The sequence below is a fragment of the Oncorhynchus gorbuscha genome, unplaced genomic scaffold (genome assembly GCF_021184085.1).
Source record: "Oncorhynchus gorbuscha isolate QuinsamMale2020 ecotype Even-year unplaced genomic scaffold, OgorEven_v1.0 Un_scaffold_2615, whole genome shotgun sequence".
Taxonomy (NCBI): Eukaryota; Metazoa; Chordata; class Actinopteri; order Salmoniformes; family Salmonidae; genus Oncorhynchus; species Oncorhynchus gorbuscha.
This window is the reverse complement of record NW_025747077.1, coordinates 10,314-71,563: the sequence shown is the minus strand read 5'-3', so window position 1 is coordinate 71,563 and position 61,250 is coordinate 10,314. Positions and strand designations below refer to the sequence as shown.

The following is a 61,250-nucleotide window of genomic DNA, read 5'->3' as shown; positions in this document are numbered from 1 at the left end:
ACACGCACACATTTCACATCGGTTACACCAGCCTAATCCCGGGAGTTGATCGGCTTGAAGTCATAAACAGCTGCTGGCAAACGCACAAAAGTGCTGTTTGAATGAATGCTTACGAGCCTGCTGCTGCCTACCACCGCTCAGTCTGACTGCTCTATCACATCATAGACTTAGTTATAAAATGATAACACACAGAAATACGAGCCTTAGGTCATTAATATGGTCGAATCCGGAAACTATCATCTCGAAAAGAAGACGTTTATTCTTTCAGTGAAGTACGGAACCGTTCCGCATTTTATCTAACGGATGGCATCCCTAAGTCTAAATATTGCTGTTACATTGCACAACCTTCAATGTTATGTCATAATTACATAAAATTCTGGCAAATTAGGGAGCCCAAACTGTTGCATATACACTGACTCTGCGCGCAATGAATGCAAGAGAAGTGACACAATTTCACCTGGTTAATATTGCCTGCTGACCTGGATTTCTTTTAGCTAAATATGCAGGTTTAAAAATATATACTTTGTGTATTGATTTTAAGAAAGTCAATGATGTTTATGGTTAGGTAGACATTGGAGCAACGATACGCACTACATCGATTATATGCAGCGCAGGACACGCTAGATAAACTAGTATTATCATCAACCATGTGTAGTTAACTAGTGGTTATGATTGATTGATTGATTGTTTTTTATAAGATAAGTTTAATGCTAGCTAATAACTTACCTTGGCTTACTGCATTCGCGGTGCAGGCAGTCTCCTCGTGGAGTGCAATCAAATCAAATCAAATGTATTTATATAGCCCTTCGTACATCAGCTGATATCTCAAAGTGCTGTACAGAAACCCAGCCTAAAACCCCAAACAGCAAACAATGCAGGTGTAAAAGCACGGTGGCTAGGAAAAACTCCCTAGAAAGGCCAAACCCTAGGAAGAAACCTAGAGAGGAACCGGGCTATGTGGGGTGGCCAGTCCTCTTCTGGCTGTGCCGGGTAGAGATTATAACAGAACATGACCAAGATGTTCAAATGTTCATAAATGACCAGCATGGTCAAATAATAATAAGGCAGAACAGTTGAAACTGGAGCAGCAGCACAGTCAGGTGGACTGGGGACAGCAAGGAGCCATCATGTCAGGTAGTCCTGGGGCACGGTCCCAGGGCTCAGGTCCTCCGAGAGAGAGAAAGAAAGAGAGAATTAGAGAGAGCATATGTGGGGTGGCCAGTCCTCTTCTGGCTGTGCCGGGTGGAGATTATAACAGAACGTGGCCAAGATGTTCAAATGTTCATAAATGACCAGCATGGTTGAATAATAGTAAGGCAGAACAGTTGAAACTGGAGCAGGAGCATGGCCAGGTGGACTGGGGACAGCAAGGAGTCCTCATGTCAGGTAGTCCTGGGACATGGTCCTAGGGCCCAGGCCAGTTGAAACTGGAGCAGCAGCATGGCCAGGTGGACTGGGGACAGCAAGGAGTCATCATGTCAGGTAGTCCTGGGGCATGGTCCTAGGGCTCAGGTCCTCCGAGAGAGAGAAAGAAAGAGAGAAGGAGAGAATTAGAGAACGCACACTTAGATTCACACAGGACACCTGAATAGGACAGGAGAAGTACTCCAGATAAACAAACTGACCCCAGCCCCCCGACACAAACTACTGCAGCATAAATACTGGAGGCTGAGACAGGAGGGGTCAGGAGACACTGTGGCCCCATCCGAGGACACCCCCGGACAGGGCCAAACAGGAAGGATATAACCCCACCCAACCCCACCAATGAGAGGCAGGTGGTTAGAGCGTTGAACTAGTTAACTGTAAGGTTGCAAGATGGAATCCCCGAGCTGACAAGGTAAAAATCTGTCGTTCTGCCCCTGAATGAGGCAGTTAACCTACCGTTCCTAGGCCGTCATTGAGAATAAGAATGTGTTCTTAACTGACTTGCCTAGTTAAATAAAGATTAAATAAAGCTGTAAAAAAATAATATTAAAAAACGGCCAAATCGGTGTCCAAAAATACCGATTTCCGATTGTTATGAAAACTTGAAATCGGCCATTCCGATTAATCGGTCGACCTCTAGTCTGAACCCCCCCTCTTCCTCACAGACTGCTGTTTATATTAGTGTCTGAACCCTCCCCTTCCCTCTTCCTGCAGACGGTCATGGTGTCTCTCGAGGGCCTGACCAAGGTGGTGGACCCCTCCCAGCTGACGTCAGACTTCGAGGGCAGCCTGGAGTACGACCACGACGAGTGGATCGATGTGCGCGTGGCCTTCGAGGACTTTGCCGGCGATGCCGCCCGGGCTTTGGCGCGGCTGGAGGAGCTGCAGGAGACCCTGGCGCAGCGTGACCTTCCGCGCGACCTGGAGTGTGCACGGCGCCTCATGGAGGAACATGCCTCCGCTCAAGAAGAGGGCCACCAAGGCCTCGGTGGAGGAGTTGGACACACAGGGACGCAGGCTGCTCCAGAGGCTTCAGCAGGGTAGTGTCACCCCTGGAGGCTACACTAACCACGGCGGCGGGGGAACGGATGCTAACGATGGGCTCACAGGCCACCCAGATGCCCACAACCTGGTGCCAAAAGTGAGTGCCCTGCTGGACAAGTTGCATGGCACACGCCAGCACCTGCAGCAGCTGTGGCACATGCGCAAGCTGAAACTGGACCAGTGCTTCCAGCTGCGGCTGTTTGAGCAGGATGCAGAGAAGGTATGTTATGAACTAATAACAATCTACTTTCACTTTTGTGTTAATAGGACAAGGCTTGTTTCTATTCAAAGGACTCACATTTTGGTCCATATCTCTCATCCTAGCATAACTAGAGAGCCGCATCCCAAGCTCACCAGTGAAGTCTGGATTTTCACTGAGAATATTACTTCATAGCAAACAGAATGGGATAAGTATCTGCAGGAGTAATGATGCTTGTTTGCAGTATACTGTAATGGCCCATAGCCTGTCAGTGTGTCATAGATCCAGCTACAGTTATATGGATGTCATGCAGCTATCAGCCAGATGGTGATGTGATGCTTCCCTGCTGTGGAAACAAACATGTTTGTCAGTTAGTCAGAGGAAAGCTTGAATTACCTCTCTCCACCACCACCTCCTCTTCCTACACCACCACCTCATCCTCTTCCTCTTCCTCCCCAGGCATGTTATTATTGTCCCCGGTTATTAAAGCATATCCCAGAGGTCAAGTTGAAATGGTAGCTGTCACCATGAGGTTTCTTGTCATGCTAGCTGTCTGGCGTTCCCAGTGGCAACATCACGAGTCTAGGCAGTATGACAACATGACACTAGGGTCAGGCTGATGCACAGTTCAATACAGTGGAGTGGAGTCATTCCATCTGCCTTCCTGAGAGTCCAAACATCCATGTCATCAGCCTTTAGCCCCCCTCCCTCTCTCTCTGTCTCTCTCTCACCCCTCCAGGGCTGTAAGATACAGTACCTGCTAATAGAGACCTTCTTCTGTGTGCTTGTGCCTGCCTGTGTGCGCGTTTGTGTGCCCATGGCTGTGTGTGTGTCGCGCCGCCCACAGATGTTTGACTGGATCATGCACAACAAGGGCCTGTTCCTGACCAGCTATACAGAGATAGGAGGGAACCACCAGCATGCCGGGGAGCTGCAGACTCAGCACAACCACTTTGCCATGAACTGTATGGTATGAATGTACTCTTCTACTTTACTGATGACCATAAACATTTACAATGACCATAAACTACTGTACCCCTCAGCTTTGTGTTAAAATACATTGAAGCGTATTGATAGTCGTCTATACCTTATTTATAGTAATCTATAGCTTATTTATAGTCACCCCCCTTTAAAAGGGCCACATAATGATGGGTTAAACTAAACAGTCCTCCCAGTAGCTACCACATGCAGTGTGAGGTTGAGACAAGCCATCCATCTCCTGCATGTGTGTGTTTGTGTGTGTCTGTCTGTATGTGTGCGTGTATGTGTGTGCTGCCCGCCCTGAACCTCCCTGGCTGCCTGCAGGGTTAAACAGCCCTAGCTGTGTTCTGTAGGGGAAGATGATGAATCACTTGGTCTCCCTGCCCTCTCTCCCTCCACTCGTCCTTGCCCTCTCCTGTTCCTTGCCCTGGCTGTCAGTAGTCAGTACAGGGCCCTAGCTCTGGCCCCCATCTACTCTCTGCTGCTCATGGGACCTAAAGGGGAAAATGAGGACATGAATGGAAGCCCTAGCTTTTTGTTGTACTGTATTTTTGGATCAGGATCATCAACTAGATTCAGCTGCCGGCAGATTTTTCTCTTGAGCTGGTGGTCATGGGGCTGGAACATGCAGTAATTACAAATAATTTCTACAAATTGACCACAAGAAGCCCAAACAGATATAATTTTTGACTAAAACATAATCATTTCAAATCTTACTTACATTTGTATATGATCACATCTCTCTATTATGCATGGAAATACTTGGGAACAGATTTCCTAAATTAAAATCCTTTGGAACTGTTTTTGCATTTTTTTATGTCTAACAATGAATTGAGCCTGTCCAGTTGGGGAACCTAGCTCTGGATTGTATGGTGGTATAATACTGTAAAGTACATTTACACTAAGTTGCAGTGCTCTTTCTGTATGACATTGTTTCCTTGGACGTATTAATCTATACCAGGGGTTCCCAAACCCCCCCCCCGTCCTGCATTGGGGAACATCCCGCGCCTACCACCTATGGTGGAGTGAACTTTTTAGGTTTAAAGCTTATTTCCTGCAATTCTACTTGCAGTTTTTGTAACGACATGTACTGAGAGTTGGGAAGCAAGTTCAGGGAGTGAGTGTTGTAATAAATAAATGGAACATAATACAAAGAAGAAACTCGAACAGCACACATCCAGCCGCAGGACGCCAACTGATCCCCGGGATCATCCCTGTGGCCTCCACGAACCGGATGAGGCAAGAGAGCCTAATGAGCCGGCTGAGACCTCCCCGGTTGCCTCCGTCGGGCCAGCGGGAACCTGTTCACCCAGCTGAGGCATGGGAGCCTATCGAGCCAGCTGATGCATGGGAGCCTATCGAACCAGAGGAGGCATGGCAACCTTTCGAACCAGCTGAGGCATGGGAGCCTATCGAACCAGCTGAGGCATGGCAGCCTGTCAAACCCGCTGAGGCATGGCAGCCTGTCGAACCAGCTGAGGCATGGAAGCCTGTCGAACCAGTTGAGGCATGGGAGCCTAACAAACCAGCTGAGGTATGGTAGCCTGTCGATCCGCCTGAGGCATGGAAGCCTGTCGAACCAGTTGAGGCATGGGAGCCTAACAAACCAGCTGAGGTATGGCAGCCTGTCGATCCCCCTGAGGCATGGCAGCCTATCAATCCCGCTGAGGCATGGCAGCCTATCAATCCCGCTGAGGCATGGGAACCTATCGATCTCGCTGAGGCATGGGAACCTATTGATCTCGCTGAGGCATGGGAACCTATCGATCTCGCTGAGGCATGGGAACCTATCTAGCCAGCTGAGGGATGGGAACCTATTTAGCCAGCTGAGGCATGGCAGCTTTTCGAACCAGCTGAGGCATGGGAGCCTATCGAGCCAGCCGAGGCGTTGCAGCCTATCGATCCCGCCGAGGCATGGCAGCCTATCGATCCCGCCGAGGCATGGCAGCCTATCGATCCCGCCGAGGCATGGCAGCCTATCGATCCCGCCGAGGCATGGGAGCCTATCAAGCCCGCTGAGGCATGGGAGCCTATCGAGCCCGCTGAGGCATGGCAGCCTATCGATCCCGCTGAGGCATGGCAGCCTATCGATCCCACTGAGGCATGGCAGCCTATCGATCCCGCTGAGGCATGGCAGCCTATCGATCTCGCTGAGGCATGGGAACCCATCTAGCCAGCTGAGGCATGGGAACCTATCTTGCCAGCTGAGGCATGGCAGCCTATCGAACCAGCTGAGGCATGGGAGCATGTCAAGCCAGCAGAGGTATGTAAGCCTATCGAGCCAACAGAGGCATAGCAGCCTATCGTACCCGCCGAGGCATGGCAGCCTATCGAACCAACCGAGGCATGGCAGCCTGTCGATCCCGCTGAGGCATGGCAGCCTGTCGATCCCGCTGAGGCATGGCAGCCTATCTATCCCGCTGAGGCATGGGAACCTATCGATCCCGCTGAGGCATGGGAACCTATCGATCCCGCTGAGGCATGGGAACCTATCGAGCCAGCTAATGTATGGGAACCTATCAAGCCAACTCAGGCATGGCATCTTGTCGAACCAGCTGAGGCATGGGAGCCTATCTAGCCAGCTGAGGGATGGGAACCTATTTAGCCAGCTGAGGCATGGCAGCTTGTCGAACCAGCTGAGGCATGGGAGCCTATCGAGCCAGCTGAGGCATGGGAGCCTATCGGGCCAGCTGAGACATGGGAGCCTATCGGGCCAGCTGAGACATGGGAGCCTGTCGAGCCAGCTGAGGCATGGCAGCCTGTCGAACCAGCTGATGCATGGGAGCATGTCAAGCCAGCTGAGGCATGGAGTCTATCGAACCTGTTGAGGCATGGCAGCCTATCGAACCAGCTGAGGCATGGCAGCCTGTCGAACCAGCTGAGGGATGGGAGCCTATCGAATCAAGGAGGTGATGGAGTCCAGGTGAGTGTCATAATGCGCGTAACGATGGTGACAGATGTGCGCCATAACGAGCAGCCTGGTGACCTAGAGGCCGGAGAGGGAGCACATTTTATAGCAATTCTATACATTTTGCCATGTCTAATGTGTATTCATGTGATATTTGAGTGACAAAAAATTACAACAATATAAAGGGCAACAACAACCTTGATAAGCTGACTGGTGTATTTGTGCAGGTTTGGATCCAAAGTCTGCACACCAGGTAGCTCTCCAGATGGAGGGTTGACGGACCACATGCGTTTTAAACAGTAGTCTTTTAAGTGTCGTGCTCAAGGCCACAATGGCAGAAGATAATTTGTATGTTTTATTTACTTTACCTTTATTTAACTAGGCAAGTCAGTTAAGAACAAATTCTTATTTTCAATGACGGCTTAGGAACAGTGGGTTTACTGCCTGTTCAGGGGCAGAACGACAGATTTGTACCTTGTCAGCTCGGGGGTTTGAACTTGAACAACCTTCCAGTTACTAGTCCAACACCCCCCCGCAAAAATAACATTTTCGCACAAGTTAAACATTTTAATAAATAACCCTGTCCTACTTGTCCAAAGAACAAGTGGCTAAAAATTGTATTGTCGAGCCTTGGTAGAGTACAGTGTATTTTGGATATTGTAGTCGGTCTATACCTGACGATGTGGCATGGTAGAGTGCGTAAAGAGTTGAGCACGCTGTCTGCTGCCCCTCTCAGTTTGGGCTCTGGCTTCAGTAGAGACACTCCTGCCTTGGACAGCAGCTTCCTGTCACACAGGATGTTAGAAGGGAGTTATATAGTGAAAATAGAGCCTTATTCTCAAATCATAACCCAGACATCCTGTTTACATTTTACTGTATCACCTGGTGTATTTCATACCAAAAAAACTACAATCACAGTGTAAAAATGAACACGTGTAAAAGGCTCACAATCAGTACGCAAATTACACACACAACTCACGGATTGCTAACTTCTTCCCAGCTGAAGTCTGCCGGCCAGTGAGAAAAGTCAAAATCATAGCAGGCCAGCTTTTTCTACAGACAGTACATTCAAAATTAGTGATCAGAAAGAATAGCTGTGGCTTGTTTCTTGAATTCAAGATTGACAACCACTAGCAAAACAGGCCTGAAATTAATATCAAATGACATATAGGGTACTGGTTAGACATAACACACCATATGGGGAGTAAGGTGTCATTTGAGAAGCAGCCCAACTGTTGACAAGCTGTTGCCATAGCAGTGTTACCTTGTTGCTAGGCGTGTGGTTCTTCCTGGTTTCCTCCAGAATGGAGATGAACTGTTGATACTCAGAGTTCCTCCACCGTCCCCAACCTGAGAGGGAGGGAAAGGGTGAGAGAAGCAGCAAGTGCCAGAGAGGGTCTCAGTGGTGTACTTAGTGTACCTGACACACACACCTTGTGAGGGAGTCAGTGTGTGAAATCGTAACCCCCACAGGAATGCAATCGTAGTTACCTGTAGCCTAGTCACACACAATCCAATATCTGTTTAGTAGATGAAGAACACCAGACACTACATTCTCTAGAATTAGGTTTGAGATGCTATAATATTTTATTGGGGTGGGTGGAGGAGCATTGAACACAGAGGATTTCTCAAACCAGACCAATCCAGGAAGAGCAATACAAGTTCAGTAAAAAGAGTGGTAAAGTTCTCACCTCTCAGAAAGGCGACTCCCAGCAGACAAACCATTACAGTTCCCACATACTGACTGACTGGTACCAGCTTACTGCTGCAGATGTACCCTGAAACACACAGCAAGTTAGGGCTACGAACACTACACAAACAATTAGGCTAGTAATAGCCATTTGCTTCCTCTTTCTTGCACTAAAGCATGCACACATGTCCTACGTCAAACTATAACACCACTAGCCAGTACCAATACTTACCTACTACATTACAGCTGGGAGGTATTAATAGTTAAACCCAATAAGAGCATTACTGCATGAGTCATTTTTTATTACCTTTCATATCGCATGAGCGAACACACACACACACACACACACACACACACACACACACACACACACACACACACACACACACACACACACACACACACACACACACACACACACACACACACACACACACACACACACACACACACACTTTTCTGTAAAGGTAGCAGAGGAGGAGAGGGGAGCTGTAGTATGACAGAGACCACAAAGCTGACGCCTGGAGGGAGAACACACAAGAGAACAGTTACATCTCAACACAAAGTATGAGAATGTATATACTACCTTTATAGCTATGTGAGTGTGCTACTTGTCTTTACCTGTGGCTTCAATTTATGCAAAAACAATAGTGTAATAGTAAAATAAAGTTTGTTCTCTAGCTAATCAAAACAGATTAATGATCAACAATTTAATACAACTTGTGGTAACTTGCTAGTTATATACTGACCCATCCGAGGATGCTGTCAGTGTGTTTCTCCAGGCTCTTGGGTTGATAAGTCCATCCCTGGGGTTGTAAGAGAAGGGGAAGTAGTTAGCTGCTAAATGAGTGGTGACTAGCCAAGCCAGCTAACTGGATAACTGCAATGATTTCCCTGCCTAGCTAGTACAGTTAACGTTAGCTACCTAGCATAGCTAAAAGCGGCTTAGGTTACGTGCTTGCTAGCATGCTCACCTGCAACAACACAAAGATAGCCATTATACTTGTTTCTCCTTGGAATCTAGCTGAACATCCCCAAATGTGTTAACTATGCATAATTTTTCACATTGTCACCGGTCAGTGATTGACAGCAGTTTCAATAACACGTACTGACACATCCTGGCCGGAGCGAGAGCTAGTGCTAGCGTCGACCAAAGTTACATTCCTAGCTCTTCCTGGTCGGTCACAAACACAAGCACGGTATCTGCCGTGAGCCTACCCTCCTGCCTGCTCTTCCTTCGGGTCGGGACTCCTCCTGTGAACGGTGCACTCTCTGGAGATGAGGCCCCAAAAAGCAACGAAACCACATCCAGCCGGCCATTCTTCCTCCGGTAGCCGACACAGGACATAAATTCCAAACATACAATGTTCAAGCGTTTTCTTCTTTGGTATAATAGCTTCGTTTTCTTCTTTGGTATAATACCATTATACATTTACATTTACATTTAAGTCATTTAGCAGACGCTCTTATCCAGAGCGACTTACAAATTGGTGCATTCACCTTATGACATCCAGTGGGACAGTCACTTAACAATAGTGCATCTAAAACTTAGGGGGGGTGGGGTGAGAGGGATTACTTATCCTATCCTAGGTATTCCTTAAAGAGGTGGGGTTTCAGGTGTCTCCGGAAGGTGGTGATTGACTCCGCTGTCCTGGCGTCGTGAGGGAGTTTGTTCCACCATTGGGGGGCCAGGGCAGCGAACAGTTTTGACTGGGCTGAGCGGGAGCTGTACTTCCTCAGTGGTAGGGAGGCGAGCAGGCCAGAGGTGGATGAACGCAGTGCCCTTGTTTGGGTGTAGGGCCTGATCAGAGCCTGGAGGTACTGAGGTGCCGTTCCCCTCACAGCTCCGTAGGCAAGCACCATGGTCTTGTAGCGGATGCGAGCTTCAACTGGAAGCCAGTGGAGAGAACGGAGGAGCGGGGTGACGTGAGAGAACTTGGGAAGGTTGAACACCAGACGGGCTGCGGCGTTCTGGATGAGTTGAAGGGGTTTAATGGCACAGGCAGGGAGCCCAGCCAACAGCGAGTTGCAGTAATCCAGACGGGAGATGACAAGTGCCTGGATTAGGACCTGCGCCGCTTCCTGTGTGAGGCAGGGTCGTACTCTGCGGATGTTGTAGAGCATGAACCTACAGGAACGGGCCACCGCCTTGATGTTGGTTGAGAACGACAGGGTGTTGTCCAGGATCACGCCAAGGTTCTTGGCGCTCTGGGAGAAGGACACAATGGAGTTGTCAACCGTGATGGCGAGATCATGGAACGGGCAGTCCTTCCCCGGGAGGAAGAGCAGCTCCGTCTTGCCGAGGTTCAGCTTGAGGTGGTGATCCGTCATCCACACTGATATGTCTGCCAGACATGCAGAGATGCGATTCGCCACCTGGTCATCAGAAGGGGGAAAGGAGAAGATGAATTGTGTGTCGTCTGCATAGCAATGATAAGAGAGACCATGTGAGGTTATGACAGAGCCAAGTGACTTGGTGTATAGCGAGAATAGGAGAGGGCCAAGAACAGAGCCCTGGGGGACACCAGTGGTGAGAGCGCGTGGTGAGGAGACAGATTCTCGCCACGCCACCTGGTAGGAGCGACCTGTCAGGTAGGACGCAATCCAAGCGTGGGCCGCGCCGGAGATGCCCAACTCGGAGAGGGTGGAGAGGAGGATCTGATGGTTCACAGTATCGAAGGCAGCCGATAGATCTAGAAGGATGAGAGCAGAGGAGAGAGAGTTAGCTTTAGCAGTGCGGAGCGCCTCCGTGATACAGAGGAGAGCAGTCTCAGTTGAATGACTAGTCTTGAAACCTGACTGATTTGGATCAAGAAGGTCATTCAGAGAGAGATAGCGGGAGAGCTGGCCAAGGACGGCACGTTCAAGAGTTTTGGAGAGAAAAGAAAGAAGGGATACTGGTCTGTAATTGTTGACATCGGAGGGATCGAGTGTAGGTTTTTTCAGAAGGGGTGCAACTCTCGCTCTCTTGAAGACGGAAGGGACGTAGCCAGCGGTCAGGGATGAGTTGATGAGCGAGGTGAGGTAAGGGAGAGGTAAGGGAGAAGGTCTCCGGAAATGGTCTGGAGAAGAGAGGAGGGGATAGGGTCAAGCGGGCAGGTTGTTGGGCGGCCGCCACCTACTGTACAGGTGGATAATAAAAATATCCTAAAAATGAAATAAAAAGGAAATAATGCTGGGTACAAATAAATCCATACAAACTTTCAATAACACATTTTTAATTAAACTAAATCAGCCTGCTTTTCTGTTCTAATCAGTTACGTACACAGGCTCAGAAAGATCCTGTGAGGGTGGCATATTTTCTGGCCAAAGTAGTCCTTGCAGTGCGTCTGCCATGAAGTCTTCTCTGCTTCTTGGACACTTGTGCAGTACAATTAATAATGTGGTCCTTCTGTAGCTCAGTTGGTAGAGCATGGCGCTTGTAACGCCAGGGTAGTGGGTTCGATCCCTGGGACCACCCATACGTAGAATGTATGCACACATGACTGTAAGTCGCTTTGGATAAAAGCGTCTGCTAAATGGCATATATTATTATTATTATTATATATTGTATATAAATGCTACACAATCCACCTTCTTCACAGTAAGTGTATCCAGATCACTTTGATGTTTAACATTTGCGGTGCATCCACCACCATATCTTCTTCAGAACTGTGGGCTGTTGCCCCTTCAACTCTCTTCACCGCCTCCATATAAGATATTTGCTGTACAGCCCTGATCCTTGACACATCAACATTTTTCACAGGGCACTTTGGGAATTCGTAAATATGATCTCCACCACAGTTGCAACATTTTACATTCAATAGCATATTCCTTCCGTCTGCAAACACTTCAAACGTGGCAAAACTAAGGCAACAGTGTAGCACTGCTGAATGCAGAAACAGTCTGTCACTCAGCCAGGCACGCACACCGGCCAGCAGGCAGGCAGGCAGGCGGGGCTACAAGGTAAGTGCTCTGTGAAGCGTTTTATAGTGGTTGTAGAGCAACTTCAGGTCAACCTGTCTGGCTGTGATAAGCAACAGACCAATGGGTTAAGGATGTAGAATAGGATAGAATGGAGTAGAATAGAATAGGTGAAGCAGACAATTAGACTCCCATTCAAAGCAATGCTCTGTGGTGTGTGGCTGGATCCGACATGGGACCATATTGGCTGTCATGTGGAAGTTTTCTTCAGTCAATACTTGGCACATCCTCACCCAGAATTCAGTGTCTTTCTCTGTCTTCTATATGTGTACAATTCTTGATATTCTCACGACCATATCGTGGAACATTTCAAGTTTATGTGGAATTTAGAATTGGAATTTCGAATTCATCCTACCTATTCCATTTCTGGGCTGATTGGTTAGCTCACAACAGGGCCCTGGAGATAACGAGATGAGAATGGAGTGGGCACACATCCAGCACTGAAGGACTGGAGCGACGGGGGAGAGGGATAAACACAGGCATGTGTGTTTACATAGCTAACGGATTAGCAGCTGAGCTAGCCTGCTGTTCACTTCTCTCTGTTGGGAAGGGATGTCTGGTGTGCTTAGGATTTAGAGCAGTGGTTCCCAACCAGGGGTACTAGGACCCCTGGGGGTACTTGGTCTATCAACAGGGGGTACTTGAGAAGACTTTTAAGAACATAGGCTTTCTGGTAAAATGCACATGAGGGGGTACTTCAGGGGTACTCCGGGTAGAGCAGAATTCAGTTGGTGGTACAGTAACTGAAAAAGGTTGGGAACCACTGATCTAGAGCAGTGTTTCCCACCTCCGGTCCTCTACTACCCCCAACAGTACAAATGTTTATTTGTAGCCACTGACAAGCACACCTGATTCAACCTGGCAACTAATAAGGCCCTCAAAGAGTTGAATCAGGTGTGTTTGTCCGTGTGTGCTGTTGGGGACCACTGATAGAGGAGGTTCATGTTCAGTAAACATGGACTTGGATGAGAGCCTATATGGTCATAATGATTATAATGGTGTTGGCTATAGTAGTGTTAAAGAGCAAAGTATATTTGAAGCTCTCAAATGGCAACACACAAACAGATGAGTTACATAACTTCCTGGTTTTACAACTTCTCTGTTTGTATGATTCCATCTGAGTGGTTTAAATATACTTTCCCCTTCTGTTAATCACTGATGAGAATCACTGATGGGAACTGACCAGGGGCGGACTGGGACCAGACATCGGCCCAGACCGCCCCTGGAACTGACTGTGTAGGTGCGAGGAAGAAAGAATAAGATGATAGCAGGAAGGAAAGGAAGCATTGTAAAGGGACCTATTTGGACAAACATGTAGGCCTATATATCTACTGTTGGTTCTGATAGGTACAATTAGTTGACACTGACCTGAGGCAAGTTTAGCATTTTTAGCATTACTGATTATGGTTAGCATTAGGAGAGGGTAAGCTGATCTTAGATCTATATCTAAAGACCCAAGTTGGACCGTTTGGTTCTCTCCACCTTTCGGGGGCAGTTTGACGGTGTAAACAGCCTTGACCGCCTGTCCGTTCCGCAGTAGCATGGTGCAGGTGTAGTTCCCAGCCGTGTCCTGGGTGGGGGACAGGGGGACCTGGGTGCTGAGGTGACCCGGGCCAGAGGAGCTCCACTTCAGCGTGTGACTCTGGTTCTGGTGGCTCCACACCACACGCTTCACCTAGTGGATGAAGGAGATGGATTGGGTTTATACAGTGTGTTCTTTATCCACCAGGGCCGTGTTCATTAGAGGACTACGCAATAGAAAACTTACAACAGAAAAAAAAGTGTTTCTAATTGGAAAAGTCCAGGTTGTCCTTCCCTGTTTCAGTCAGTGTTCCATTTTGTGCCTAATGAACTCAGCCCAGGTGCTTAAGGAGCCATTTTGTGCCTGAAAGCTCACCACACATCAGCTAACTATGACAGTGAAGAGATGAGGGAAGAATGTTGCCAGTCACGGGATGGTTACCTACCTGGGAGCGCTCTGTATACTGACACGTCAGGACCAGGGCTGATGGAGAATGTCTGGCTTTCACTGGGATGGAGGGAGGGAGGAGAGAGTGGAAGGCAAGGGAGTAGGAAAGAGAAAGACAATGTGAGGTAGGGATAAGGAGAGAGTGAAGGAAGTACCAATAAGGGGCAGTCAGGGGACAAAAAGAGAAGGGGGGCAAGGAGAAATAGAAGGTGTTGGGGGGGGGGGGGGGACAATGAGCGAATCAGAGATGGTCCAAAATAATATACATTCATTACACAGAATTGCTTCTAAAGTGTCGCATGATGGTGACTGATGCCCCATGTCTCATCGAACCCCAATGAGGATCAATCTGGGTGTAATCAAGCCCTACAGACACACACGTCTCTGTCAGTGATTACAGTGCTTAATGTGTGCCTCCCACAGCCCTGGTGGGAGAGCGGCTGGTATAATCATACATAATTACACCCATAATGAGGCAGGTTAAAAATATGTGGGTCTGTAGGGCTGTATGTGTGTGTGTGTATGTGTATTTTTTATTTTATTTTTATTTTACCTTTATTTAACTAGGCAAGTCAGTTAAGAACAAATTCTTACTTTCAATGACAGCCTAGGAACAGTGGGTTAACTGCCTGTTCAGGGGCAGAACGACAGATTTGTACCATGTCAGCTCGCGGGTTTGAACTTGCAACCTTCCGGTTACTAGTCCAACACTCTAACCACTAGGCTACCCTGTGACAGATGTGTGGAGCAGGGTGACAGTGACAGATCGCTTGGTCATGTCTGGGCAGCTGTAATGGCTGCCAGAGGGACAGTGATTATTAAAGCCTTCCAAGACCACAAAAATGGACAGACGGGTTTGTGAGTATGTGTGTGTGTTTCTGCATGTGTGGGAGTTGGACAGTATTTTTAGTCTTTGTTTTTATTCATACCAATATCTCTATATCAGACATAAATACATAACCCTTCTCTCTTCACTCCTCCCTCTTCCCCTCTGTACCTTGGAGGATGCTAAGCAGGGTCCTCTGGCTGAACACGTTGTCATTGAGGAAGACCTCACACATGTAGAGGCCTCCGTCATTCAGCCCCGGGCTCAGCAGGAAGGAGAAGAAACCCTCTTTTGGGGTAGACAATGGCCCGTCCAGGCTCAGCTGGGCATGAGTCTAGATCAATCAAATTAATTCAATCACATTCATTTATAAAGGCTCTTTTTACGTCGGCAGTGGTCATAAAGTGCTTTTACAGTAACCCGGCCTGGACCCTGTGGAGCAGGCAGAAACAGAAGCACTGTAGCTAGGAAAACCCCCTTGAAGGAAGAAACCTGTAGAGGAACTCAGTTGAAACGCACGTAAGCATGAACATATACACACACATCCTCTTCTGGGTGTACCTTGCTCTGCTCTGTGCGGTCCCTCCAGCGGTCGTACCCGTAGACCAGGGTTGTGGTGTTGATGTTTCTGCTGTCTGGAGGCTTCCAATAGAGCAGGACATAGTCGCCCCGCATCGGAGGGCAGGCGAGGGTGAGAGGGGTCTGGGTGAGACTGGCCATAGAGCACCCCTTGGGTACACCTGGCAGATGTATACCCCCTGGTCAGTGAGGCGTATCTGGGGCAGCTTGGCAACAACCCCCCCAGACCTCCTTGCCAATCGTAGGGGCGTCCCACCAGGGGACAGCCAGGTTACCTCGGAAACGGAGGAGGCGGGGGATACTTCTGCCATCAGACGCAGTGTGCTGTGCTGAGGGAGAGTGGCTGAAGGAAAGATAGAGACTGGGACCGATGTAGGAGGTAGGAAATAGGAGAAACGATAGAAGAGATAAAAAACATGTGGGATATTGCTACTACTGTCTGACCTGATTGTGTCAAATAAGGTGGGCATGGGGAATTATTTACACATAATATTTGTATCAATACCATCACAACTGTATATTACATGTATATGGACATACTGTAACGGTAGTTTTGTGTGCAGGACCACAGTTCTATACCTGTGAGGACGGCTAATAGTATGATCTTCTCTCTCAGTTTCTTCTGTTGCTGTATAATCAGACAGGAGTAGCGACCCTTGTCCTCCATTTTGGGGACGAACAGCAGAGAGAAGTCCCCAGTTTCCTTAAAGTTTGAGTCAACCAATCGCATGGAAGCCTTTGAGGCTTGCCCCCGAGAACTGCTGCCTCTCATTGGCCGAGAGGACCAGTTTCCAGTGGTCCACGCTAGGAGACTTCATCTTCCAATTAATGCTCACAGAACCGGTGAGAGGCCAATCAACACAGGGTAAGGTAACTTCCCTGCCAACCATTGTCACAATGATATCACTCCAGTCAGGGTCTGATGATGACAAAAAACACACAAAAAAACAAGTGAGTGAAATAGTGATAGGTCTAACCTTCCAGTGGGCTTACAGGGGAACTCCTGCCATGGCTGCTCACACCTATCCTGCTCTATGTGCTCTGTAAAAATGTAAGGTGCTCGTAGAATGGGGATGCAGTTGGATCAGGCTCTGGCCTCACTACTGATAGATGAGACCCGAGGAGATAAGAGGTGACTAGTTCTGGAGCCACAATCAACACTCAGACTTAACCCAGAAGTTCTCAGCTCTGCTTCTAGAGGACTCTCAAATGGCACCCTATTTCTTAGAGACCTGGTACAAAGTAGTGCACTATATAGGTAATAGAGTGCCAGTTGGAACGTGTCCCCAGGTTTTTATCCTTCCTTTCTAATCAGTAACTGATTTAGATCAGGAAGAGCCAGTGTGTTGTGTACTCTTTAAGCCCAATCAATGGCATTAATGGACCAATTAAACGCCAAGGAGAGTTGAGAGCCAGCCAGACTGGACAGATTAGAGATGTGTATCCCTGGTTTGACTTTCAAACGACAGGAATATTTGTAAACCTCTACTGAAATACTACCTTATTCATAAAATATCAAATGTATTTATAAAGCCCTTCTTACATCGGCTGATATCTCAAAGTGCTGTACAGAAACCCAGCCTAAAACCCCAAACAGCAAGCAATGCAGGTGTAGAAGCACTGTGGCTAGGAAAAACTCCCTAGAATGGCCAGAACTTAGGAAGAAACCTAGAAAGGAAACAGGCTATGAGGCTATAAAAAAGGCTATAAAATACTACCTTGATTATTTTGAATGTTATATTTTCCACATACTTTCTGATAAAAAATCCACTGAACACCGACAGAAGAATCTCACATTCGTTTTCAGCTTCAAAAAGAGTAAGTAACCCAGTCATAACAGAGAATACTTGCAAGTGAAGGAAATTTGTGCGATGTCATCTATCAATGGTTCAAATTTCACCATACCTTTAGTGGTCGTGTCAGATTGAGTGATGAGCACCACTGAAGAAGAAATAAGAACAAAGAGGAGCCATCTAAACTCCATGGTCCAAGCGGAGGCAGTCAAGCAGGTGTAAAGTCAACTCACACACTCTCCACTAGCACCCACCACCACCACAAACAACAACACTCTTCTCATCTCCAGTTTACTAGTAACATTTCTGTATTCTATAATTGTCATTAACAGGGAATGTGGGTGCGTTCCAAATGGCATCCTATACCCTATTTAATGCACTACTTTTGACCAGGGCCAATATGACTGGTCAAAAGTAGTGCACTATATAGGAGATATGGTGCAATTTGGGAACAAACTTGTGCCTTTGCTTTGAACAGGATACGACCCATCCAAAACCCTGATAGTGTTCATGAAGAGAGTGTCACTGTGTCCACTGACTGGTAGTCTGTTGGTGACTGATAAACACTTATAGGACTGGCACAGGGGAAAAAGGCTAGCACAGAAACACAAACACGCACACAGGCAACACACACACACACACACAGTATAACACACCAGGCTACGTGATGATGTAAACTCATGCTGCAGCTCAGTCACTGTACTGTTTATGTTCTTGAACAGAGAGGGAAGAACTTGAATTGGGATAAAATCCATATGATGACCTCAAACCTGGGGCTGGAGAATGACAAAAGGAACAAACACGTACAGTATATGTGACAGGGAGAAAGGGAAAAGGAACAAACACGTACAGTATATGTGACAGGGAGAATGACAAAAGGAACAAACACGTACAGTATATGTGACAGTGAGAAAGGGAAAAGGACCAAACACGTACAGTATATGTGACAGGGAGAATGACAAAAGGAACAAACACGTACAGTATATGTGACAGTGAGAAAGGGAAAAGGAACAAACACGTACAGTATATGTGACAGGGAGAAAGGGAAAAGGAACAAACACGTACAGTATATGTGACAGGGAGAAAGGGAAAAGGAACAAACACGTACAGTATATGTGACAGGGAGAAAGGGAAAAGGAACAAACACGTACAGTATATGTGACAGGGAGAAAGGGAAAAGGAACAAACACGTACAGTATATGTGACAGGGAGAAAGGGAAATGGAACAAACACGTACAGTATATGTGACAGGGAGAAAGGGAAAAGGAACAAACACGTACAGTATATGTGACAGGGAGAAAGGGAAAAGGAACAAACACGTACAGTATATGTGACAGGGAGAAAGGGAAAAGGAACAAACACGTACAGTATATGTGACAGTGAGAAAGGGAAATGGAACAAACACGTACAGTATATGTGACAGGGAGAAAGGGAAAAGGAACAAACACGTACAGTATATGTGACAGTGAGAAAGGGAAATGGAACAAACACGTACAGTATATGTGACAGTGAGAAAGGGAAAAGGAACAAACACGTACAGTATATGTGACAGTGAGAAAGGTAAATAGAACAAACACGTACAGTATATGTGACAGGGAGAAAGGGAAAAGGAACAAACACGTACAGTATATGTGACAGGGAGAAAGGGAAAAGGAACAAACACGTACAGTATATGTGACAGTGAGAAAGGGAAAAGGAACAAACACGTACAGTATATGTGACAGGGAGAAAGGGAAAAACACGTACAGTATATGTGACAGGGAGAAAGGGAAAAGGAACAAACACGTACAGTATATGTGACAGTGAGAAAGGGAAAAGGAACAAACACGTACAGTATATGTGACAGGGAGAAAGGGAAAAGGAACAAACACGTACAGTATATGTGACAGGGAGAAAGGGAAAAGGAACAAACACGTACAGTATATGTGACAGTGAGAAAGGGAAAAGGAACAAACACGTACAATATATGTGACAGTGAGAAAGGGAAAAGGAACAAACATGTACAGTATATGTGACAGGGAGAAAGGGAAAAGGAACAAACACGTACAGTATATGTGACAAGGAGAAAGGGAAAAGGAACAAACACGTACAGTATATGTGACAGGGAGAAAGGGAAAAGGAACAAACACGTACAGTATATGTGACAGGGAGAAAGGGAAAAGGAACAAACACGTGGTATATGTGACAGGGAGAAAGGGAAAAGGAACAAACACGTACAGTATATGTGACAGGGAGAAAGGGAAAAGGAACAAACACGTACAGTATATGTGACAGTGAGAAAGGGAAAAGGAACAAACACGTACAATATATGTGACAGTGAGAAAGGGAAAAGGAACAAACACGTACAGTATATGTGACAGGGAGAAAGGGAAAAGGAACAAACGCGTACAACAGTATATGTGACAGGGAGAAAGGGAAAAGGAACAAACACATACAGTATATGTGACAGGGAGAAAGGGAAAGGAACAAACACGTAGAGAGAAAGATGTGACAGGGAGAAAGGGAAAAGGAACAAACACGTACAGTATATGTGACAGGGAGAAAGGGAAAAGGAACAAACACGTACAGTATATGTGACAGGGAGAAAGGGAAAAGGAACAAACACGTGTATATGTGACAGGGAGAAAGGAAAAGGAACAAACACCAATATATGTGACAGTGAGAAAGGGAAAAGGAACAAACATGTACAGTATATGTGACAGGGAGAAAGGGAAAAGGAACAAACACGTACAGTATATGTGACAGGGAGAAAGGGAAAAGGAACAAACACGTACAGTATATGTGACAGGGAGAAAGGGAAAAGGAACAAACACGTACAGTATATGTGATAGGGAGAAAGGGAAAAGGAACAAACACGTACAATATATGTGACAGTGAGAAAGGGAAAAGGAACAAACACGTACAGTATATGTGACAGGGAGAAAGGGAAAAGGAACAAACGCGTACAACAGTATATGTGACAGGGAGAAAGGGAAAAGGAACAAACACATACAGTATATGTGACAGGGAGAAAGGGAAAAGGAACAAACACGTACAGTATATGTGAGAGGGAGAAAGGGAAAAGGAACAAACACGTACAGTATATGTGACAGGGAGAAAGGGAAAAGGAACAAACACGTACAGTATATGTGACAGGGAGAAAGGGAAAAGGAACAAACACGTACAGTATATGTGACAGGGAGAAAGGGAAAAGGAACAAACACGTACAGTATATGTGACAGGGAGAAAGGGAAAAGGAACAAACACGTACAGTATATGTGACAGGGAGAAAGGGAAATGGAACAAACACGTACAGTAGATGTGACAGTGAGAAAGGGAAAAGGATCAGTAAAGGGGGAGAGACAGAGAGGAAGAGATGGACAGAATGAAAGTGAGGGAGAAAGACAGAGAGAGGTAACGAGGAAGTTAGAGAGATAAAGAATTTGGCTTATAGTGGGAGCAGTGGAACCCTGGGCTAAATGTCTTTACATCCCAAAATGTGTTTAATTAAGCTAACGGTGCTATCAGCTCCTCTGAGCTCCATTACAAGGTGACAGGAGTAATTACCACTGAGCTGAAGGGGAGAGACAAGGCCGGGATAAAGAAAGTGAGGGACAATACAGAGGTTAGAGGAAGGGTGTCCAGAGATAACTCTTAGGGATTGGACCTAAGATTGAGGAAAAGAGATTGTAAGAGACTGAGCTGAAGGGGAGAGAGGGGATAGAAGGAAAGAGAGAGTGGCATGTGAGAGAGGGAAGAGGGGAAGGGTGTGGGAGAAAGAGAAAGGCTGGACAATGGAGAGAAAGAGGGGGAGATAAATGAGGAAAAGAGAAAGATGTATGACAGTATGAGAAATGGGAAAATACAGGAAAAAATAGAAAGTAGCAACAGAAAGAGAAGTAGTGACAGGGTGAGTGATAGAAACCACAGATACTGTGAGAGAGAGAGAGAGAGAAAGATAGCGAGAGAGAAAGAGAGAGAGAGAAAGATAGCGAGAGAGAGAGAAAGAGAGAGAGAGAAAGAAAGAGAGAGAGAAAGATAGCGAGAGAGAAAGAGAGAGAGAGAAAGAAAGAAAAACTCCCATATCTTTTGGGTGAAATTCCAGTGTGCCATCACAGCAGCAAGATTTGTGACCTGTTGCCACGAGAAAAGGGCAACCAGTGAAGAACAAACACCATTGTAAATACAACCCATATTTATGCTTATTCATTTTATCTTGTGTCCTTTAACTATTTGTACATTGTATATATATATATATAATATGACATTTGTAATGTCTTTACTGTTTTTAAACTTCTTTATGTGTAATGTTTACTGTTAATTTTTGTTGTTTTTCACTTTATATATTCACTTTGTATGTTGTCTACCTCACTTGCTTTGGCAATGTTAACACATGTTTCCAATGCCAATAAAGCCCTTGAATTGAATTGAAAGATACATTGAGAAATGCCGAGAAAGATTTTGAAAATACAGAGCAAGACAGAAAGCTAGCAAGAGGAAAATGAGAAAGAAAACCGGGTTGTCCAGTCAGTGCTGAAAGAACAAGGTTTCCGAGGATAACACAATCTTTTAAAAGTATAATTCCTAAAGATTGTCATACTTTAGGGAGTTTCCAAACTTACAGCCACATATCGTTTGATTTCATTGAGAGAGAGAAAGATAGCTATGACAGAAACCAGTCACCCAGTAGAGATCTCTCCGCAGTGAGGAAATAGTTGGTAGAGAACACGAATCCAAGCCATCTTTTAGCTACCAGAGCAATATACATTTGTGAGTTTCTTGTCCGCATCGCTTGGACCAATTGGATAGAGAGAAAGATATTAATTTTAACGAGAGAAAGAGAAAGCGCAGTCAGTGAAGGACGTTTGAAAACGAACGGTCTGAATGATTGACTTCTGATTAATTCAGGAAGAGAGAAAGATCAAACCGGGAAAAGACACGGATAGAGAAAGACGACATAAGATTAATTTGGATCAGCAAGACAGATGGCGAGAGAGAGAAAGCATGACTTCACAAAATCATCGGACTGTTCAGCGTGGTCACGTTGCTGACTTTTCAGAGAGAAGAACATATTTCAAAAACCATAGAGACCAGAGAAGCGAGATGGAGAATTTGGTTGCGTTACCTGCCGGAGGAGGTTTCAGTTACGATCCAATCAACGTTCAGGTGTACACTAGGTCTTGAGATCTACTTGTCCCTAACTAATTTGACTAGACTATTTTCTGACCGTGACACTCCCTCGGTAACTTGAGTTTCGGATAGAGGTGCATCGTCACTTGTTCTTTTCCAAATACAACCCTAGCGCTGTTGCGTAGAAGGACCACGCTTCTCCTTCAATTCCTTACGATCTGACACATCATCCTCGATTAGTGCCAGTTAGATAGAAATAGATAGATAGAGAAAGGTGATAGCAGTGCAGCAACCAGAGAAACGTAATAAAGTGATTGAGGCTGAGAGTCGCATTTGATAGAGTCCTTGTGGCCTGTGTATTTTAAATAAACACCTGTGCCCAGATCCATATAAAATACCGAGGGATGTGGTATATGAGGGCTGTTTTCACACGACGCAACGCGGAGTGCCTGAGCCCTTATAAACAACTAGACCGCCATCGCACGCAGATACATGATTGTCATACCCTTGGTATACAGCCACGGATTTCAGACAATCAGCATTCAGGGCTCAAACCACCCAGTTTATGATTAGTTGGAGATAATATTGAATATTGTTCTAATTCAAGACATTCAGTTACATAGTATTGTTTAAATATTCACCATATCATGTTAAAGGGAAATATTCACCTATCTTTTGGTAAATTTTAGATCAGGTTTAAGGATATAGGACATAGTAGATGAGATGATGTATTTTGCATCTGCATGATATGTACACTGTGCTTCTTGAAAGATTTTGGGACTGCATCAACAATGGACTAATGGAAGAAAAACACATCTAAATTAGAGTTTGAGATAGATAGCTGCCATAGAATGTTGTTGTGATAAATGCATCATAATACTCATTCTAGACATTCAGTTTAATAGTCTTAAAAATATTCCCCCTTAATGTCAGTGGGAGCGAACATGGCTAATAAAAGGAAAACAGCACACTGCTGTTCATGTTCCCAGGTGATAAAAAATAGATAGATAGATATTTTAGATAGATAGATAGATAGTTTTTGGAACTTCTGTCAGTATAATGTTACTGTTCATTTTTATTTTTTGTTTTCTACTTCACTTGCTTTGGTGATGTTAACATATGTTTCCCATGCCAATAAAGACCTTGAAATGAATTGAGAGAGAGCATGGTAGTACTGATCTCCTCCCTCATGGATAAATAATCACTCTAAGCTCTGGCTCAGTTTAATGAGTGCTGCCAATGAGCTAATACCAGACAACTATGAAAACCACTATCCTAGTCACAGACCCACAAGCAACCCCAGGACAAGGTGACAGGAGTTTAGAAGAAAACAGAAGAGAGAGGAGTGAAAGACAAGGCCGGGATAAAGAAAGTGAGGGACAATAAGGAGAGGTTAGAGTGATCAAATTCAGACATAACATCGGCCAGAGGGATGAGGGAAAATGAGTTATTTCCCTACATGGCTCGGAGAAGGGCTCAGAGTATTGAAAGTGAAAAGAGATTGTAAGAATTCAGAGGTGACAATTGTGGACTGACAGAGGAGTGGAGAGTAGAAGAGGAAATGAGAGGTTAAGGGCAAAGAGTGAAATATAGGATGAGAAGGAGGTAATAACAATGAATAAGTGTCCTCTGCCTGTCAAACACATGGACGTACAGATTAGCCTTAAAGCTGCAGGATAATATGGCTTTCCTATGTTGCTTTGGCAGACAATAAGAAAATGTTGTTTTTTGATTAGTGGGTGCAGGGGTGACTAACCCAGAATCTGATCTGGGTCTGAAGCTTTAGTTCCAGCCCTGTTTTAACACACCTGATTCAGCTAATCAAGGTCTTTAGAATCACACCTGATTGTCATCTCTGGTCTTCTCAGTGGTTATTTGACTGTGACATATGCGTCAAAGATGTTGATTGCGACACTAATGTTAGTGGTTGTGGCCTGTGTATTTTAAATAAACACCTGTGCCCAGATCCATATATAATACCCTAGGGATGTTATTTAATATACCACGGCTAAGGGCTGTTTTCACACGAAACAGTGCCTGGATACAGCCCTTATAAGACAACTAGACCGCCATCGCACGCAGCCTAACCACAAACCCCTAAGGTGGTTTATTGCTATTATAAACTGGTTACCAACTTAATTAGAGAAGTAAAAATACATGTTTGTCATACCCTTGGTATACAGCCACGGATTTCAGACAATCAGCATTCAGGGCTCAAACCACCCAGTTTATGATTAGTTGGACCAACTGATAATATTGAATATTGTTCTAATTCAAGACATTCAGTTACATAGTATTGTTTAAATATTCACCATATCATGTTAAAGGGAAAATCCACTCAGACTATCTTTTGGTATTTTTTTCCTAGGTGTTTTTCATGTCAGCAGTCAGGTTTAAGGATATAGGACATAGTGTCACCAGCCACAAAACCATGATGATGCATTTTGCATCATATGATGTATTTTGCATCTGCATGATATGTCCGGTGACACTGTGCTTCTTGAAAGTCCAATATTTTCACTACTTTACCCCTGACATGCAAAACATTTTGGGACTGCATCAACAATGGACTAATGGAAGAAAAACACATCTAAATTAGAGTTTGAGTGGGTTTTGGGCTGACATGGCTGCCATAGAATGTTGTTGTGTCATGTAAATGCATCATAATACTCATTCTAGACATTCAGTTTAATAGTCTTAAAAATATTCCCCCCTTAATGTCAGTGGGGTGCGAACATGGCTAATAAAATTTTTACACCGAACACTGCTGTTCATGTTCCCAGGTGATAAAAAATAGGCTATATTAGGCTATATTTAACTTTTCAACCTCTCCACTCCTTCAACTTTTGGCGTCACACTTGCATATAAAGATCACAAGATGTTGGTAATGTATTTGCTGTATTCAGAAGGTTAATTTATTCAGGTGTGGTAGGCTTAGCTCAGGTGTGTAGATTCTCTCCCTATACTTGCAGAGTGATCAGGCAAGTTAGCCCAAACAAATGTACATCTCTATATTCATTTATTTGTAGTGGCAATTTAATCCAGACCTCTAATTTTTCTTTTTGGACAAAAAGTCAACACTGTCTAAGGAAACTTTAGTGCCATGGTGTGGAGGCCTACTGTACTGCCTGCTGTAGTTGGTTTAATTAAAAAAATCATCATAATTCAACCTTTATTTAACTATGCAAGTCACTTAAGAACAAATTTTATTTTACAATGGTGGCCTGGAAACCCTAACCCGTTTCCATTTGTGTGCCCTGGTCCATTTGTTACTCTAGTTGTATGAAAAACTCATGTGACGCTTTCCATTGGTATGCCGCACTGTGAGACTCCCAATCACAGCCGAACATCTAGTGATTTATTTATGGTGTGGACCTTTTTCAGCCCGGGAAACCCATTTTTACAGAACATCTAGCCTTTTTCAGACCGCTTTTTTACAGGGAGCATTGTTGTTCATAACACAAACATAATAATAATAATAATATCATCTGGCCCAGAAATGTATTTTATTTTCTGATTTATTTATGGTGTGGACCTTTTTCAGCCCAAATCCAGAACATCTAGTGATTTATTTATGGTGTGGACCTTTTTCAGCCCAAATCCATTTTTACAGAACATCTAGTGATTTATTTATGGTGTGGACCTTTTTCAGCCCAAATCCATTTTTACAGAACATCTAGTGATTTATTTATGGTGTGGACCTTTTTCAGCCCAAATCCATTTTTACAGAACATCTAGTGATTTATTTATGGTGTGGACCTTTTTCAGTCCAAATCCATTTTTACAGAACATCTAGTGATTTATTTATGGTGTGGACCTTTTTCAGCCCAAATCCATTTTTACAGAACATCTAGTGATTTATTTATGGTGTGGACCTTTTTCAGTCCAAATCCATTTTTACAGAACATCTAGTGATTTATTTATGGTGTGGACCTTTATCAGCCCAAATCCATTTTTACAGAACATCTAGTGATTTATTTATGGTGTGGACCTTTTTCAGCCCAAATCCATTTTTACAGAACATCTAGTGATTTATTTATGGTGTGGACCTTTTTCAGCCCAAATCTATTTTTACAGAACATCTAGTGATTTATTTATGGTGTGGACCTTTTTCAGCCCAAATCCATTTTTACAGAACATCTAGTGATTTATTTATGGTGTGGACCTTTTTCAGTCCAAATCCATTTTTACAGAACATCTAGTGATTTATTTATGGTGTGGACCTTTTTCAGCCCAAATCCATTTTTACAGAACATCTAGTGATTTATTTATGGTGTGGACCTTTTTCAGTCCAAATCCATTTTTACAGAACATCTAGTGATTTATTTATGGTGTGGACCTTTTTCAGCCCAAATCCATTTTTACAGAACATCTAGTGATTTATTTATGGTGTGGACCTTTATCAGCCCAAATCCATTTTTACAGAACATCTAGTGATTTATTTATGGTGTGGACCTTTTTCAGCCCAAATCCATTTTTACAGAACATCTAGTGATTTATTTATGGTGTGGACCTTTTTCAGCCCAAATCCATTTTTACAGAACATCTAGTGATTTATTTATGGTGTGGACCTTTTTCAGCCCAAATCCATTTTTACAGAACATCTAGTGATTTATTTATGGTGTGGACCTTTTTCAGCCCAAATCCATTTTTACAGAACATCTAGTGCAATTAAGGGGAATGAAAACAGTGGCAAACAAAACAAAAGGTTCATATTTACCAGGGAAAATGCTGGTTTAACCAGTTCAAGTGTACACAGCTCCCTCTTCACTTTATTGGTTTTACAGAAAGAGCCTCTTACACGACAATGTTCGGGCCATGTTTGTGTGGGTTTTTTTTTGCGGGAGAATGGTTGTTGGAAAATGTTTTTTGTTCTCTGCTAAGCCAAGAAAATCTTGTTTTTAAGGATATGACCATACATAGTTTCAATAGCTTAGTAGAGGAAGGTAGGCTTAGTTCAGTTGTCATCCATTTCAATTTAATATAGTCTCATAACCCAGCTTACAGTGTAATAACAGGGAGTTAAATTTGTTTTTAATTAAGGTAGGCTTCTATAGTATGAAATCAATCAATAAAAGACATGTAGTAGAGAATGGAGGGGATTCCACTTTGAGCCCAAAAACGACACTGTAATACCCCCTAACGAGGTGCAGGTCCTATGTGGGTCAGGAGGGCTTGAACCCCGTTGCCATGGTGTTTTATATTGAAATAGGGCTATGGGGTCAGCTGTGACTGGTTATGTTGTCTTTACGGCTGAGTAAACGGCGTGTGAGAGTGACTGGTGGGCTGGCAGGGTCTGGAGAGAGAGCAGGCTACAGTCGCACGCTTTTGGAAGAAGAGAGAAATGTGACATTAGGCCAAATTGACTTTGTGCAGTGACCAGCAGTGAAGACACTTGAGATCCTCCTGATGGGTCTCTTCAGCCATTTGGGAACAGGTGGCTTCTTTAGAATGATGCAGAGACAGTGCAGGCTGAGGATTGTGTTTCAGAGTCAGTCCATTGGTTGGTAGGTCAGTTGGTTTATAGGACTGAATGAACAACTGATTGTTCCACCATCACTTGAGCTCCCTCCCTCCCTCCCTCCCTCCCCCTCCCTCCCGCCTGCCAGACCCAGTACATACAGGGGCCCTTGTTCTCTTGTCGTTCATGTTCCTGTGTGAGTGATGTTAGTTATTGGTTTATTCAAACACACTCCCTCCTCTCCCCTCGCTCTGTCCTCAAGGCCACGCTGTTTATGGGTGTCTGAGAGGGGAGGAGGAGAGAAAGAGAGAAAGATGTGTCCTCAAGGAGTTTATGGGTGTCCTAACGGATAAAATAATGTGAAATGTTATTTTTAGAGGAATGGGAGAATATAATTGAAACATTCTTATCTAAATCAATGTTTCTTCCCAGACAAACACAGCAAAAACAACGCTGCAGAAATAGACTAGTCTTATTTCAAATTGGAAAAGCAACCTTTTTTTGAATGTGTGAACTTTTCAATGAATGTCTGTATGCTCCAGGTGTTATGTTAATGAGGTGTCCTTGCCCCTCCGCTATAGAGCTGCAAATGCCATGGGGATTGGGAGAAGGTCAGGTGTGTGTTCATTAGTCTTGCTTTGACTGCTTTTAGTATGGATTCATCACTGGCCCTGTCTCTCACTCTCACTCACTCTCTCTCTCACTCTCACTCTCTCTTACTCTCTCACTCTCACTCACTCACTCACTGCAGGGCCTGTTTAGCGTAGATCAATAGTTGCCCTCATCACCAGTAAACCTCAGTTGATTCAGACATAAATGTGTGTTTTTAGTTTACAGCCCAATGGAGTCGTGAATGTAATACTAAGTGTGTGTGTGTAGACGGTGCCCAACACCTGTGGCCCTGACTCTGCTGCCTCCATGGAATTCTAATTCTATCCTCATTTTATGGCAGTTTATAACAGTTCATCAATGAACCACATTCCACATAGAATGAAAAGACCTACTACAGTAAGTCAAGCCATAGAGCTTATTGATGCATGTGTGCGTCTATAATCAATGCATGTGGAGAGACAGTTATTTTCTCTGTGGACATATTTTCTTTAAATCAAAGGCCAGACGAGGTTGTTGTTGATTTAACAAACATCATTAGACAATATGGATAGTTCTAGAGAGTGAGAGAGAGAGAGATCAGCAACCGTACTTGTCACTGAATTGTACGTTTTGCTGTTGGATTGGGATGCAGGAGGAATAATTGTCAACACACCGCTAGCTAGTGATAAATGAGGGCGTGTAACCTGAGGCTATGCTGTGTAGGGCCAGTGTACCCCATTTAGTCGACTGGACGATGGTTTGATTGTTCAGACAAGCAGTGGCAAATATGTTAAATGTACCTGTCTGATTCACGGCTGTCTCAGTGGACTAATCTATTGCGGAGGCTGCGGTGTGACACTGGTGTGCCATCCAGTAGTACATTTACTGTTAATTCCCATTTCTAATCTACAATGTTTGGTAATTACTGTTAATGTATTATCATTACTACTACAGTCTTGTCATTGGAGGAATGGACACATTGTAGAGTGTACATCCTAGGCTACACTTGAGAGTTTTGGTTTATTTCATTCCATTTACGAGTTATCCATTTATTCAGTGTCTTTTGTGTGGAGCACCTTGTCAATCTTGAGTAAGGACACCCACCTGATTGTACATAGAAGTAGGCCTATGCTCCCTGGCCTACATGCAAATGTAGTCTTATAGATGTCACCATTTTGGGATCTGATAGCCTACTATTTCTGTTTGTCTTAACTCACCATCACTGTGTAGCTTCTCAAAGTAATTTAAGGTATTAGTTCTTTTCTTCCTGACATTGATTTTGAGATGTATACTTTATTCTAAATGATTTGAAACTGTTCCATGAAACTGTTTATATGGAAATCATAATTGGCACGCAGATCAGTAGAAATGGTACGATAAGTTGACATTACAAATGGAAAAGGATGCCGACCACTGGTGTCGCCTATTACCGGAAACTTTAGGAGCCTAATGGCAGAATCTGCAAAGAGCAGTAGGCAGTCATTTGTCTTAATTTTTAATTGTAGTGCTTAAAGCATCAGCTCAGTAGCCTACATATACAGTGCCTTCAGAAAGTATTCAGACCCATTGACCTTTTCCACATTTTGTTACGTTACAGCCTTATTCTAAAATGGATTAGATCGTTTACACACAATACCCCATAATGACAAAGCAAAAGCAGGTTTTATACATTTTTGCAAATGTATAAAATAAACTGAAATATCACATTTACATAAGTATTCAGACTCTTTACTCAGTACTTTGTTGAAGCACCTTTGACAGCGATTACAGCCTCGAGTCTTCTTGGGTACGATGCTACAAGCTTGGCACACCTGTATTTGGAGAGTTTCTCCCATTATTCTCTGCAGATCCTCTCAAACTATATCAGGTTGGATGGGGAGAGTAGCTGCATAGCTATTTTTGGGTCTCTCCAGAGATGTTAGATCAGGTTCAAGTCCAGGCTCTGGCCGGGCCATTCAAGGACATTCAGAGACTTGTCCTGAAGCCACACCTGCACACCTGGCTGTGTGCTTAGGGTTGTTGTCCTGTTGAAGATTAACCTTTGCCCCAGTCTGAGGTCCTGATCGTTCTGGAGCAGGTTTTCATCAAGGATCTCAGTACTTTGCTCCGTTCATCTTTCCCTCGATCCTGACTCGTCTCCCAGTCCCTGTCCACGATGAGGTCTTACAGAGATCCCCACTGGGAGTGTTTGTGTTTGCCTGGCAGTGTTGCCAGATTGGAGGCCTTCCATCCAATCAAAGGGAGAAGAATTAGAACCCCCCCCCCCCTTTAAGGAATGCCAAATGCCACTAAGATGAATGGGAGTGGAAGGGTTTACAAAAACATAGCTCTGCTGAGGTCATTGGGGGTCATATTTGAGTAAAAGTAAAGATACCTTTTAACAGAAAATGACAAAAGTGAAAGTCACCCAGTAAAATCCTACATGAGTAAGTCTAAAAGTATTTGGTTTTAACTATCTAAAGTAAAAAATCATTTCAAATTCCTTATTTATGCCAGATCAGAGACTGACGGGATCACCAGGGATGTTGTCTTGATAAATGTGTGATTCAACCATTTTCCTGCTCTGCTAAGCATTCAAAATGGGTGTCAGGGAAAATGTATGGAGTTAAAAGAACAATATTTTCTTAAGGAATGTAGGGAAGTAAAAGTAGACAAAAATCTAAAGTACAGAAACCCCAAAAAACCACTTCAGTACTTTACACCACTGGGCCCCATCCACCAACCAAAGCACTAGGACTATGCTGCTGGTTAAGGGGGCTGAGAGGGGGTGGGGGGTAGTAGGGCCTAGAGGGGTGGGTACAGTTAGAATGCAGGGGGCAGCGTTAGTGGGGGATGACATCATACTTTTAAATTCCTCACAGTGGCTACTTGGCACAGGGATAAGGGGATTTGGAGGAGAGGGATAGGGGGGCAGGATCTGCTCATTTTGTAATTTAGCATCATCCCTCTGACACAGTGACACCCAGCTATCATTGATGGAGTTGGGCCAATTATCTCTAACCTTTCTCTCTTCTTAACATCTTTCTCCTCACACACTTCTCGTCTTTCCCTCTCTCACCTTCCTCCTTCTCCATCTGTAAAATCCTCTGTCTTGACACTCAGCAGATGTGTATGGCATTTGATGTCTTGACATTGTCCAAGCTATACACATGGACAGACACGCGTTTCCGTTGTCATTAGCAGTCACCTTAATGTGTCCAGAGCGTGGTCTGTGTTATTGATCCTGTATCGATCAGGTTCCATATGTTTTATTGAACAGATGTAGGTCTCGCGCTGACGGCTCTCGGTCTGTGTGTCCAAGTCAGTTTGACAGTTACCACCACTCTCTCCTGTTATCTCTCCCTTTTTTTCATAGTGTGTTGTATGTTATGTGTGATGTCACAACCTCTCACTTGTTTTTCTCTGCATCTCTGTACAGCTCACTTTGAGAAGGTCATGTCAAAATCACACTTACCAGCCTGTCTGGACAGACAGAGGCGGGGCTGGGGGAGGATATTTACTTAGTTGTGACAGGACCTTGTTTACGGTGACACTCCCAAGACCCAACCACGTCATCACATTCTACTCTGGGCTGTTGATGGTGAAGAATTTAATGTCCCAGTTATCACTCCTTCTTCCCAAAGTGTGCACTTGTTCCCTTCCCTGATTGGAAATGACTGGTATAAGAAATGTGGTGTAAACTCCCATTACCCCATGCCTCCACCATTACCCCATGCCTCCACCATTACCCCATGCCTCCACCATTACCCCATGCCTCCACCATTACCCCATGCCTCCACCATTACCCCATGCCTCCACCATTACCCCATGCCTCCACCATTACCCCATGCCTCCACCAATCCAATGCTTTTAGTTTGCTGGGAAGTAGTTATTTAAAGCAGGAGAGAGGACACACCGTGTTACTGGGCTACAGGCAGGGAAGTGGGACTTTATTTAGTGTGGGACATTTTATCAGAGATAAGAGTGGAGCAGGAACAGACCATTCAGTTATGTTTAAATGGTTCAAGACAAAACAGATATTACACAGTGTGTTGTCTTCTATTTCCTCATGTTCTTCTGAATCTCTGAAACATCAAAGTGAAGATGGCCGTCGGCAGACTGCATTTCTGATTAGTCACAACACACTGACGCCCACAGCTATTAACCTTACCAGCTCGGTTTGGCTTGTTCTGTGTGTATCCCAAATGGCTCCATATATAGTGTACTCATTTTAACCAGAGCCCTTTGGGTCCTAGTCAAGTGTGCACGATATCGGGAATAAGGTGCCATTTGAGATGTCACCTCTGTCAATTATAGTGTAGTTATGCAACTGCCAAAGACCAGCCTATCTGAATGATCACCATTGAGATTCATTGCAGCCACCAGGACTGGTAGAAAGCAGAATAGGAGGAGACTGGAGTGACAGGTTGGCCTTTTCCTCTCACTGGGTTTTGTCAACAGGGTGTACCAAAGTGTTTGTTTACTACAGAGAGTCTTGGCACTTCATCTAAATAGAATTATGTGTTGAATCAGCCCCCCCCACACACACACACACACTATAGCTGATCCCATCCTTCTTACACTGCCACAGTGGGGTCTCTGACTCCTATTCCTCTATCCTTCTGCCCTCTGTCAGCCCTCTAACTAATTAATCCAATCTACCTCCTGTAGCTCTATCCCACCCTCTCTCTCTTTCTGCTCTTCTTTCTCCATCTCTCTCCCTCCATGCCTCCTACTTATCTTCTGTCCTCCTCCTCCGTCTCACTCTCCCTCCATGCCTCCTACTTATCTTCTGTCCTCCTCCTCCGTCTCACTCTCCCTCCATGCCTCCTACTTATCTTCTGTCCTCCTCCTCCGTCTCACTCTCCCTCCATGCCTCCTACTTATCTTCTGTCCTCCTCCTCTGTCTCACTCTCCCTCCATGCCTCCTACTTATCTTCTGTCCTCCTCCTCCGTCTCACTCTCCCTCCATGCCTCCTACTTATCTTCTGTCCTCCTCCTCCTTCTCACTTTCCCTCCATGCCTCCTATTTATCTTCTATCCTCCTCCGTCTCACTCTCCCTCCATGCCTTCTACTTATCTTCTGTCCTCCTCCGTCTCACTCTCCCTCCATGCCTCCTACTTATCTTCTGTCCTCCTCCTCAGTCTCACTCTCCCTCCATGCCTCCTATTTATCTTCTGTCCTCCTCCTCCATCTCACTCTCCCTCCATGCCTCCTATTTATCTTCTGTCCTCCTCCTCCGTCTCACTCTCCCTCCATGCCTCCTACTTATCTTCTGTCCTCCTCCTCCGTCTCACTCTCCCTCCATGCCTCCTACTTATCTTCTGTCCTCCTCCGTCTCACTCTCCCTCCATGCCTCCTACTTATCTTCTGTCCTCCTCCTCCATCTCACTCTCCCTCCATGCCTCCTATTTATCTTCTGTCCTCCTCCTCCGTCTCACTCTCCCTCCATGCCTCCTACTTATCTTCTGTCCTCCTCCTCCGTCTCACTCTCCCTCCATGCCTCCTATTTATCTTCTGTCCTCCTCCGTCTCACTCTCCCTCCATGCCTCCTATTTATCTTCTGTCCTCCTCCGTCTCACTCTCCCTCCATGCCTCCTACTTATCTTCTGTCCTCCTCCTCCGTCTCACTCTCCCTCCATGCCTCCTACTTATCTTCTGTCCTCCTCCTCCGTCTCACTCTCCCTCCATGCCTCCTACTTATCTTCTGTCCTCCTCCTCCGTCTCACTCTCCCTCCATGCCTCTTACTTATCTTCTGTCCTTCTCCGTCTCACTCTCCCTCCATGCCTCCTATTTATCTTCTGTCCTCCTCCGTCTCACTCTCCCTCCATGCCTCCTATTTATCTTCTGTCCTCCTCCTCCGTCTCACTCTCCCTCCATGCCTCCTATTTATCTTCTGTCCTCCTCCTCCGTCTCACTCTCCCTCCATGCCTCCTACTTATCTTCTGTCCTCCTCAGTCTCACTCTCCCTCCATGCCTCCTACTTATCTTCTGTCCTCCTCCTCCGTCTCACTCTCCCTCCATGCCTCCTACTTATCTTCCGTCCTCCTCCTCCGTCTCACTCTCCCTCCATGCCTCCTATTTATCTTCTGTCCTCCTCCTCCGTCTCACTCTCCCTCCATGCCTCCTACTTATCTTCTGTCCTCCTCCGTCTCACTCTCCCTCCATGCCTTCTACTTATCTTCTGTCCTCCTCCGTCTCACTCTCCCTCCATGCCTCTTACTTATCTTCTGTCCTCCTCCTCCGTCCCACTCTCCCTCCATGCCTCCTACTTATCTTCTGTCCTCCTCCCCCGTCTCACTCTCCCTCCATGCCTTCTACTTATCTTCTGTCCTCCTCCTCAGTCTCACTCTCCCTCCATGCCTCCTACTTATCTTCTGTCCTCCTCCTCCGTCTCACTCTCCCTCCATGCCTCCTACTTATCTTCTGTCCTCCTCCTCCGTCTCTCTCTCTCCCCCTCCCTCCCTCTCTCTCTCCGTCTATGTTGATTTCCTCTGAGTACCTTCTTAACTTCCTCCTCTCTGTAATTTGGTCCTTGTAATTGATCCATCTGTTCAGTAAGCTCCTGTCTTAGTCTGTGCCCCTCTCTCCTTCCGTCCCTCCTTCCCATCATCCCTCTTTCTTTTTTCTCTTTCTCTTTCTCTTTCTCCCTTCCTCTTCCTCTCCTTCCTCTTCCTCATCCTTCTCTTTCTCTTTCTCTTTCTCTTTCTCTTTCTCTTTCTCTTTCTCTTTCTCTCTTTCTCTTTCTCTTTCTTTCTTTTCTCTTCTTTCTCCTTTCTCTCCTTCTCTTCTCCTTCTCCTTCTCCTTCTCCTTCTCCTTCTCTTCTCTTTCTCCTTCTTTCTCCTTCTCTTTCTCCTTCTCTTTCTCCTTCTCTTTCTTTCTCCTTCTCTTTCTCCTTTCTTTCTCCTTCTCTTTCCTGAGTCACCACTGCCTCATTTCTCCTGCTGTAATTTTAATATCTTTGGTTCCCTTCTTTCTCTGCTCTCTCTTCTCTCTCCCCTCTGTTCTATTCCCTCTCTTTCACCTACATCAAGCTTGAAGTTTCTCTTTAAGCCTGTCAGTACAAACTACTCTCTTTGTTGCTTCTTTTCCCTCACTGTTTTGTAATGGTGCCTTTCCTATCAACATGGTGTATTGCTGCCTCTATATTGCAGTCTCTCTCTGCCTCCTAACAATGTTCATTTTTCTCCCTCCCCTCCCTCCCTCCCTCCCTCCCTCCCTCCCTCCCTCCCTCCCTCCCTCCCTCCCTCCCTCCCTCCCTCCCTCCCTCCCTCCCTCCCTCCCTCCCTCCCTCCCCGGCTCCTGTCCCAGAAGGCAGTTTTTGAAGGTTAAGTTGCTGCGACATTGCAACAACGTTTCCCAACAATCTTCCCAAGCCCTCTCCCTCCTCCTCCCTCCCTCACCATGGCCTCCCTCCCTCCTCCTCCCTCCCTCACCCTGGCTGCAGAATGGCACTCGGCTGTCCCTCCAACACACACACACACAAAATGTATTCACAGAACCTCAGGCTCAATGGTGGGCTGAATCACAGATTGCCTAGAGAAGGAGGGAGGTTGTGTGAGGGGAAAGCGAGTGAGAGGAAAGGGAAACAGATGTATGGTTTTATCAGGACTAGCATGTCCCACAGTGATGCTGTGGCCACACTCAATCCTCTGAGAACTCCTATTACACTCTCAGGACACTGCTGTGCTGTTACAAGGACTATAGAGCACAATACACAGATGTGAAGTCTAGCCAGGTCATTTCCCCTAAATGTACCAGCTTGGGTTCTACAGCAGGTTGGATTTGGGGAATTGAAGAACAGCATCATGTCTTTCCTTGATGTGAGATACTTCCATTCATATCAAGTTACTATTGTACTGTGGGCAAGCCAGCCATTGGTGGGTAAATTATACACTGTTGTTATTGAAACAGGCCTGCCATTGTGTTCCTAGTGAAGTCCCCAGTTCCTCCTTAACTTCCCTGGTTTCCCCTTCCTTCTCCCTCTCTCCCCCATGGTCACTAGTGTCACAGAGCAGCCTGTACCTTGGAACCTCCTCCCTCCCCTCCTCTTCTACCGGGCCAGCTCACCTCCCACATCCCCTCCTCTTCTACCGGGCCAGCTCACCTCCCACATCCCCTCCTCTTCTACCGGGCCAGCCAGCTCCCACATCCCCTCCCTTCTACATCCCCCCTCCTCTTCTACCGGGCCAGCTCACATCCCCCTCCTCTTCTACCGGGCCAGCTCACATCCCCCTCCTCTTCTACCGGGCCAGCTCACCTCCCACATCCCCCTCCTCTTCTACCGGGCCAGCTCACCTCCCACATCCCCCTCCTCTTCTACCGGGCCAGCTCACCTCCCACATCCCCCTCCTCTTCTACCGGGCCAGCTCACCTCCCACATCCCCCCCTCCTCTTCTACCGGGCCAGCTCACCTCCCACATCCCCCTCCTCTTCTACCGGGCCAGCTCACCTCCCACATCCCCCTCCTCTTCTACCGGGCCAGCTCACCTCCCACATCCCCCTCCTCTCCTCCTCTTCCTTCCTTCCAGCTCACCTGTGTGTCTGTGTGAATGGACAGAGCTGTCTGACTACCCAGCTCCAAAGGCGGAGCTCCAAACCAATATTCAACCTCTCTCTCAAATCAAATTCTATTGGTCACATAAACGTGTTTAGCAGATGTTATTGCGGGTGTAGTGAAATGCTTGTGCTTCTAGTTCTGACAGTGCAGCAATATCTAACAAGTAATATCTAACAATTTCACCACGAATACCTAATACACATAAATATAAGTGAAGGAGTGGAATAAATAAATATATTGACGTGCAATGTCAGAGCGGCATAGACTAAGATACTGTAGATACAGTATATACATACGAGAGAGTAATGCAAGATATGTAAACATTAAAGTGGCTAATGATTTCAGTCTGTATGTAGGCAGCAGCCTCTGTGTTAGTGGTGGCTAATAAACGGTGGTGGCCTTCAGATAGAAGCTGTTTTTCAGTCTCTCAGTCCCAGCTTTGATGCACCTGTACTGACCTCGCCTTCTGGATGATGGCGGAAGTTGTAAATGGAAGTTGGAGGAACAGGTGTAGAAAGTGGCTAGTTGGTGGTAGCACTACTTTGGTTTGTGTGTGTGTGTGGTGTATGTTTAGTTTCTGTGTGTTGGTGTTGGGGGAGGGGGGTGTACAGAGCCAGGCATGTCACTGGGATCCCTCCTGGGTGTTGGTGTTGGGAGGGGGGTGTACAGAGCCAGGCATGTCACTGGGATCCTTCCTGTGTGTTGGGGGAGGGGTGTACAGAGCCAGGCATGTCACTGGGACCACTCCTGGGTGTTGGTGTTGGGAGGGGGTGTACAGAGCCAGGCATGTCACTGGGATCCTTCCTGTGTGTTGGGGGAGGGGGTGTACAGAGCCAGGCATCTCACTGGGATCCTTCCTGTGTGTTGGTGTTGGGGGAGGGGGTGTACAGAGCCAGGCATGTCACTGGGATCCCTCCTGTGTGTTGGTGTTGGGGGGGGGGTGTACAGAGCCAGGCATGTCACTGGGATCCCTCCTGTGTGTTGGTGTTGGGGGAGGGGGTGTACAGAGCCAGGCATGTCACTGGGATCCCTCCTGTGTGTTGGTGTTGGGGGAGGGGGGTGTACAGAGCCAGGCATGTCACTGGGATCCCTCCTGTGTGTTGGTGTTGGGGGAGGGGGGTGTACAGAGCCAGGCATGTCACTGGGATCCCTCTTGGGTGTTGGTGTTGGGGGAGGGGGTGTACAGAGCCAGGCATGTCACTGGGATCCCTCCTGGGTGTTGGTGTTGAGGGAGGGGGTGTTGAGCCAGGCATGTCACTGGGATCCCTCCTGGGTGTTGGTGTTGTGGGAGGGGGGTGTACAGAGCCAGGCATGTCACTGGGATCCCTCCTGTGTGTTCTGGCCTTGTAGGCAGCTAGGGGCAATTTCCTGATTTCTCAACTTTCAGTGTCTTTTTATAGGAAACAATCCTCCCTCTCCTTTCTCACTACTCCTCCTCTCCTCCCTATGTTGACTCACTCGCAGTTGATTCCGTCCATCAGTGATTTCATGACTTCAGCTCTGTCGTGCAACAGCCCCTCTAGGGGAGGTGTGTGTGTGTGTGTGTGTGTGTGTGTGTGTGTGTGTGTGTGTGTGTGTGTGTGTGTGTGTGTGTGTGTGTGTGTGTGTGTGTGTGTGTGTGTGTGTGTGTGTGTGTGTGTGTGTGTGTGTGTGTGTGTGTGTGTTCCATGTTTGTGATGGGTGAGGGCTTTGGGCTTGGGAGAACGGTAGAGCGAGAGATGGAGAAAGAGAGAGGGTTGTGACGCCAGCCGTGATTAGAGCTGTAAACACTGATTTTTAAACCACATTTAAAAAGACATTTCCAAGGGAGTGTTGGGTGGGGGGCTGCCCTGCTCTCTAAACGAACACAAGGGAGTGTTGGGTGGGGGGCTGCCCTGCTCTCTAAATGAACACAAGGGAGTGTTGGGTGGGGGGCTGCCCTGCTCTCTAAACGAACACAAGGGAGTGTTGGGTGGGGGCTGCCCTGCTCTCTAAATGAACATAAGGGAGTGTTGGGTGGGGGGCTGCCCTGCTCTCTAAACGAACACAAGGGAGTGTTGGGTGGGGGCTGCTCTGCTCTCTAAATGAACACAAGGGAGTGTTGGGTGGGGGCTGCCCTGCTCTCTAAACGAACACAAGGAAGTGTTGGGTGGGAGGCTGCCCTGCTCTCTAAACGAACACAAGGGAGTGTTGGGTGGGGGGCTGCCCTGCTCTCTAAACGAACACAAGGGAGTGTTGGGTGGGGGCTGCCCTGCTCTCTAAACGAACACAAGGGAGTGTTGGGTGGGGGCTGCCCTGCTCTCTAAACGAACACAAGGGAGTGTTGGGTGGGGGCTGCCCTGCTCTCTAAACGAACACAAGGGAGTGTTGGGTGGGGGGCTGCCCTGCTCTCTAAACGAACACAAGCGTCTTTTCATTTCTCTTCTTTTAAATAGATGTCCCCAAGGCCCCACCTACCAACCTTTGCATCGCTCCTGTTTTCTCGTTCTTTCTCTCCTCCCAACACGGAATAGCTTTATCCGCCATAGATTATTGATGTCCTCCCTAGCTATAACCCTCCTCTCTGCAATTCCACCCTTTTCCTCAATCGCTTGGCTTTTTTCCCTACATCAGTCAGGTCCCTCCCTCGCTCCCTCTCTTCCTCTCTATCGCTCCCTCTCTATCGCTCCCTCTCTTCCTCTCTATCGCTCCCTCTCTATCGCTCCCTCTCTTCCTCTCTATCGCTCCCTCTCTTCCTCTCTATCGCTCCCTCTCTTCCTCTCTATCGCTCCCTCTCTTCCTCTCTATCTCTCCTCCCTCATTCCTTCTAGCTGACTCCATCTCTCCCCTCAACCACAGTCATCTTCCTTCCTGTTCCCAGCCCAACTCTTCTTTCCTCTCGCTATCTGTCTTCCTCTCTCTTGTTCTCTTATTTCTCTCAATTTCTGGCCTATTTTCTAGCTGTGTGTGTGTGTGTGTGTGTGTGTGTGTGTGTGTGTGTGTGTGTGTGTGTGTGTGTGTGTGTGTGTGTGTGTGTGTGTGTGTGTGTGTGTGTGTGTGTGTGTGTGTGTGTGTGTGTGTGTGTGTGTGTGTGTGTGTGTGCGCCTATATTTATTTGCATGCACAGGGGGTGATAGATGAATGAAGGTTTATATAGTGGAATGCATGGATTGAGTGGGTTTGGTGGCTGGCAGGATGTGAACAGACGCCGAACAGTTCTGTCAAGCTAAACATGGCTAATGACTTGGCTAATGGCTTCCTGCATTCGTTGAGTCATTTCAGTGTTCTGTCAATGTCATCAGTTAGTTAGTTCAGTTCCATTTCAGTATTTTAAGATTGACACTTTCCCAAGTCCTCTCTTAGGACTAAAGCAGATTTCATAGTACTGCCAAATGTAACTAGAGTATGAACTGGCCTTTATAAGGCAGAGCTCGAGAGTTGGAGCTCATTCTAGAGACTGAAGCATAATAATGAGACTTCGATTCACACTTCTATTGTAGAGCGTGCATTCCCATCCACAGCTCCTCTCCCCTCTTTCTGTACATGTCTCGTCCCCTTGTTGATGACATAATTATGAGGTGTCCAATGTGACAACCGCAGCTTAGTGACATAATGAGAACAAATTAATATTCACAGCGTGGGAAGGTGAACTAACACTACTCAGCTTGTTTGTATGTCCCAGTGTTGTAATAATCAGTTGTTCATAAGGACTATCTTTGGTGTAATCAGAATTTGTGGTGTTAGTGAATGTGAGATGACCACTCTCTGCTAAGCGGCTGTACACTGAGGGTACAAAACATTCATATTGAGTTGCACCCCTTTTGCTCTAAGAACAGCCACAATTCGTCGAGGCATGGACTCTACATGGTGTCGAAAGAGTTCCACAGGGATGCTGGCCCATGTTGACTCCAATGCTTCCCACAGTTGTGCCACGTTGGCTAGATGTCATTTGGGTGGTGGGCCATTCTTGATGCACACTGTTGAGAGTGAAAAATTCAGCAACGTTGCAGTTCTTTACACTCAAACTGGTGCGCCTGCAACCTACTACCATACTCCGTTCAAAGGCACTTATATTTTGTCCTCATCACACAATCCATGTCTCTAGTTGTCTCCCCTTCATCTACACTGATTTGAAGTGGATTTAACAAGTGACATCATAGCTTTCACCTGGTCAGTCTGTCATGGAGAAAGTAGGTGTTCTTAATAGAGGTCGGCCGATTTCAAGTTTTCATAACAATCGGAAATCTTTATTCCCCCCCTTTATTTAATCTTTATTTTTAACGAAGCAAGTCAGTTAAGAACACATTCTTATTTTCAATGAAGGCCTCGAACGGTGGATTAACTGCCTTATTCAGGGGCAGAATGACAGATTTTCATCTTGTCAGCTCGGGGGATCCAATCTTGCAAACTTAGTTAACTAGTCCAAGGCAATAACAACCTGCCACTCTCGTTGCACTCCACAAGGAGACTGCCTGTTACGCGAATGCAGTCAGCCAAGTTAAGTTGCAAGCTAGCATTAAACTTATCTTATAAAAATCAATCATAATCAGTAGTTAACTACACATGGTTGATGATATTACTAGATATTATCTAGCGTGTCCTGCATTGCGTATAATCTGATGGAGCATACAAGTATCTGACTGAGCGGTGGTAGGCAGAAGCAGGCGTGTAAACATGAATTCAAACAGCACTTTCGTGCGTTTTGCCAGCAGCTCTTCGTTGTGCGTCAAGCATTGCACTGTTTATGACTTCAAGCCTATCAACTCCCGAGATGAGGCTGGTGTAACCGAAGTGAAATGGCTAGCTAGTTAGCACGTGCTAACTAGCGGGACGGAAGCTATACTGTTACACTGGCAATACTAAAGTGCCTATAAGAACATCCAATAGACAAAGGTATATGAAATACAAATGGTATAGAGCGAAATAGTCCTATAAATACAATTTGTAAGTCGCTCTGGATAAGAGCGTCTGCTAAATGACTTAAATGTAAATGTAAATACTATATTAACTACAACCTAAAACTTCTTAACTGGGAATATTGAAGTCTCATGTTTTTTATTTCACCTTTATTTATTTAAGTCTCATGTTTAAAGGAACCACCAGCTTTCATATGTTCTCATGTTCTGAACAAGGGACTTAAACGTTAGCTTTCTTACATAGCACATATTGCACTTTTACTTTCTTCTCCAACACTTTGGTTTTGCATTATTTAAACCAAATTGAACACGTTTCATTATTTATTTGAGGGTAAATTGATTTTGATGTATTCTATTAAGTTAAAATAAGTGTTCATTCAGTATTGTTGTAGTTGTCATTATTACATTTAAAAAAAAATAATCGGCCCGATTAATCGGCATCTTTTTTGGTCCTCCAATAATCTGTATCGGCGTTGAAAAATCATAATCGGTCGACCTCTAGTTCTTAATGTTATGTATATATGATGCGAGTTGTGGTTTAGATGAAGGGGTGGCATTGTCATACCATGCAGTTAACAAAAAACCCATACAATGATACACCGAGCTAACCCAACCACCGAGTTAACCCAACCACCCAGCTAATCCAACCATCAGACCACCTAGCTAATCCAACCATCAACCACCTCAGACCACCTAGCTAACCCAACCATCAGACCACCTAGCTAACCCAACCATCAGACCACCTAGCTAACCCAACCATCAGACCACCTAGCTAACCCAACCATCAGACCACCTAGCTAACCCAACCATCAGACCACCTAGCTAACCCAACCACCTAGCTAACCCAACCACCTAGCTGACCCAACCATCAGAGCACCTAGCTAACCCAAGCACCTAGCTAACCCAACCACCTAGCTAACCCAACCATCAGACCACCTAGCTAACCCAACCACCTAGCTGACCCAACCATCAGAGCACCTAGCTAACCCAACCACCTAGCTGACCCAACCATCAGAGCACCTAGCTGACCCAACCACCTAGCTGACCCAACCATCAGAGCACCTAGCTAACCCAACCACCTAGCTAACCCAACCATCAGAGCACCTAGCTAACCCAACCACCTAGCTAACCAACCATCAGAGCACCTAGCTAACCCAACCACCTTGCTAACCCAACCATCATACCACCTAGCTAACCCAACCATCATACCACCTAGCTAACCCAACCACCTAGCAACCAACCACCTAGCTGACCCAACCATCAGAGCACCTAGCTGACCCAACCACCTAGCTGACCCAACCATCAGAGCACCTAGCTAACCCAACCACCTAGCTAACCCAACCATCAGAGCACCTAGCTAACCCAACCACCTAGCTAACCCAACCATCAGAGCACCTAGCTAACCCAACCACCTTGCTAACCCAACCATCATACCACCTAGCTAACCAACCATCATACCACCTAGCTAACCACCTAACCCAACCATCATACCACCTAGCTAACCCAACCATCAAGTCAGCCACCTGGAGAGGAGAGAGAGAGAGAGAGAGGGGGGAGAGAGAGGGGGGAGAGAATTGTTCAGCACCAGAGATAAACCACCTAGCTGACCCAACCATCAGAGCACCTAGCTAACCCAACCACCAGCTCCCAACCACCTAGTGCACAGGTGCTGCTGCTGGAACCATCACCAGTCAGAGGGGGAGGAAGAGGAGCGGCTGAGAGGTGAAGATGGATGATGAGAGACAAAGGGAGGGCACAAGCTGCACAGGAAGAGATGGAGGACAAAGGAGGTGTGAACACTGAGAAATTAGAAGTGTCTGTGTGCGATAGCGAGTGTGAGCAACCACATGACTAAGGGGGCCTACTGTACTGTACCTGCAGTCCTCGTTAGAGAGCAGTAACAGAGTGGTAGAACAGTCGACCTAGCTAACCCAACCACCTAGCTAACCCAACCATCAGAGCACCTAGCTAACCCAAGCACCTAGCAACCCAACCACCTAGCTAACCCAACCATCATACCACCTAGCTGACCCAACCACCTAGCTGACCCAACCATCAGAGCACCTAGCTAACCCAACCACCTAGCTGACCCAACCATCAGAGCACCTAGCTAACCCAACCACCTAGCTGACCCAACCATCAGAGCACCTAGCTAACCCAACCACCTAGCTAACCCAACCATCAGAGCACCTAGCTAACCCAACCACCTAGCTAACCCAACCATCAGAGCACCTAGCTAACCCAACCACCTTGCTAACCCAACCATCATACACCTAGCTAACCCAACCATCATACCACCTAGCTAACCCAACCACCTAGCTAACCCAACCACCTAGCTGACCCAACCATCAGAGCACCTAGCTGAAACCACCTAGCTGACCCAACCATCAGAGCACCTAGCTAACCCAACCACCTAGCTAACCCAACCATCATACCCACCTAGCTAACCCAACCATCATACCACCTAGCTAACCCCACCTAGCCCATCATACCACCTAGCTAACCCGACCACCTAGCTAACCCAACCATCTACCACTCTAGCTGACCTTAACCACCATCAGAAGTCAGTCGACCATGGCTGAATGGACAGGAGATGGAGAGGAGAGAGAGAGAGAGAGAGAGGGGGAGAGAGAGGGAGAGAATTGTTCAGCACGCAGAGATAAATGTGCCTTGGCAGTAGCTAAAGGGGGAGACGAGAGGAGAGAGGGATAGAGAGGAGAAAGGGAAGCTCATTTCAACACCATCAGCGGTGGTAATGAGACACAGGTGCTGCCTGTGGAACCACCGAGACTGTCAGAGGGGGAGGAAGAGGAGCGGCGGAGGAAGGGAGGAGAGGGAGTGTGAGAGAGGAAGGGAAAAGAGATGGGAGGTGAGTGAAGAGGGGCAAAGAGAGGTGAAGATGGATGAGGAGAGAGGTGAAGATGGATGATGAGAGACAAAGGGAGGGCACAAGCTGCACAGGAAGAGATGGAGGACAAAGGAGGTGTGAACACTGAGAAATTAGAAGTGTCTGTGTGCGATAGCGAGTGTGAGCAACACACATGACGAGCCAAGGGGGCCTACTGTACTGTACCTGCAGTCCTCGTTAGAGAGCAGTAACAGAGTGGTAGAACAGTCGGCGGTGATCAGAAGGAGAGAGCCTAGAGACGCAGGAATTCTAACGTGTGTGTGTGTGTGTGTGTGTGCGTGCGTGTGTGTGGAGCTTAGGGCTGGGAATTGCCAGAGACCTCAAGATACAATATTATCACGATGCTTCGGTGCCGATACAATGTGTATTGCGATTTGATGTTGCAAACATATTGCTCACCATACTGTATGTCTGCTGCAGAGGGACAAGTAGAGAGACATGAGAAAACAAGTGTTGATCAGTCATGGAAATAAAGGTGCTGAAAACAAATTGGCTCCCAATTTAAAAAGAAGATGGAGAACAAGGTATGAAGGAAAAATACTGGAGTTTTGGTGCAGGTACAGCCAACTAGTGCACAAATAATATTGGCATATTGTCAAAACGATATCATCAAATTATATCTCGACAGGTAACCGCATAGATTCTCCCCTCATCACTAGTGGAGAGCAAATGCAAGAGTGTGTGTGTGAGGGACATCGGAGGCAGTGGGAGAATGGCCTTTGTATTCAAAACAGAACTGAGTAAATATTTTGGAAGGGCCTGCTGTGTGGGGTAGATTGTTATTTGTGGTTGCGGATGAGAAAGGAGGAGGAGACGAGAGAGAGATAAGAGGGGAGGAGGAGAGCTGAAGAGCTCAAAGGAGTACAATTGTTTTCCCCACTATAGAACATAAAGTCTGCTCTGCTCAGGGACCATGGAGAGATATCAACATAAACTACTCTGCTCTCTCCCTTCATTTGCTGCCAAATGATGTGATGTAGAGCACCCTGCTACAGAGCTGCCCTCTGTCAGTCTGTGGCCATAGACACGGGGGGCCCTGCTCAAAAGTAGTGCACTATAAAAGGAATAGGGTGCCATTTGGCATGCGGACATGACTGGACAATGAGTTCTTCTCCTAGTACTGTGTTCTGTTCCTCACAGTGTAATGGCCACTATAGCTCAGTACACCCATTATTGTTGCTGGAGCTGGGATGAGGCCATGAGTTTCACCTGCACTAAGATGAGATTAGACATGTGACGTGAAGTGGGGTTCACTTGATAATACCACCCATGAGATGGAGGAAAGTAAGGACATACACAGTAGGGCTGGGAATTAGCAGGGACCTCACGATAAAATATGATCACGATACTTTGGTGCCGATTTCAATGGTCTAAACATATTTCTCACCATATGTCTGCTGCAGAGAGACGAGAGAGCCGCCATGAGAAAATGAGTTTGGATCAGTCATGGAAATGAAAAGTGCTGAAAACAATTTGGCGCCCTATTTAACAAGATGGCGAACAAGATATACAAATGCTGGAGTCTTGGTGCAGCCAACTGCCGTCAATACGATATAACGTCAAAAAGAATATCTGAATATGTAAATCCTATAGATTTTCCCCCTTGTCTAACAGTGTGACCTCCTGCCCCATGGTGTATATGTTTTTAGCCATTGTGTCGAGGATAGGGCAGTGTGTGAGGGGGGGGGCGACAAGAGGGGTCATTCATTCATGAGAACACACATACGCCCCACCCCCAGCCTTTCATCTCCACACTCACAGGCCTCTGTTGTTCTGTCATTTAACATTTAAGTCTTTGGCAGATGACTTACAAATTGGTGCATTCACCTTATGACATCCAGTGGAACAGTCACTTTACAATATGGAGGAAGGGAATACTTATCCTAGGTATTCCTTAAAGAGGGGGTTTCATGTCTCCGAAGGGCTGATTGACTCCGGCAGAGGCAGGAAGAGATGTTTTGACTGGATTCCTGTTCTATTTCAGAGTAGCTGGTTGTTGCTGTGGCTTTATCTCCATCTATGCTATTTCCCTCCAGATCTCCATCACTGGTCTTGTCTCTCATCCCTCCTCCCTCTGGCAGTGCTCTGTGGGAAGGGGTCTGTTTGACAGTCTGTTTGCTGATGACTCTGCTCTGAACAGATGTGATGCTCAGGATCAGCTGTTGCTCAACCGTGATCATGGCGAACTCTGGAGCATCTCTCTCTGTCTCCATCTATTTCTCTCACTGTCTCTCATTCCCACCTGGTCATAATTCTGTTGGCTAGGTTGAAGAGCACAACTGGGTTGTGATCTGAACAAGCCCTGGGGGACACCAGTCTGATGTCCAGTCTGACTGAATGGAGCAGGGTGTTGGAGGATTGATTGCCGGTCACATAAAGCCAAGTGACTGCCGTTGATCTATGACAGAGGAGTATTGACTGCGGAGCGCCTTGACTATACTGTTGAATGACTAGTCTGACTGCCTGATTTGGATCTAGAAGGTCATTCAGAGAGAGATGTAGTATTGAGAGAAAAGAAAGAAGGGATACTGGTCTGTAATTGTTGACTTGTAGGTTTTTTCAGAAGGGGTGCAACTCTCGCTTCTCGAAGACGGAAGGGACGTAGCCAGCCTGAACTAGACATTGATAGACATGTCATCACGTCAAAGTGTAGTCATCTGTCAGTGTGTACTTGCAAACGTTCCTTAAAATGGTTGAGTACCTGAGAAACTCATTGAAGGTTGTGTCTTGCTCCAAAGACAGAAAAGGAGGAGGGGGAAAGGATCTCCGTCATTCTGATGTCTGGAGCATTGGTCTCATTGACCGGGCCTAGGTGTGTGAGACTAGCTGCTTCTAGATTCATTTCAGAGTAGCTGGTTGTTGATGCGTGTGTAATTAGTTCCTATGACCTTCTCCTCTCTCATCTGATGGCAGTGCTCTGTGGGGTCTGTTTCAGTCTGTTTGCTGATGACTCTGCTCTGAAAGATGTGATGCAGCGTGAATTCTGTTGGGGTTGTGATGGGGCCAGGTCCAGTCTGACTGAATGGAGCTGTTCCACATAAAGCCAATGACTGCCGTTGACTATACTGTAGTATTGACTGCCGTTGACTATACTGGGATTGAGGGGCTTGTTGTGGCCTGAACTAGACATTGATAGACATGTCATCACGTCAATGTAGTCATCTGCAGTCCCTACCTGAGAAACTCATTGAAGGTTGTGTCTTGCTCCCTGAAAAGGAGGAGGGGGTCTCGTCATTCTGATGTCTGGAGCATTGGTGTCATTGCCCGGGCCTAGGTGTGTGAGACTAGCTGCCACGTGTGTAATGAGTTCTGACTCCCTGGATGGGGATCCAGGAGGGAATGACTGCTCCCTGGAACGCCAGGAGGGAATGACTGCTCCCTGGAACGCCAGGAGGGAATGACTGCTCCCTGGAACGCCAGGAGGGAATGACTGCTCCCTGGAACGCCAGGAGGGAATGACTGCTCCCTGGAACGCCAGGAGGGAATGACTGCTCCCTGGAACGCCAGGAGGGAATGACTGCTCCCTGGAACGCCAGGAGGGAATGACTGCTCCTGAATATCACAGGAGCTGGAATTTAACAGTCGCTCAAATCCCTTAATGGGAAACGCAACAAGCAGTCTAGTTTAAAGGATGCAGAGATGAAGCTTATACCCTTCCTGTGTGCGTGTGTGTATGTGTGTATGCTACCCGTGTGTGTGTGCCTGCATGTGTGCGGGTCTGCGTGTGTGTGTGTGTATGCTACCCGTGTGTGTGTGTGTGCCTGCATGTGTGCGGGTCTGCGTGTGTGTGTGTGTGCCTGCATGTGTGCGGGTCTGCGTGTGTGTGTGTGTATGCTACTTTGCTCATGTGGAGCACAGAGAGCATGATAACAGAGATATGGAATGCCACTTTGTCCTTGTACTTTTAGATACAATTTCACCAGACAAGTTGGTTCCAGGTTTCCTATGACCTTCAGCCTCTCCCTCTCTCTGTAGAGCTGCTGTTCATCTGAATATTCCTGCCTGTGCTGATGGAGATTCAAAGGAAGGATCAGTCATTCCCTGGCTCTCCTTTGAGGATCTGACTCATTAGCTAGTGTGTGTGATTAGCTAGCTAGCGTTTGATGTGGCACTTGGTGTGATTTTATAACACAAGAAGACATCTGTAATTTCTGTGTTGAGTCGGTAGAAAATAGCCTGTTACTGTGGTTCATTTTTACCCACACAAATACGGAGTATAATGTTTACTGAGTAAGACCAACTTTCAAGACCGACAATTTTGGTTTGATGGTGACGGTTTGTGCAGGGTTCAGTTTCTGCAGTTGCACTTTCTGTTGAAATCTGACCTTCACACTGAAACAGGACTTTCCCATAAAAGACCAGTGGTTCATTTTTACCCACACAAATACGGAGAACGTTGTTGACTGAGTAAGACAAACTTTCACTTTCACGACCGACAGTTTTGGTTTGATGGTGACGGTTTGGACAGGGTTCAGTTTCTGCAGTTGCACTTTCTGTTGAAATTTGACCTTCACACTGAAACAGGAAATTGTCCTAAAAGACCAGTGTGTTGCTTAGTAAGGAATGTAGTCCCCTGGATGCGAACTAACCCACCCATTCTACTGGACTCTGGATGGACTGGATGAACTAACCCACCCATTCTACTGGACTCTGGATGGGAACTAACCCACCCATTCTACTGGACTCTGGATGGGAACTAACCCACCCATTCTACTGGACTCTGGATGGGAACTAACCCACCCATTCTACTGGACTCTGGATGGGAACTAACCCACCCATTCTACTGGACTCTGGACTCTGGGGGAACTAACCCACCCATTCTACTGGACTCTGGATGGGAACTAACCCACCCATTCTACTGGACTCTGGATGGGAACTAACCCACCCCTTCTACTGGACTCTGGATGGGAACTAACCCACCCCTTCTACTGGACTCTGGACTCTGGACTCTGATGGGAACTAAACCACCCATTCTACTGGACTCTGGATGGGAACTAAACCACCCATTCTACTGGACTCTGGATGGGAACTAACTCCACCCATTCTACTGGACTCTGGATGGGAACTAAACCACCCATTCTACTGGACTCTGGATGGGAACTCCATTCTACTGGACTCTGGATGGGAACTAACCCATCCATTCTACTGGACTCTGGATGGGAACTAACCCACCCATTCTACTGGACTCTGGATGGGAACTAACCCACCCATTCTACTGGACTCTGTATGTTATAGCTTGAGAGGAAAATGTGTGTGTGATTAAAAAAAAAAAAAAAAAGATTTCCTCTGGCCCAAATCGGAACTGAACGTTGATACTAATGGCAGAATTAAAGAGTCTCCATCCTTTAATGAACAAAATTAGAACAAGTTCTGATAATGGAATGAATAGTTTCAGGTCTTGGTTTTGGGGGGGGGTGAACATATTTGCCTTTTTTGAACAGAAATGGCAAACAGTGAAAGGTGGATTAGGCTACAACACAATACAGCCTCAATTGTCTGTCCCTCTGTCTGTGTGTTACTGATTACAGTCTGATGACTATGGGTCCTGTGGTAGTAGGGCATCAGAGCATGACTGGGACTGGGAGGGCCATGAGAGAGGGTCTATTTAGGGACCGTGTCCTATTTCCCCATCCAATCACTCCCCTCCTCCATATCTCTATCCTTCAATCTAATCTTAACAGAATAGACAAGTCAACAAAGGCAGCCCCTCCCAACTGTAATGACTGGTAGATGGGTAACTGTTCCTGCCTGATGGTGTGTGACTGTGTGTAATCGTGTGCACTATTGCTCCTGTGTGATCTTCAGAGAGCTGCCATTGCCTTATATCAGTGTGCAAAGCCCAAAGAGAGGCAGGTAAATGTCCACTAAATGATGGTTGCTTTAATAAACCCTCAGTGATGTAATAACGTTTGGACTACTTTACTAATAACACTGTTTAAACCTGCTAGCTCACGATGGACACGGTGTTCACAGCGCCAGTCACCATGGTGACGTAGGTAACATACCAACTCCTTATATGTGATGTAGAGGTGTTTGATTGAAAGTGCTATAGGACTGTTGGTTGGTTCACACCATTCTCTCTTACAATGTAAACTAAAGCTCCTATTTAAACCCAGTTTATGATCATACAGGAAGGGAGTCTGTGTTCTCTGTTACTCCATCCCTCTCTTCTTATATCACTTTACCTGGGTTTCATGTGACCTGCCACCTATTCAGAATGGAACAATGGCAGGAGGGAACCCATCCGTCTACTGGATCTAACAGACCTGAGAGAAACAGCAGAACAATGGAACTGTTCTGTGACTTCCTTCACAAAGACTCTTTCTACCCCTTTGTCTCTCTCTCTGTCTGTCTCTGTTCTCTCTCTCCTTCTCTTCTTCCTCCTCCCTTGCTTGTCAGCAGTGATTCTTTCCAACGGGATAGCTTTCTAATTTAGTCCAGAGTTGTCCTCAGCTGTTCTGATGTAGACGGTCAGCTGATATCTGACCAAGCGTTCACTACCCTGTCCCTCAGTCAGCTTTCTGTTAGCCAGCCATATGGCCAGGCGTCGGTTTGATGCATGAGTCCTGATCCAGTCAGACAGATTGGTTTAATGCACTCTATATATCACATACACCAGGACTAGGTAGCCCTGTTCCTTGTGTTCCGCAGGATTTTGTTCCAACTAGGCACCACACCAGTGTAGTTAGCTTGAATATGTGCTATGTTGTGGAACGGTTTCTACGGAACAACAAGTTTTCTCAAAATGTTCTTGAACGGACTCTGAGAGGTTTTCTCCGTTCGGTAGGTTTGTCGGGTCTTGAAGTAATGACTGACGTATTTAAAGGGCAGCGGTGCATTTTGAACTCTCAACTCCTCCCTGTTTAACTGGTTGTTCAGTCCTGCACCGTTTCACTTCAATAGAATGTTCTATTACGTTTTTCTATACTGAACGCAGCCCTGACCAACTTAGCTAATTGATTAGTTCAGTGATTGCCACCTGGTCTTCCAGGCCAGTTAAATCAAAAACATGAAGAGCCTATAGCTTCCAGGACCAGGGTTAGCTTCCAGGACCAGGGTTGGCTTCCAGGACCAGGGTTGGCTTCCAGGACCAGGGTTGGCTTCCAGGACCAGGGTTGGCTTCCAGGACCAGGGTTGGCTTCCAGGACCAGGGTTGGCTTCCAGGACCAGGGTTGGCTTCCAGGACCAAGGTTGGCTTCCAGGACCAGGGTTGGCTACCTCCTGATGTACACTCTTTGAATCCTTTAAAAGTATCAGCAATTGGATTGATCTCCCGTGTCTTTGATTGGGGGACGGACCCTTTCAAGCCACGACGGCGACCAATGGTCATGTGTAATTAGGTTTGAGTGACTGCTCTGACAAAGCAGGAAGAGCAGCTGGGAAACGGCCCAAGGTGAATTAAAGTTGAATGTAACCGATGGCAAAAAGGGAGTGCGGCAACACCGCTGTTTGTGTTGTCGACGAGGTGTAAACTGAGGTGTTGTCATGGAATCTCTCATTAAACCCCAGGAGGGGTTTTCTACAGCAGATGAATCCAAGCTCAACACCTACTGTAACCAAACATATCCCCTTGTTATAGACACATTGTTACACTGCTCAGGAGGGATGGAGTCTCTCTCTCTCTCACAAACACACTCCTAGAATGCAGACAGTTTTGAGTAGTACAAAAGGCCAGCACTTGATAAAGTTGCAATTGTGTATATTTAAGTCCATAACTTAACCTTTTGGAGAAGTACCTGTCTGGTGTAGCGTGTGTCTACCTGATCACCTGCCACTCCCTGTGATCCTAGACCTGTATAATTGATGGTAACTCTATTCTGGAGGTGAGATGGTGTCAGACGACAGACCGACTGAGATATATTGGGGCATCTGTGTTTTTTTGCTGAAGCTGGCAGCCTGCTAGACTCTCTAAAGAGGCGTAGGACTAGGCTAGAATTAAGAAAGAGACCAGGGAAGGTTTTGAGAAACTGATCCCGAGTCTGTATTTAGGGGTTACTACTTGAAGTTTCCCCTGACACTGATCTGAGGTCTGATTTGTGTTAGCCAGGATCTCCCTGGGGAGGTATTGGTTGGAATGAGGTGGAGTGAGAAGACTAGGCCAGAACCAGATGAACAAGGATAGACCAAAGCTAGAAGGATAAAGCGTGCGACAGAGGGAGGACCTGGACTGAAATAAAGTGGAGCTAGAACAAAGCTGTCATGGCCAGACAGTCCCAGAGGAGAGGAGAGGTGGACTGTACTGTAGCAGTAGGCTGTGTACCAAATGCCACCCTATTCCCTTTATAGTGCACTACGTTTGACCCGGGCCCACGCATCCATAGAGACTGTAGCAGTATAACAGCAGAGGGACTGAGTCATGCAGTAGCAGCAGTATATTTGGCTGAGGAGAGCAGTGTTCTCTGTAAACAACCATGAACAGGCCAACAACCAGACAAAAGCCCACAACACAACCACATGTCCATCCTCCTGTAGTCTCTCTGGAGTCACAACCCCAACCTCTTTATTTATATTGCTCACTCTATCTTACACCCCCCCCAGTGTAAATGTTTCTCTTTATCAATAATGGAGGTATGAGAAGAGGAGAGCGCTGTGCTCCTTTTCACCAGGAAATGAATAATTCAGCCTGTAGAGACGAGTGCCTGCCTGGGCCTCGCCGTGTGTCCGCTTGGGTGTGTGTGCGCCCGCTCGAGTTGAATGGGCATGTTTCTATGCAAATGTTTTTTGTTGTTTAGTTGAGTACTGGGCATTTGCTTTGCCTGCACCTCCTTAAATGATGTAGCGTGTACTGTACAGAATGGTACAAAACCATGTCAAAGTTGAGTACTGTATGTTAGTAGGTATACCCCTTGTCAGGATACTATGCTACTCTGGACATTTATTGCACTACTGTTGAAACTAAATTCAGCTACTGTATGGCTGCGCTCAGTCATATGATGCATGCCCTATGGGCCATAGTCAAAAGTAGTACCCTACTGTATTTAGGGAATAGGGTGTCATTTGGGGTGGAGCCTTATTCAAAGTCTGCTCCTACAACGATCACTCCATCCAAACAAACTCATTGGACCAGAATTGACCTTCTGCTCTCTGGTATGTACACAACTGGTGAGAAGGAGGGGGGAGAGATAGATGGAGGGACAGGGAGAGAGGGAGGAGGGAAGGGTGGAAATCCACAGAGATACAGCATGTAATACATTTAGTCTGTAATTTCCTGCTGGGGTCCCTGTAGTAAAAGGGACTGGAGGCCCCTGTCAGATCCTGCTGGAAGGCATTTCAGTTGGAGGCATACTAACTATTTAAATGAACTAGTTTTCATTTTAGTTTTTGTGTAATTTAAGTAACAAACTTTACTTTTTTGCAGAAATATTAACATATTCCCTACAGATCAAACTCTAATACAAAGCATGTAAGCAAACCAGCTTTGGTATGCAAACAGACAGGGGGAACACACATTCCCACATACATACACAACATGATGCCCCACACACACACCACTTAAGCTGCTGCTACTGTGTATTATCTATCCTGTTGCCTAGTCACTTTAACCTGAGAGAGAGGCTCTTTCACCTGGCTTAGAACCCATGCAACCTCACTACCGGATTAGTCTCTGAATAGTCTATATATGACTGAATATTTATCCACCGTCTTGATCACCTCTCTGACCAACACCCTTCTCCCCGATTTCTCAGTTTGGCCGGGCGGCCAGCTCTAGGAAGAGTCTTGGTGGTTCAAACTTCTTCCATTTGAGAATGATGGAGGCCACTGTGTTCTTAGGGACCTTCAATGCTGCAGAAATGTTTTTTTTGTTGGTACCCTTCCCCAGATCTGTGTCTCACACAGTCCTGTCTCAGAGCTCTACGGACAATTCCATCGACCTCATGGCTTGGTTTTTACTGTGACATGCACTGTTAACTGTGGATCCATATAGACTGGTGTGTGCCTTTCCAAATCATTTCCAATCAATCGAATTTTCCACAGGTGGACTCCAATCAAGTTGTAGAAACATCTCAAGGATGATCAATGGAAACAAGAAGCATCTATCTCAAGTCTCAAAGCAAATGATGTGAATACTTATTTCAGTTTATTTTAACTTTGCAAAAAATTCTAAACCTGTTTTTGCTTTGTCATTATGGGGTTTAATATTTAGATTTAAAAAATAAATGAAAAAATAATCCATTTTAGAATAAGGCTGTAACGCACCAAAATGTGGAATTAGTGAAGAGGTCTGAATAGTTTCCGAATGCACTGTAGTGCACGCACTACTGACCAGCGCCCCTTTAGCCATATAGTGCACTACATGTGAAATAGGGTGTCATTTGAGGCACAGCCTATTGTTCTAGTGTATCTAAATGTTTTCTTCCTGTGTATTGATTATCTAGTGATGTAGTGGGCTGAGAGAAGGTCAATGAGAGGATGTGCCATGTTTCACCTTCTCTCCACCTCTCCTGTTGTAAGCTTGTCAAACGCCTGCCCTGCCCGTGGCTGTCCTAGTTAACGTGCTGACCAGACAGCACGCGCATGTTGATTCTGTCCACCCACACCAGATACGATCAGGACGAACTCTGAACCAACTATATTCATTTGGGGACAGTTATTTTACCTGAAATGCACAAGGTCCTCTACTCTGACAATTAATCCACAGATGAGTGTAAACCAAGTTAGTTTCTAATAATCTCAGCTCCTTCAGGCTGCTTATTCTTTGGACTTTATGGCGTTTGGAAAACAACTTTAATGTGCATTACCACTACCGACTGGACTGGAGTGTGGACCTCAGTTCGTCTTTCAATCACTCACGTTTGTATATTTCCTAAAATCCAATGAAAAGATGGGAGAGGCGGGACTTGCAGCATGTCAAGTGTCACAAATAGAACCAAGTTCTATTTTAGCGCCTGGCTACGATGATTGATTGAATAACATGTAAGTCTTGCTACGCTGGCTCAGTCTTGTCTGGTCAACATGTAAGCCTTGCTACGCTGGCTCAGTCTTGTCTGGTCAACATGTAAGCCTTGCTACGCTGGCTCAGTCTTGTCTGGTCAACATGTAAGCCTTGCTACGCTGGCTCAGTCTTGTCTGGTCAACATGTCAGCCTTGCTACGCTGGCTCAGTCTTGTCTGGTCAACATGTCAGCCTTGCTACGCTGGCTCAGTCTTGTCTGGTCAACATGTCAGCCTTGCTACGCTGGCTCAGTCTTGTCTGGTCAACATGTCAGCCTTGCTACGCTGGCTCAGTCTTGTCTGGTCAACATGTCAGCCTTGCTACGCTGGCTCAGTCTTGTCTGGTCAACATGTCAGCCTTGCTACGCTGGCTCAGTCTTGTCTGGTCAACATGTAAGCCTTGCTACGCTGGCTCAGTCTTGTCTGGTCAACATGTCAGCCTTGTTATGCAACACTGCTCCCTGCATACCAAACTGTGTGGACATGTTTCCTCTTTTTGAAATATCAATGTCTCTGTGAATGTTTAATTTTCTGAATAAACAGTTGATTAAAGTTATGACTTATTGTCTACAGTACAGGTGTACAGCTTGTCTAAAGAGCAAAGTATGTTTTTTTACACCCCAAGATGAGGCTTCACTTCAAGTAGAGATACTGTACAGACTACACAGCAGCCCAATTCTGCTGTTACTTTGAGAGAAGAGTGTGTAGTTTAGAGGGCAAATGCCCGCCATTATACACAGTTACTGTAGATTCCACCACTGTAGCCTGTATCAAGGCTGTTATTCTCCTAGACCAGAAGGCACAAAGGCTACTGTATGTTCTCCCTCGCCATCACACAGCCTACAGCAGCAACTACTTATTAGACTACTTTATTAGCCCAGTCACAGGCGTTTGCCCCAAATAGTACCCTATTCCCAATGTAGTGCACTATTTTTGACCATGTCCTGCAGGGCTCTAAATGCACACTATATCGGGAATAGGGTGCAATCTGGGACGGATGTCAGTGACACAATGGTAGTCAGAGTACTTGCGGAGATGCAGGTTATTTGGCTTCAACCCCAGACAAACCACTGGCCAGCCCACAGGATCACGCTGAGGAGCTAGAAGGCTACATGTGTTTGGTTAAATACCAGAGGGAGTGCAGCAGCTAATGTAGGTAATCAAATAAATCAAGGTCCAGGATGATTGAACAAATGGACCACCACCGAGCTCTGTGGAGAACCGGGTAGCACAGGGGCTAATGTACAAGGCCATTCTCAGTAGGATACATCGTAGCACAATGTTTAGTCTGTTCTTATTGGACACATGCAGGCTGAACCTCCCTGCTTCACTCAATTTCCAAATGTTTTCAGTTTCCTCTCTACTGAACAGGACTGGAGACTAGATCACACACAGCAGGAAATACTGTTTGAGGGTTAAGCCTCCATGGTATTAGACAGTAGGCTGAATGCTTGTTTTGACCAGTAAATGGTCTAGTGAATACTGGGGATGTGGTGTTACTCTGTAAATAACTGGCCTCTTTGGTGCTGGAGATGGACTGTGTTGCATCTGTGCTGCATCACAGTGACCATCAGACAGAGGACAAGAGAACCATTAGCCATCAGCCTCACTCCCTCACTCAGTCACACACTGATTCAGGTCAGCAGAAGGCAGGGATGGAGGGAGTTAAGTAGACAGACCAACAGGGAGGTAAGCGGACGGGGAGGGGTAAGCGGGGGGAGGGGGGGAGGGAGGTAAGCGGGGGGAGGGGAGGTAAGCGGACGGGGAGGGGAGGAGAGGGGAGGTAAGCGGACGGAGGGAGGAGCGGACGGAGAGGGGAGGTAAGCGGACGGAGAGGGGAGGTAAGCGGACGGAGAGGGGAGGTAAGCGGACGGAGAGGGGAGGTAAGCGGACGGAGGGGGAGGTAAGCGGACGGAGAGGGGAGGTAGCGGACGGAGAGGGGAGGTAAGCGGACGGAGAGGGGAGGTAAGCGGACGGAGAGGGGAGGGACGGAGAGGGGAGGTAAGCGGACGGAGAGGGGAGGGACGGAGGGGGAGGTAAGCGGACGGAGAGGGGAGGTAAGCGGACGGAGAGGGGAGGTAAGCGGACGGAGAGGGGAGGTAAGCGGACGGAGAGGGGAGGTAAGCGGACGGAGAGGGGAGGTAAGCGGACGGAGAGGGAGGTAAGCGGACGGAGAGGGAGGTAAGCGGACGGAGAGGGGAGGTAAGCGGACGGAGAGGGGAGGTAGGACGGAGAGGGGAGGTAAGCGGACGGAGAGGGGAGGTAAGCGGACGGAGAGGGGAGGTAAGCGGACGGAGAGGGGAGGTAAGCGGACAACGGACGGAGAGGGGAGGTAAGCGGACAACGGACCGACAGAGGGAGCTAGGCGGGCGGGCAGGCGGGCAGGGAGGCGGACAGGGGGGCCGGGCAGGGAGGCGGACAAGGGGGCCGGGCAGGGAGGCGGACAAGTGGGTCGGGCAGGGAGGCGGACAAGGGGTCGGGCAGGGAGGCGGACAAGGGGGCCGGGCAGGGAGGCGGACAATGGGTCGGGCAGGGAGGCGGACAAGGGGTCGGGCAGGGAGGCGGACAGGGAGGCGGACAAGCGGGCGGGCAGGGAGGCGGACAAGCGGGCGGGCAGGGGGGCCGGGCAGGGAGGCGGACAATGGGTCGGGCAGGGAGGCGGACAAGGGGTCGGGCAGGGAGGCGGACAAGCGGGCGGGCAGGGAGGCGGGCAGGGAGGCGGACAAGCGGGCGGGCAGGGAGGCGGGCAGGGAGGCGGACAGGGGGGCCGGGCAGGGAGGCGGACAAGGGGGCCGGGCAGGGAGGCGGACAATGGGTCGGGCAGGGAGGCGGACAAGGGGTCGGGCAGGGAGGCGGACAAGCGGGCGGGCAGGGAGGCGGGCAGGGAGGCGGACAAGCGGGCGGGCAGGGAGGCGGACAAGCGGGCGGGCAGGGAGGCGGACAAGCGGGCGGGCAGGGAGGCGGACAAGCGGGCGGGCAGGGAGGCGGACAAGCGGGCGGGCAGGGAGGCGGACAGGGAGGCGGACAAGCGGGCGGACAGGGAGGCGGACAAGCGGGCGGGCAGGGAGGCGGGCGGGCAGGGAGGCGGGCAGGGAGTTGGACAAGCGGGCGGGCAGGGAGGCGGACAAGCGGGCGGGCAGGGAGGCGGACAAGCGGGCGGACAAGCGGGCGGGCAGGGAGGCGGACAAGCGGGCGGGGGAGGCGGACAAGCGGGCGGGCAGGGAGGCGGACAAGCGGGCGGGCAGGGAGGCGGACAAGCGGGCGGGCAGGGAGGCGGGCAGGACAAGCGGGCGGGCAGGGAGGCGGGCAGGGAGGCGGACAAGCGGGCGGACAGGGAGGCGGGCAGGGAGGCGGACAAGCGGGCGGGCAGGGAGGCGGGCAGGGAGGCGGACAAGCGGGCGGACAGGGAGGCGGACAAGCGGGCGGACAGGGAGGCGGGCAAGCGGGCGGACAGGGAGGCGGACAAGCGGGCAGGGAGGCGGACAAGCGGGGAGGGAAGCAGGGAAAGGGTAATTGGCGTATGTTCCCTTTAAAGCCACGGCTGTTCAAATGGTGTCTGTGTGTGTCATACTCCCACTGTTTCTCTGTCCTCTCTCTTTTCTGAGACAGTCCTCATTTTCTCTCAAGGTCATGTGTGTGTAGTCTACCTTTGCTCTCCTTTACTGCTCCTTACTGCTCCCTCTCCCTTTTCCTCTTTCTTTCTGTCATTCCTCTCTCCATGCACTGATTCCCTCTCCTGTTCTTGCTCTCATTCTCTACTTTTCCTGTCTAAACCTCTCTCCTACTTCATTTCTCTGCCCTTTCCCTGTGTAAACCTCTCTCCTACTTTATTTCTCTCCCCTTTTCCTGTCTAAACCTCTCTCCTACTTTATTTCTCTCCCCTTTCCCTGTGTAAACCTCTCTCCTACTTTATTTCTCTCCCCTTTTCCTGTCTAAACCTCTCTCCTACTTTATTTCTCTCCCCTTTCCCTGTGTAAACCTCTCTCCTACTTTATTTCTCTCCCCTTTCCCTGTCTATCTCCTCTCTCCTACTTTATTTCTCTCCCCTTTCCCTGTCTATCTCCTCTCTCCTACTTTATTTCTCTCCCCTTTCCCTGTCTATCTCCTCTCTCTTGCTCTTCTCTTTCTCTCTCTGTCGCTCATCAACCTTGTTCATTGCTTCCCCTTCTCTCTAGGTATCTCCGGTTTCTCCCCCTTTCCCTCCCCCTCCATTCCTTATACCCTGTTCTATCCATTCCTCCCTCATGTCCCTTCACTCATCACTCTCACCCTGCTCTCTCCCTTTGTCAGTCCCTCTCTCTCACACTCTCTCTTCCTCTCCCCCTCTCTTTCAGCTTTTCATCCCCCGCTCTCTCTTGCTGTCCACTCATCCTGCATCACTTTGACATCTCCTAGCTGTCTCTCCTCCTCTCATCCTTCCATCCTCCTGGCACACCTCTCCTCCTTCCATCCTCCTGGCACACCTCTCCTCCATTTCTTATCTGTTTTCCCTCCATCAAAGGCATGGTGGGAAATATGTAAATGTCAGGCAGAGCGCCGAGAGGAAGGGGTTAATTTAGCAGGGGTGTCACTGCTCTCAGGGTGTGTGAGAGGGAGAGACATAATGATTGGTGACAGTACTTAGGATGCCGACTTGAACATTGATGTGCTACTTTTAGATGCTGAATCTGTGTACGTGTTTGTATTGGTGTGCGTGTTGTGTCACCCGTCCTTTAGGTGGTAAACTGAAGCACAGTAAAGTAGAGCAGCACTGACTGACACACAGCTTCTGTTCTCTCTCTCTCCTCCCCTCCAACCTTCTCTTTCTGTTTCCTCTACCCTTCAACTGTTTCCTCTACCCTTCAACTGTTTCCTCTACCCTTCAACTGTTTCCTCTACCCTTCAACTGTTTCCTCTACCCTTCAACCGTTTCCTCTACCCTTCAACCGTTTCCTCTACTTCCTCTACCCTTCAACCGTTTCCTCTACCCTTCAACCGTTTCCTCTACCCTTAGAGAGTAATAGGATACAGCATGTGTCAAAATGATTGATTGATGACAGGTGTCAAAAATGATTGATTGCTGAACTTTTGACCTTCTGACATGTAGTGAATATGTGCATTGTCCCGCCCCCCTGTTCGTGTCGTCATGTGTTAGAGGGTGTGTGTTATTTTGTGGCCCATGCCCCCCTCCACCCCCCCAGTTTTATTTCCCTTACGGTTGTTATCTATGAAGCATGAATGTCTGGGTTTATAGATATCTCTGGGGGTCTCAGTATTATAAATGTCCAGAACAAGCCATTTTTTAAGACCTGAATATTAAACATCTAAAATATGTCTACAAGTGTAATTCTCGGAGTCACGAACCCAACGCCAAAAGCTTGGAGGATATTTTGTTAGAGGCTCCCGAATGTTTTAACGGCTTTATGTGTACAAGCGAGGGCCATATTTCGTACATATTCAACCCGGAGGAATCTACGG

At 46.9% G+C, this 61,250-nt stretch overlaps 2 protein-coding genes and 1 pseudogene across 3 annotated transcripts; 1 reads left to right on the top strand and 2 right to left on the bottom strand.

Moving 5' to 3' along the window:
- Positions 1-1,487: 1,487 nt before the first annotated feature.
- On the bottom strand, positions 1,488-9,657 carry LOC124026124 (phosphatidylserine lipase ABHD16A-like). 2 transcript variants are annotated; one of them, XM_046339288.1, is made up of 8 exons: positions 9,466-9,655; positions 8,997-9,053; positions 8,701-8,768; positions 8,249-8,335; positions 7,822-7,907; positions 7,537-7,610; positions 7,232-7,342; positions 1,488-1,515 (listed from the first exon to the last, which is right to left on the bottom strand). In XM_046339288.1, exons 1-8 carry the CDS (start codon positions 9,606-9,608, stop codon positions 1,509-1,511), a joined length of 633 nt encoding a protein of 210 aa, XP_046195244.1. In that variant the 5' UTR covers positions 9,609-9,655; the 3' UTR covers positions 1,488-1,508. The 2 variants fall into 2 exon arrangements, with proteins under 2 accessions (XP_046195244.1, XP_046195243.1); XM_046339287.1 differs by lacking the exon at positions 1,488-1,515 and having other exon boundaries at positions 6,994-7,342; positions 9,466-9,657.
- Positions 2,124-4,670, top strand: LOC124026125 (triple functional domain protein-like). The gene is made up of 2 exons (XM_046339290.1): positions 2,124-2,689; positions 3,516-4,670. Exons 1-2 carry the CDS (start codon positions 2,243-2,245, stop codon positions 3,642-3,644), a joined length of 576 nt encoding a protein of 191 aa, XP_046195246.1. The 5' UTR covers positions 2,124-2,242; the 3' UTR covers positions 3,645-4,670.
- A 1,682-nt stretch (positions 9,658-11,339) lies between the features above and the next one.
- LOC124026122 lies at positions 11,340-17,616 on the bottom strand (annotated as a pseudogene).
- Positions 17,617-61,250: the final 43,634 nt, after the last annotated feature.

Excerpts from the sequence above, each read along its gene's own strand:
- LOC124026125 (XM_046339290.1), top strand. The coding sequence starts at position 2,243 with ATGTGCGCGTGGCCTTCGAGGACTTTGCCGGCGATGCCGCCCGGGCTT. Across the intron at positions 2,690-3,515 it reads TTGAGCAGGATGCAGAGAAG|ATGTTTGACTGGATCATGCA; the intron begins GTATGTTATGAA and ends CGCCGCCCACAG.
- LOC124026124 (XM_046339287.1), bottom strand. The coding sequence starts at position 9,608 with ATGTTTGGAATTTATGTCCTGTGTCGGCTACCGGAGGAAGAATGGCCG. Across the intron at positions 8,769-8,996 it reads CTGACAGCATCCTCGGATGG|GCGTCAGCTTTGTGGTCTCT; the intron begins GTCAGTATATAA and ends TTCTCCCTCCAG. Across the intron at positions 7,908-8,248 it reads GGGAGTCGCCTTTCTGAGAG|GTTGGGGACGGTGGAGGAAC; the intron begins GTGAGAACTTTA and ends CCTCCCTCTCAG.